Source organism: Haliotis rubra, unplaced genomic scaffold, assembly GCF_003918875.1.
Source record: "Haliotis rubra isolate DU_JTF1 unplaced genomic scaffold, ASM391887v1 Scf1285, whole genome shotgun sequence".
NCBI classification, from domain to species: Eukaryota; Metazoa; Mollusca; class Gastropoda; order Lepetellida; family Haliotidae; genus Haliotis; species Haliotis rubra.
This window is the reverse complement of record NW_025765209.1, coordinates 86026-140935: the sequence shown is the minus strand read 5'-3', so window position 1 is coordinate 140935 and position 54910 is coordinate 86026. Positions and strand designations below refer to the sequence as shown.

At 40.6% G+C, this 54910-nt stretch overlaps 1 protein-coding gene and 1 long non-coding RNA gene across 3 annotated transcripts; both read left to right on the top strand.

The window, feature by feature from the left end:
- Window positions 1-9330: 9330 nt before the first annotated feature.
- On the top strand, window positions 9331-47344 carry LOC124266875 (multidrug resistance-associated protein 1-like). Of its 2 annotated transcripts, XM_046701682.1 has the most exons (28): window positions 9331-9454; window positions 11939-12067; window positions 13058-13186; window positions 13925-13986; window positions 14847-14978; window positions 16675-16962; window positions 17862-18042; window positions 19925-20245; window positions 20948-21085; window positions 21478-21624; window positions 24507-24591; window positions 26792-26858; window positions 27600-27726; window positions 28202-28378; window positions 28621-28788; window positions 29685-29871; window positions 30595-30757; window positions 31459-31579; window positions 32138-32378; window positions 33962-34272; window positions 35311-35510; window positions 35684-35807; window positions 36829-36930; window positions 39220-39366; window positions 39942-40100; window positions 42613-42779; window positions 45556-45750; window positions 46284-47344. In XM_046701682.1, exons 2-28 carry the CDS (start codon window positions 11960-11962, stop codon window positions 46396-46398), a joined length of 4362 nt encoding a protein of 1453 aa, XP_046557638.1. In that variant the 5' UTR covers window positions 9331-9454; window positions 11939-11959; the 3' UTR covers window positions 46399-47344. The 2 variants fall into 2 exon arrangements, with proteins under 2 accessions (XP_046557638.1, XP_046557639.1); XM_046701683.1 differs by lacking the exon at window positions 16675-16962.
- A 2622-nt stretch (window positions 47345-49966) lies between these two features.
- On the top strand, window positions 49967-54060 carry LOC124266879. Its single transcript, XR_006895885.1, has 2 exons — window positions 49967-50469; window positions 53651-54060. It is a non-coding gene; the product is annotated as an uncharacterized LOC124266879 (long non-coding RNA).
- The last annotated feature ends 850 nt before the right edge of the window (window positions 54061-54910 follow it).

The following is a 54910-nucleotide window of genomic DNA, read 5'->3' as shown; positions in this document are numbered from 1 at the left end:
AAGCGTTTCCTCGTCACGCCGAAGACCCGGGTTCGATTCCCCATATGAGTACAATGTGTGAAGCCCATTTCTGGTGTATTGTCATCTATAGTTAAACTGTTTTAGATTTAATTAGTTTTAAATTCATATCTGTGATAATCTAGTCATTTTACTGTCCTCCGCCGTCAGGTTTTTATAATTTACCATTAGTTACTATGTATAACAATTAATTGTTCTCGTCACGATATGGCTGAAATATTGCCGATGTGACGATAAATTATAACTCACTTACTCGCTCACTTAAATTAAATGAATCCCGGTTAGATGTATGTTAACCTGTTCTGTGCTGTAGTACTTCACTCTTGCTTGACAAAAATATAAGAATCTATACCAAAACGTTGCACCTTAATATACTCACCCCACCCCCACCCCACATCCCCTCTCCAATAAAAAAATTTTTTAAGGAGGTGACAACCATTATTGGCATGACTATATGATTAAGAAGTTGTCAACCATAACGTTTTATACCTTTCTTAGTATTCATCAACATCTAATATAAAAGCCGAATATTATCCGAATTTGAATACTTGCAATAGATACTCGTATGATAGATGAGTCAACAATCACGGTCCATCGCAGAGATCATATACTGAGAGAAACAAATAAAGGAACACAGGAAAATCCAAGCGTTCCTTTAACATTTTCCCGTCTTCATCACCAACTTTGAATAGTGGTGTGGAAGGAAATCTGAGAATAAATAAAGGAACACTGCCTTGAAGTGGCGTTCCCTTATTTGTTTCCCTCAGTATATTTACGGATCATATACGGGGATTATCTTTAATTCCTCTCAGGAAAGAGCGAATGATATTTAGGGATCATGTACAGGGATTATCTTTAATTCATCTCAGGAAAGAGCGAATCATTGACCCTAAAATCACAGGCGGCATTCTTCTCGTTACTAAAGCTGCCATGATCTGAATACATAGGGACCAGGCATGTATTCGCGGTGTCTGCACAGGACGTCGACCTTTGGGTGACATGTCACGGTTCAGGTAAGAAAAAAGGTCGACGACGTCCTGTCCATTTGCCATTATACCAATCAACAGGGGATTAAAAAGACAGAGATAATCCAGTGTTTACACAAGGTGATAATCCGGATTATGCGGTTGAAAGCACAGACAACTGGAGAAAAGTATTATATTTCGTCCATTTTATTTCTGATTCGAAATCATCCCACATGAAGCAGGTGAGATGTAGCATCCTCAAAATCTCTGGTGTTGATGAGGCCATTCCTAAGATCATGTTTTAGGACGTCCAGGCGACGTTCCAAATCCCTGTACTTATTTTTCTTCAAGGGACGTTTTTGTCCACCGCCGAACTGCAACAGGCGGACTTCAGTGTGAGTCTGCTCCTTTGCAAGAAACTTGATCATTTCAAAGATATTGTGGTGCGCCTTCCCCACCAATCTCTTGAGACGAGAGTGCCCCCTTCGAAATGGTTGTTGGTGCGGGGGGCCATCACAATCATGGTGGTTCCACTGTGGTCTATGGAGATATCCAATCTCTCTCTTCCTCTTATTCACACGGTACATAAAGCCACCAACACACAGGTATCTGCCACCACGAGATGTCGTGTCCATAGCGAAATATCAAAAGGTTGACTTCGTGTCCATAAACCGTATTCACTGCAGCTATTCATGACTTATTAATAACTAGGGCAGTCTGTTTAACGTGCATTAAAGGAAGTGACTGTGAGCGGAATAACCCGACACCACCTCAAATACATCAACCAAAGATCAAGTGGTCTTGTTATATATCGTGTTTAAAAGTATCGTGTTCATACACACACAACCTTGTATAAAGAATGCGTATGAGTTACGCCGTTTATTGGCCATATTCCATTGAGGCAGGCCAGAAACCGGCTTTTTTCAACGTAACCTTGTTGGGAATCAAACCTTGATCTACAATGAGACGGGTGAACGTTTTAACAACATATTACCCTATCGACCTATGTGCTGTTGTACAAAACAACGTTAGAGTTAAGACTACTTTACGTCTATGTTAAGGTACAGTGCGAGTGAGTGAGTGAGAATGGTTTTACGCCGCTTTTAGCAATATTCCAGCAATCTCACAATGGGGGGACACCAGAAATGGGCTTCACAGATTGTACCCATGTGGAGAATCGAACCCGGATCTTCGGCGTGACGAATCGACGCTTTAAACACTAGGCTACCCCACCGCCCCGTTAAGGTATAGGAGTTACGGTCACCTTAGAGCTGAGATCGCTTGGTCAAAAGAAACTCGACAAAACTGAATTAGCATAGATAATCAGAGAACGATTGGAAGCGAACTGAGCACAAAGTGATCGATTGATTGATTGAGTGAGTGAGTTGAGTTTAACGCCTCTTCATGCGGGAGGAAAGATGGACAGATGCAGGTGTCCGACGTTTATCACTTATCGCTGACAGAAAGCTGAGATCAAGTCCATGATCATACATTTCTGTCACACCCCTATAGCAGGAAACCTCTTGCAGTATGGAATTTAAGCACCTTCAGAAGTATGGAATGTAAGCACTCCTGCATTATGGAATATATACACTCCCTGCATTATGGAAATCAAGCACCTCCTGCAGTATGAAACCTAAGCACCCTTTGCATTAAAGAATTTAATGCACTCGCTGCATTACGGAATTTAAGTACCCCTGCAATATGGAACTTAAGCACCCATTGCATTATGGAATCTAAGTACCCATTGCATCATGGAATCTAAGCACCCATTGCATTATGGAATTTAAGCACCCATTGCATTATGGAATCTAAGTACCCACTGCATTATGGAATCTAAGCACCCATTGCATCATGGAATCTAAGCACCCACTGCATTATGGAATTTAAGCACCCACCGCATTATGGAATCTAAGCACCTCTGCATTATGGAATTTAAGCACCCATTGCATTATGGAATCTAAGCACCCACTGCATTATGGAATCTAAGCACCCACCGCATTATGGAATTTAAGCACCCATTGCATTATGGAATCTAAGCACCCACTGCATTATGGAATTTAAGCACCCACCGCATTATGGAATCTAAGCACCCACTGCATTATGGAATCTAAGTACCCACTGCATTATGGAATCTAAGCACCCACTGCATCATGGAATCTAAGCACCCACTGCATTATGGAATTTAAGCACCCACCGCATTATGGAATCTAAGCACCTCTGCATTATGGAATTTAAGCACCCATTGCATTATGGAATCTAAGCACCCACTGCATTATGGAATCTAAGCACCCATTACATCATGGAATCTAAGCACCCACTGCATTATGGAATTTAAGCACCCACCGCATTATGGAATCTAAGCACCTCTGCATTATGGAATTTAAGCACCCATTGCATTATGGAATCTAAGCACCCACTGCATTATGGAATCTAAGCACCCATTACATCATGGAATCTAAGCACCCACTGCATTATGGAATTTAAGCACCCACCGCATTATGGAATCTAAGCACCTCTGCATTATGGAATCTAAGCACCCACCGCATTATGGAATCTAAGCACCCACTGCATCATGGAATCTAAGCACCTCCTGCAATATGGAATAGAATGTCAACACCCCCTGTGTTCCGGTCCAAGAGTTCATGTCAGTATTGAATATACTATCATCCTTTCCGCAAGACAATGATATTAGTCGGGTTTAATGCCAATGTTAACCATGTCCATCGAATCCTGACATGCCCAAGGGAGACAACAGTGAATGCTATGAGAATGATCGTTTTATTGCTGTGCTGTTTGTTCATATGCTGCTTTGTCTTTCAGGATCTGGACTTGTTAACCAACAACACTTGGCCAGAGTTCACGCCATGTTTCCAGACTACAGTATTGACGTGGGTGCCCTGTGCCTGGCTGTGGGCTACCCTCCCCGTCTTCCTGCGTTATCTCCTTCGCATCCGACAGCACTACCCCCTGTCAAAACTCTGCATCACCAAAATGGTAAGTGCAAAAACACATTTCGTGTTGTTTGTTTGTATGTTTGTTTGTTATTCACATAAGGAGACGCTCAACTATTGCATCAAGTGAGTGAGTGAGTGAGTGAGTTTAGTTTTACGCCGCACTCAGCAATATTCCAGCTATATGGCGGCGGTCTGTAAATAATCGAGTCTGGACCAGACAATCCAGTGATCAACAGCATGAGCATCTCTGCGCAATTGGGGAACCGATGACATTGAACTCAGCGAAACTGGGATCGATTCGCTCTACGACAAGATAGTCGCCTTTTATTTGGGTTGCTGAACCTATTCTACCCCGGATCTTCACGGGTCTGCATCAAGTGACTCTCTGACTCACTTACTCACTCACTGATTTGACTAAGGGACGATTCCTTAAATGGCCTTATTTTAACAGGGTATGAAAATATCTCACTCCCACTCGGATCAACTCGGGTTTTCCCGTTACCCACGTAATTCTCCGAGCACTAATGGCGTAGTGATACACATTTTCACTGTAAACCGTGTAACGTCACATGCTGCCGCATAATCTCAAGTTCGTGTACACATTTTGCTGTTTTAAAATACTGTAAATTGAAAAATAAATGCTCGATGACTAGAGGACAAAAATAAACCAAACAGTTTTAACTGTGACTTGGTTGATTCATATGATGCACGAGATTTCATGCGAGGATTTTCGTCAGTACTCGTCTAAGTCCGTCTGATTTGAGATCAGCCCAGTGTCTTCTTAAAAAGTCCCTTTCAATCACTTGATGCAAAATTGCGTAAATACTAATTTTGTGTATGACGCATACAATGTACACGTGAACGACAAACAGATGAATAGAGAATACTACACGATGTCACGAGTTTCATAAATATGGTATTACACGGGACATCGTCTAGTATTTTATTTATTACGCACCCAACATTAGTAAAATATTATCTCAGAATTCAATTTTTATTTTATGATTCTCAACAATAGTCTATTTAATTTGATTTCTGTAAAAATAAGCAAGGGGATATGAAAAGGGACTTCAACCAAGACATTATTTTTTATATATAAATGCTATTACGCGCAGCCGAGCAAAGAACAGCTGAAACTTCTTTCCAAAGAATTCAACGAGTGCATTCGCCCGTACAAATGCGAGCACGACCGAGTACAAATAGTTCCGACAGCACGCGATGTTATTACACAATATAGTGAGAGTGTGAATTCACATCTGCTATATGTCAGCCATATCGCGACGAGACCAAGTCTACATCCATACACATTTTAAGTACTAATGGGTTTCTCGAAAAATACATATTCATTACATTATTATTTCCAAACAGAATATGCCATAGCATATAGCCATAGACTATGCCATAGCACATTCCATCTGTATCGTGTTCACCATATCATACCGACAGCAGTTTGGATAACCTATAAAGCTTATTATATCCAGCAGATGTCAATATCACTTGTCGACTTGATAAACCCCTAATTAATATTTATATAAATGCTATCGCGTTAATATATATATCAAACTATTGCGCTATGACTATCTTTCACAAACAGGTGGCCAAGCGATTAAAGCGTTCATGTCCGACTGAGGTTTCGAAGTCGATTCGAAGGGGCGTTTAGCATGGCGCTCGTTTAGTGAGTGAGTTTAGTTTTATGCCGCTTTATTCCAACAATATCACGGCATGGGACACGAGAAATGGGCTTCAAGTATTGTGAGTGAGTGAGTTTGGTTTTACGCCTCTTTAGCTGTATTCCAGCTATCTCACGGCGGTGGACACCAGAAATGGGCTTCACACATTGTACCCATGTGGGGAATCGAACCCGGGTCATTGGCATGACGAGTGAACGCTTTAACCACTGAGCTACCCCACAGCATCGCGTTCGTTGAGATACAGATAGGCTATTGCCCAGAGCGACATAAACCGCAACTCACTCACTTATTACTTTACATTTACACTGCAACGTAAAATTTTGATGACTGTGATGTTCTTTAACAACATCACGAATTATTATCAAAAATATATTCCGAGCGGGATTTCAGCGAAAACAAATTTATTGTTTTATGATCCTTAACTGGAATTAAATAACATCATCGCGCCGGCATGATGAACACGTGGTTATATTTGACCAAATCTGACTGGAGTCTAAATATACCACTCAAAAAACGTTAAAGATGCATATGGTGTTATTTTGAATATCATTAATCTGCAATGGCTGCAACACACGTTCGTAGTAGATACGATGCTTCAGTTTGATTGAAAGTACAGTTTGATAAATAGACATTGGTTGGAGCTGAGTGGGAATTTTGATAAATTCTTCCTATAGAGATATGGAATCGATTTACGTAAATAATATTGAAGCAAACATCGATAACATTTTTATAAATTACACATTTCGACGAGTTGGACAACTGACTAAAAATAAAGTGTTTTAGCCTGATCATTAATCCTTTGTTTGATAACTGATAAATAATATATTGATAACTCCTGCCTTAACCATATTTCATTGTTTGACAAAATACATTTCACTTGATACCCCCAAGTCTTAACACCACAGATCTTTCAATGATAGGTTGCTGGACATACGATGCTTAATGTGAATAGGTTGCAAGACATACGATCCTAAATGTGAATAGACTGCAGGACATACGATGCTAACTGTGGATAGATTGCAGGAGATACCATGCTAAATGTGAATAGACTCTAGGACATACGATGCTAAATGTGGATAGATTTCAGGGCATACGATGCTAAATGTGGATGAATTGCAGGACATACGATGCTAAATGTAAATAGATTGCAGGACATACGATGCTAAATGTGAATAGATTGCAGGACATACCATGCTAAATGTGGATAGATTGCAGGACATACGATGCTAAATGTGAATAGATTTCAGGGCATACGATGCTAAATGTGGATGGATTGCAGGACATACGATGCTAAATGTGAAAAGATTTCAGGGCATACGATGCTAAATGTGGATGGATTGCAGGACATACGATGCTAAATGTGAATAGATTGCAGGACATACGATGCTAAATGTGAAAAGATTGCAGGACATACCATGCTAAATGTGGATAGATTGCAGGACATACGATGCTAAATGTGGATAGATTGCAGGACATACGATGCTAAATGTGGATAGATTGCAGCACATATGATGCTAAATGTGAATAGATTGCAGGACATACGATGCTAAATGTGAATAGATTGCAGGACATACCATGCTAAATGTGGATAGATTGCAGGACATACGATGCTAAATGTGAATAGATTTCAGGGCATACGATGCTAAATGTGGATGGATTGCAGGACATACGATGCTAAATGTGAATAGATTTCAGGGCATACGATGCTAAATGTGGATGGATTGCAGGACATACGATGCTAAATGTGAATAGATTGCAGGACATACGATGCTAAATGTGAAAAGATTGCAGGACATACCATGCTAAATGTGGATAGATTGCAGGACATACGATGCTAAATGTGGATAGATTTCAGGACATACGATGCTAAATGTGGATAGATTGCAGCACATATGATGCTAAATGTGAATAGATTGCAGGACATACGATGCTAAATGTGAATAGATTGCAGGACATACGATGTTAAATGTGGATAGGTTGCAGGAGATACTATGCTAAATGTGAATAGATTGCAGGACATACGATGCTAAATGTGGATAGAATGCAGGACATACGATGCTAAATGTGAATAGATCGCAGGACAAACGATGCTAAATGTGGATAGATTGCAGGACATACGATGCTAAATGTGAATAGATTGCAGGACATACGATGCTAAATGTGGATAGAATGCAGGACATACGATGCTAAATGTGGATAGATTGCAGGACATACCATGCTAAATATGGATAGATTGCAGGACATACGGTGCTAAATGTGAATAGATTTCAGGGCATACGATGCTAAATGTGGATGGATTGCAGGACATACGATGCTAAATGTGAATAGATTTCAGGGCATACGATGCTAAATGTGGATTGATTGCAGGACATACGATGCTAAATGTGAATAGATTGCAGGACATACGATGCTAAATGTGAATAGATTGCAGGACATACCATGCTAAATGTGGATAGATTGCAGGACATACGATGCTAAATGTGGATAGATTGCAGGACATACGATGCTAAATGTGGATAGATTGCAGCACATATGATGCTAAATGTGAATAGATTGCAGGACATACGATGCTAAATGTGAATAGATTGCAGGACATACGATGTTAAATGTGGATAGGTTGCAGGAGATACCATGCTAAATGTGAATAGATTGCAGGACATACGATGCTAAATGTGGATAGAATGCAGGACATACGATGCTAAATATGAATAGATTGCAGGACAAACGATGCTAAATGTGGATAGATTGCAGGACATACGATGCTAAATGTGAATAGATTGCAGGACATACGATGCTAAATGTGAATAGATTGCAGGACATACGATGCTAAATGTGGACAGATTGCAGGTTCTGCTTGGTAAACAGACAGTGGTGTGTACAATATTTCCTGTGTACACATTTTTTTGTTCAGTACAATTCGATCTGTAATGACGAGATAAATAACAAGGTGTGAGCTTGGGAGATGGTGGTAGTCACGTGGTAGTCTGCCATAAGACCCTTAAACAAATACATCCAAGGAAGCCCATGCAAGTATAGAATGTGTGGCAAGTCTAGATTTCCACAGTCTCTGAAAATGAAGAAAGTCTCTGGACTCCTTTTCATTACATTTTATGATTATTATTTATGAACAGTGTTTGTTCATTTCAGAGATCAGATGGTCTAGTTATGAGGTTGCAAATTTGTAAATAGATTCGACTTTCAGCTCACTTCCGTTTCAAATTTAAGCCTCTTAATCGCGAATAAGCGAATAATCATTGAGCTGCCGAAACTCTCTTCTTCGGACTTCGGATGAGAATATAATAAAATGATCACTGAAAAGCAGTTCACACAATTTGCATATTAGAGTGATAGCATTTTGCCTGAGTCCGCACCCACCAAACCCCTTTGTGTGTGCTTGTTAATTTTGGAACAGCCAATTTTCCAACTTCACCACTGCCGTCTGTAAATAGTCTGGACCAGGCAAACTCGAGATAATGGGCTTCACCACAGTGGACAATGAAATCTTGAAATTGTGAAATAATTCTATTCAACTTTTAGTCGTTTTCGTCTCAAGCCTTGGATATTGTGGACACCTTTTGTTCCTGAATCTCCGAAAGGAAAGGAGAAATTGTGTATTTGATATTGTATTCATTATTGTATGTTTGCATGTCTGCCTGTCTGTCTGTCTGTCTGTATGCATACCGAGTGTCTTTGTTTCAGGTAGTCCAGATGGTGTTAGTGGGGCTTACAGTAGCCAGCGTGGTATCAGGTCACCTGGAGCCGTACAGCATATCACAGACCCCAGCCTCCTACACAGCAGCTGGTATACGACTGGTCCACACTGGTAGGTAGACACAGCCACATCGCTCAACTGTTCCATCAACCCATTGTTCCATCAAATCATTGTTCCATCAACCCATTCTTCCATCAACCGATTGTTTCATCAACACATTGTTCCATCAACACATTGTTCCATCGACTCATTGTTTCATCAACCCATTGCGCCATCAACTGATTGTTCCATCCATGAACTCATTGTTCAATCAACCCATTGTTCAATCAACCCATTGTTCCCTCAACACTGTGTTCAACAAACCCATTGTCCCATTGTTCCATCAACTCATTGTTCCATTAACCCATTGTTCCATCAACTGATTGTTTCATCAACATATTGTTCCATTTACTCATTCCTCCTGAGAGGGTACGTAAGTCCCAAAATTTTCAAAGTCAATTTAAACGTACCAGGATTATTAAACGTAGTATTCTTGTAATTTTAACATTGGCTAACATTTCTTACAATCACCAGCAGCTGAAGTGATGATGTAAACCCAGCTAGGGTCCATGCAGGTAGCAAAGGTACTGTAAGTCCCCATGGACCCTAGTATGGTGATCTATCTTCAGTTGTTGGTGATCTATTTATATTGTGTTGTCCCTTATAGTTAACATGTTTTAGATTCAATTACTAGTTTTACATTTATATCTGTGATATTCTAGTTGTTTTTACTGTCCTTCGTCAACAGGTATTTATAACGTACATATATTCCATTTCAATGTCAAATGTTCTCATTTCACTTTTTATTGTATAAATAGTTTTCGTCACGATATGGCTGAAATATTGCCGATGTGACGTTAAATAATAACTCATTCACTCACTCCATTTACTCATTGTTCCATCAACTCATTGCTCCATCAACATTGTTCAATCAACTCATTGTTCAATCAACCCATTGTTCAATCAACCGATTGTTCCATCAACAGATTGTTCTATCAACTCATTGTTCCATCAACCCATTGTTGCATCAACTCATTGTTCCATCAACCCATTGTTCCATCAACTTGTTCCATCAACCCATTTCCATCAGCATCAACCCATTGTTCCATCAGCCCATTGTTCCATCAACCCATTGTTCCATCAACCCATTGTTCCATCAACCCATTGTTCCATCAACCCATTGTTCCATCAACCCATTGTTCCATCAACTCATTGTTCCATCAACCCACTGTTCCATCAACCCACTGCTCCTTCCCTCCATCATGCTCCAGTCCACCACTCTATCGGAACCTTTGCTCTATCGCCACATCGTCCCATTACATCATCACATCACCGTTCCATCATTCAGCTCTTCAGTAACTCATGTTTGTCTTAAGAGGCGACTAACGGGATCGGGTATTCAGGCTCACTGACTTGGGTGACACGTGTCATCGTATCCCAGTTGCAGAGATCGATGCTCATGATGTCAATCCCAGCATAGTCTGGTTAAAGGCGGTGATAAAAAACAACAACAAACAAACACTTTCTTTCGCATCATCACTCCACCGTCACTGTATTCCATCGTTCCTTGCCCACATAAATCCATACATATATTACTCAGTCTCTCCATTGCTCCATCTGTCTATTGGTCCATCGTTCCACCTGTCCATTGTTCCATTAACGCCATCGTTCCGTCCCCACATCACTCCATCGATCTATTGGTCCATCGTTCCATCATTCCGACACGCCATCACTCTATTACTTAATCCTTCTATTCTCTCGCTCCCTTGCTCAATCACTCCATTACGTGACACAGGTCATCTGTATTTTGTATAATTGCATAATCATAATACGTAATGGTACGTGGTCCTATGTACTGCAGACGGGTCATTAAATAAGTTAAGCGCGGCATTCATGCTAACAACCACTGGGTCGGACAGTTTGTCTCACAAGCTGGAGTCCATCTGGACTAAAACAAGAACCAATCCTATGACATGTCACCACATCCGTGATCACTGATTCAGGTCACAGGTTTGAAAGACTCCTATAAGGAAGGTGGGGATTTGGCTTCGTCATAGAAATGTTTATCATACCATTTGTCCAGCTGTGATATCACAAAACAAATGACCAAACAATGTAACCCTTTAACCTGTTAACCCGAACGAGCAGAGTCCTGTCTTACACACGACATTAAAATGTGGTACTTGTTATTACTCTGCCTGGATATTTTTTGGGACGATACGAGGACTGCTCGTGAGTCTGATTACTTTGTTTTAGTTGGGTATCGATGTTAAACCAATGTTCATTCAGAGAACTTGTGTGGCAGGGCGTGGAGTCATCCCATAGATGATATCCTTACCATATCAGTTTACTGACGGGGTTAAACTCATGGTCATGTGGACAAGGCGTCCGACTTTGAATCAGAAGGTCCGTGGTTCGAATCCAAGCACGGACTCGGAACCTTTATGGCAGCTACCACAAACACGGCATCGATCGAAGTCGGCCACATAAACACACGTGGTCACTACTCAATTAAATGTGCCGTTTCCCTAATTTCACCTTACCGATTCCGTCCAGTGTTTGGCCACGTGTCTGACGATGATGTCGCGACGGAAGGGGCTGTACAGTCCGTGCCTGCTGTTCCTGTTCTGGTTCCTCTGGCTGCTCTGCGACATCGTTCCTTTCTACAGCAGAGCAATGCAGTGGGTAAGTACTGTCTCACATGATAATAACTATAACCATTATCATGTAAGTGGTCGTGAGTAAGTGAGTTTTATTTTACGCCGCACTCAGCAATATTTCAGCTACATGGCGGCAGTCTGTAAATAATCGAGTCTGGACCAGCCAATCCAGTGATCAACAGCATGAGCATCGATCTACACAATTGGGAACCGATGTGTCATCCAACCTCACCACCCGGTCCCTTTAGTCGCCTCTCACGACATGTACGTGGTACTGAGGGAGTAACTAAGAGTATAGACCGCTTTTAACAATATTCAAGCAATATTACGGCATGGGGCATCAGAAACCGGCTCCACTCAATATACCCATATGGGGATTCGAACCGGGTTCTTTGGCGTGACGAGCGAACGCTTTAACCACTGGGCTACCCCACGGACATGTGCGTAGTAGAAGAGCTCACTTCTTAAAACAGTCATTCCCTTGCCTGAAAACAGGGTTCAACTCCCGACAGGGGTACAAGGTTTGAAGCAGAATCCCCGTAGTGCCCCGGGGCACGTTGCAAATAACTGCGCAAAGCTACAATCCTTAGGACTGCAAGAGACTTATGATTTTGGGTTCGAATCTAATATTCGCCTTCATTACTTTTCATGCTTTGTCAGTGCCATACCTGTGCTTGAAGGTGAAGGTCGGAGATCATACCCCAGTAGAGCGAGGAAAGTTAACGTCGCATAGGCAGTGTCGTAATACATCAAGAACACATTAATACATTACGTTTTCTAAGATGTATTTTCATACAAATAACTGGGTAGAATTGATATTTTGCACTCCATGGCGACTGACGGGATCGTGTGATCAACAGCATGAGCATCAATCTATGCAATTTGGGCACGATGACATGTGTCAACCAAGTCAGCGAGCCTGACCACACGATCCGGTTACTCGCCTCTTACGACAAGCACGAGGACCAATTATTTGCAGGTGGGTATACGCAGTGTGTTTCATTTGTCCTTCCAGAATGAGCGACCTACGTCTGACCTGGCGTTGTTCTACGTCCAGTATGCACTGATTCTGGTGGAGTTCTTTTTGCTCTGGTTTCCCGACAATGATCAAATCATTCTGACCACAGGAGTCGATGAAAAGAGGGTAAGATGCATTGTATATCTGTTTGTTGATCAGTTGGTCGGTGCCAAAGCCCATCCATCCAGGAGGAAGCAAAGGGACGAAATATGATTGTTTAACATCTCGCAGTTACACTAAGAAAGTTGATTTCAATAATTGTCAAATATTGCCCATTGTGCAGCTTAACTGTTTAAACACGGCCACAAAACACTGAAATACGGTATCCTTATCCACCGTTAATCTTAACTCAATGCTAGCGTTGAAAACACAGGGCAGATTCGGTAGCCTAGGGTTAAAGAGTTCGCTTGTCACGCTGAAGATCATTTCTTGTGTCCCCCGCCGTGACATTGCTGGAATATTGCTAAAAGCGGCGTAAATCTAGACTCACTCACATACTCACTCACAGATTGTAGTAAGTACAGACGTATGATGGACTCCCCATGTTTCCGACGTCGGCCATGTCGATGACATATTGCTGTTGTTCCTCTGTTGTGACGTTGACGTCAACGAGCCGATAGCTGCGAATGTGATGCGATTCCACTTTCATTTAACAATGTGCCAGGGAAGATTTCTGGTGTTCCCCGTCATGATGTTGCTGTAATATTGCTAAAAGCGGCGTAAAACCATACTCACTCTAAAGATGCAACTCATAGTCGTTTAAGCTGATCTGAGACAAAGGCTGTGTCTTTGGCATACTGATTAAGTTTTTTTTAAGATTGTATGTCAGTTGTAATAGGTCGCGGTACATTTTCTTCTGTACAGCTCCCCTGTCCCGAGACCACGTCTTCTTTCCCGGAGAAGGTCACATTTGGTTGGATGCAGAGGTAAGAGCCAACGTTACTCCTTATTAACTTCTCTCACTGACAACTTCATTTCAATATATATTCATGTGTAATCGACCCGTGAAGATGCGGGTTAGAATTGATCTTCAGTAAACCATGCTCGTAAGAGGCGACTAGCGGGATCGGGTGGACAGGCTCGCTGACTTGGTTGACACCTGTAATCGTATCCCAATTACGTAGATCAATGCTAATGCTGTTGATCACTGGATTGTTTGGTTCAGACTCGATTATGTAAAGACCGCCGCCATATAGCTGGACTATTGCTGAGTGCGGCGTAAAACTATTCTCACTCACTCATATGTAATTGTGTTAGTGGAAGGTTGTCAGTTCTGAGACGTAGATCAAAGGGTTCACAAGACGTATAAATACTGATCAGATATTTGATGAAATATATATTTTTTGACGCAGTATTCGTTCCGGCGAAATACATTCAAGGGGATGTAACAGCCGTTTCATTATAACCTAAATGTTCATAATCATATGTAGATTAATAAGTTATTAAATGATAATAGCGTACAGGTGAATTAGATACGACGAAGTTATGAAGATCAGACTTTCACCTTTTGGTTAAACTGTCAAGTACGAGTATGGTACAGACAAACTAAAAGTAACTATCTAGGATTCGAACTTCTGAATCTGCTTTGACTCACTCACTCACCCACCCACCCAAACTCACTCACTCACCCAAGAAGCACCTTCTTTGGGAATGTTATTTCTCCAGGCTCATTAATTTACCCAATTTCCCAAACATCATGGCTACTCTCACAGATTGTTATTGCTAAAAGCGGCGTAAAACTAAACTCAGTCAGTCAGTCACACATTGTTTTGCCTCCCCTCCACAGCATCATCTGGACGGGTTGGCGCCGGCCCCTGATGGAAGAGGATCTCTGGGACCTCCCCCCTCACATCAAGTGTAAACAAGTCGTCCCGAGGTTCTTCAAGAATCTCGAAAAATACTTTTTCAGGTCCCACACGTACGTAGTGATTAGTTCAGCTAAAAAACATGTATATGTTAAATCTTTATACCTGGCCTCCTTGTGGACCAGTAGCAATCTCCAGCTTGACAGCAAAATATAGGAGATAGGTCAGTTGACAGAGATATAGGTCAGTTGGAGATATAGCAAGATGTATTCGGTATTGTTATAAAGCTTGGAATCTCTAGTTTTCCAAAACCAATGTTGCCAGACTTGAAAGTGTCAGGTAATATGTCATTTTTGGCGTTTCCATGGTAACCACGCTATTTTACGGAGAACATGAGTGCTATATATCAACGAATATATCTTTCCTATAAATAGGGATTTTATCATATTGAGAATGCATGTAATGATCCAAGCACAAACAAAGAGGTCAAAGGTGAAGGTCACAGCAATCCGACAGGCGTGTTTCAATTTCTGGCACCAAAAGCCACTGCTCTATTACTTAGAGAAACACCTTTTGTGTGAAATGTTTGAAAAATAAACCCTTTCACCCTATGGACCACTGAAAACAGTCTGACCTTGTTGATGGGGAGCATTAGACACGTAGTATCGAAATGTCAGAGTAGACACACAATGGGAAAATACTGTTTCCTAAATCTCTATGTTTGCACGACGACAATTTACCGTGTGTTTACTGAAGTGTTATTACATTATGAAAACGTATGAAAAATGAACATTTTTTGGTGAAATAGCATCAGAAATATATACAACAAAGAAGGATTACGTCGGGACCGTAAGTTCAGTCCGGTTTATACAGCAATCCGAGAAATACAGAGTCCGAGTTGGACAGAGTGCACTGTACTTATATAATTATGTTTTTAAAATCGTAATGTTCAAGCCATGTTAAATTTTACCCACGAATTGCAGAATAAGAAGTTTACTCACAATTACCTGAAGCAGCGTCACTCAAGTAAAAAGCATTCATTTGTACATTCTACCTTGTTATCGGGGGCGGTGGGGGTAGCCTTGGGGTTACATACATCTCTAATGGTACTTCTGGAAAGGTGCTAAAAACGGCGCAAATTAAGCTCACTCACTCACTTTACATAACAGAGAGAAATGTTTGGTCATTTCTGTGAGCAATAACCATAAAAATAGTAAATATTAGGATTTATCCGTTGGTTTGTGTGTGCACTCCGAGAATATTTTGTATGTGTTTCTAAGTGAGGTAAAATAATAAATTTGTTTTATTTTGATTGAAACATTTCATTCATATGTATGTGACGAGCCACTATTTTGTCAACCCTCTTATTCCTTCGTCAAGCCACTACAAGCCACTTATTTATCTGACTCGTGAAGATCCGGGTTAGAATCTGTATTCACCAACCCAGGCTTGTCTTAAGAGGCTGCTAACGGGATCGGGTGGTCAGGGTCGCTGACTTGTTTGACACATGTCATCATATCCCAGTTGCATAGATCGATGCTCATGCTGTTGATCACTGGATTGTCTCGTCCAGACTCAGTTATTTACAGACCGCCGCCATATATCTGGTATATTGCTAAGTGCGGCGTAAATCTAAACTCACTCACTATTTATCTATCCACAAATACACTCGTCAATCTGTTTACTCGCCAGCCCACGACTTACTAACTCATCAACGCAGTAACTTTACAACCCCTCGTAATCCCTCATTCACGAACCCAGTCGCTTACTAAATCACCTACTAACTCACTCACTCACTCACTCACTCAGAAACACACCAGACGGAGCCACTCGTGTTCCGAAGATCCCCGAGAAACAGACCCTCCTGGAGCTTCAGCACATATCGCAGGGACCAGGGAACACTCGTCCTCAGAAGGATGACCTCCCTGACGTCATATACAAGACGTCACAGGTTGATGACGTCACGGCGTCGGGGAGAGTCAGCAGCTTCAGGATCCTCAAGGCTCTGTTGAAGACGTACGGGCAGGAGCTCAGCAGGGCACACATATTCAAACTTGCGTGTGACATTATACGATTCCTGAACCCATTATTACTCAAGTAAGCACAACACGCTTATATTACTCAAAACAAGTTAAAGAATAGTAGTAGTAGGTGTAGTTATAGTAGATGTTGTAGCAGCAGTTGTAGCAGTTGTCGTATGAGTAGGTGTGGTGGTAGTAGTAATAGCAGCAGTAGTGATAGTAATAGCAGCAGCAATAGCAGTAATAGCAGCAGCAGCAATAGTAGTAATAGCAGCAGCAATAGTAGTAATAGCAGCAGCAATAGTAGTAATAGCAGCAGTAGTGATAGTAATAGCAGCAGCAATAGTAGTAATAGCAGCAGCAATAGTAGTAATAGCAGCAGCAATAGTAGTAATAGCAGCAGCAATAGTAGTAATAGCAGCAGTAGTGATAGTAATAGCAGCAGCAATAGCAGTAATAGCAGCAGCAGCAATAGTAGTAATAGCAGCAGTAGTGATAGTAATAGCAGCAGTAATAGCAGCAGCAATAGTAGTAATAGCAGCAGTAGTGATAGTAATAGCAGCAGCAATAGCAGCAATAGTGATAATAGCAGTAATAGCAGCAGCAGTAGTAGTAATAGCAGCAGCAATGGTGGTAATAGCAGTAATAGCAGCAGCAGTAGTAGTAATAGCAGCAGCAATAGTTGTAATAGCAGCAGCAATGGTGGTAATAGCAGTAATAGCAGCAGCAATAGTAGTAATAGCAGCAGTAATAGCAGCAGCAATAATAGTAGGCGTTGTTCGTATGGAATTACTAACTGCTTTTATTGAAGAATAAGTTGATTACATTACAGTATACTAATAGAATTATATTGTGTTGTGTCGTTTTGTATTGTATTAAAACACATTGTATTCTATCATATATACAACAGTACATGTCAACATTATCTATGACACATATTTTACATGGTAACCAAAAATAATCACATTTTAACAGGTTAATGATCGGGTTCATCGAAAACAAACAGACCGAGAAGATATGGAAGGGTTACGGTCTCTCGGTGTGTTTCTTTCTGGTGTCCGTCACCATCTCACTGCTTAACGCCCAGGCCTTCTACATCAACCACAACACCTCCATGAAGATCAGGACGGGTCTGGTGGCCGCGGTGTACAAGAAGGTGAGTGACCAGTGTGCTGGACTGACCCTCGATGGACAGAATGAAGGGACCAATTGTTCGCGAAGATGGTTAATTATAGTGATATAGTGACGCAAAGGGATTAGATATTGTTGATGTCCATGCTCTCAGTGTCGAAGCAGTCGCAGTAATCGTGGTTGTGGATAGTCTGTTTTCAGTGAAAACGTACCGGTGGAATTGCACTTTAAACAAAAATGTAAATCGAATAAAGTGAAATTAAGATTGCGAATCCTCATAACTCTACCTTGCCAATTAAACATTTAAATCTCAGAATTTTATTCAACTTAGGAAAAAAGTTGTTTAACAAACGATCACAGCTTCAAATCGCTTATATTGGTTTGTATTACAAGGGGGTAAGCGCAGTAGTTGGAACAGTGAAACAAATGCACTTGCGGTACGTGATGAGCGTTAACTTAGACCAACTCTCTTCGTTCTCGTTGTTTCATTTAATGTGCTTACCCCCTTGTAATACAAACCAATAATGCCGATTTGAAACTATGATCGTTTGTTAAACAACTTTTATCCTAAGTTGAATAAAATTCTGAGATTTAAATTTTCAAATGGCAAGGTAAAGTTATGAGGATTCGCAATCTTAATTTCACTTTATTTGATTACTTTTTTGCTTAAAGTGAAATTCATCGGTACGTTTTCACCTCAAACAGACTATAGTACCCGAAAAAGTAGTTGTAGAAGAAGAAGTAGTAGTAGTAATAGCAGTAGTAGTAGTAGTAGTAACAACAGTAGCAGTAGTCTTAGTAGCAGCAGTAGTTGTTGTAGCACCACACGTAGTAGATGTTCAGCCTGTTCCTTCATTCTTCTTCTTCCTCAAATTATGAGGATTCGCAATCTTAATTTCACCTTATTTGCTCAATTTTGTGTTTAAAGTGAAATTCATCGGTGCGTTTTCACCTCAAACAGACTATAGTACCCGAAGAAGTAGTTGTAGAAGAAGTAGTATTAGTAGCAGCAGTAGTAGTAGTCGTAGTAACAACAGTAGCAGTAGTCTTAGTAGCAGCAGTAGTTGTTGTAGCACCACACGTAGTAGATGTTCAGCCTGTTCCTTCATTCTTCTTCTTTCTCAAATTATGAGGATTCGCAATCTTAATTTCACCTTATTTGATCAATTTTGTATTTAAAGTGAAATTCATCGGTGCGTTTTCACCGCAAACAGACTAAAGTACCCGAAGAAGTAGTTGTAGAAGAAGAAGTAGTAGTAGTAGTAGCAGTAGTAGTAGTAGTAGTAGCAACAACAGTAGCAGTAGTCTTAGTAGCAGCAGTAGTTGTTGTTGTAGCACCACACGTAGTAGATGTTCAGCCTGTTCCTTCATTCTTCTTCTTCCTAAAAATAATGAGGATTCCCAATCTTAATTTTACCTTATTTGATCAATTTTGTGTTTAAAGTGAAATTCATCGGTGCGTTTTCACCTCAGACTATAGTACCCGAAGAAGTAGTTGTAGAAGAAGTAGTATTAGTAGCAGCAGTAGTAGTAGTCGTAGTAACAACAGTAGCAGTAGTCTTAGTAGCAGCAGTAGTTGTTGTAGCACCAAACGTAGTAGATGTTCAGCCTGTTCCTTCATTCTTCTTCTTTCTCAAATTATGAGGATTCGCAATCTTAATTTCACCTTATTTGATCAATTTTGTATTTAAAGTGAAATTCATCGGTGCGTTTTCACCGCAAACAGACTAAAGTACCCGAAGAAGTAGTTGTAGAAGAAGAAGTAGTAGTAGTAGTAGCAGTAGTAGTAGTAGTAGTAGCAACAACAGTAGCAGTAGTCTTAGTAGCAGCAGTAGTTGTTTTAGCAACACACGTAGTAGTTGTTTCAGATGTTCAGCCTGTTCCTTCAGTCTTCTTCCTTCCTCCAGTCCCTGACGATGAACAACGAATCCAGGAAGCTCTACACAACTGGGGCCATCGTCAACATCATGTCTGTCGACTGCAGCAGGGTGGAAGGATGTGTGTGTCAGCTCTTTCAGCTGTGGTCAGCTCCGCTCAGTCTGGTGCTGTGCTTCTACTTCCTGTATCAGGTGATCGGCATCTCCATGGTCGCCGGCGTTGCAGTGATGGTCGTCATGGCGCCGCTCAACTACAAGTTGGTGTTCTACATGAAGAAACTACACAACAAGCAGCTCAGTATTAAGGACGAGAGGCTGAAGAACATGAACGAAATACTGAACGGAATTAAGGTATTTGTTTACACACAGTGGAACCTCAGCAATACGGCTTTTGGTCCTAACGATTGGATTAGAGAGGTTGTTTTATCGATTTGCTAAGAAACAAATATGTATTGTCATGTTTGTCGATTTTTTATTTGATTGAAATTATGATTTTACGTATACACAAACAAATTAATGACAGACCAACAAACAAATTGATCAGAACACCAGAAGCTGCTAGTTTGTAGAATTGAGAGAAAGAATTTATAAACTATTTCTTCTGTGATGTAATGATCTATTTTATGAATGTAGTCACCGTACTTTTTCAAATATGCAATGAGGAAAAAGAAAATTCGACAAAGTTATCTTTTACTCAGTGAACTGTTCCAAACTTACAATCACATTTGATAAGGGTTTTAAATCGATTAAATTTCAGTATACAGTCACACAATCATGAAGTGTTCGGTTTCTCCCTGTTAGTGGAGTAGGACGCAAGTAAGACAGTCACGCTATGCTGGATCAAACACTCACTCACTCACTCACTCACTCACTCACTCATCAACCCAAAACTCAGTCACTCACCCAATCACTCAAGCTCCCACCTACTCACTCACCCATCAACCGAAACACAGAAAACTCACTCACTCACCCAATCACTCAAGCACCCACCCAAACACCCAAGACTCACCCACTCACTCATTTGTTACTCACTCAGTCACTCCTATGTTGCAGGTGTTAAAGCTCTATGCGTGGGAATCCTCGTTTAGGGACAAGGTGATGGCTATCAGAAGCAGAGAAATCGCACTCATCAAGAAACTCGCCATCATGAACGCCCTCAACGTGTTCTGCTGGGTCGGTGCTCCGACGTTGGTAAGTGCACACTGTTGGGGAACCGCGTTGTGCTTCTTAAAGGGACACTACCATCTGAACATTTGGCAGTCCCAGTCTTATTCTTATTGCTAATTCATATTGTATGATGAACATGAACGGTTTTATTTGCAATCAAGAACCTGTTTCCTGTAATATTTGCCGTATTGTATTGTCCAATGGGCCTGTGGCCGCTTTGACAGAAATAAACTATATATAAAAAAATATATTTGCTGTGAAATCACGAAAATTCATACGTAGGTTCATTTTAACTGAAATTAAGTACACTTTAATTTTGAAAACTGAAACCTTGTCGACATGTAAGATTTCTGCTTAGTGGTAGTTTTCCAAGCTTTTTCCTGGACGGTTGTTCTATTTCACCATCTCCCAAACAGGTGACACTGGCGAGTTTTGTGACGTATGTGCTGACGTCAGAACACCAGTTCCTGGATTCTCAGACTGGCTTCGTGGCGCTGGCGCTCTTCAACATTCTCCGCGAACCAATGAACGCACTTCCCATGGCTTTATCCAACCTGGCTCAAGTAGGTCCAATGGTCATGCAGACTAAAGTACTTATATCATCACATCAGAGGTGAGGTGAAATTGGGTTTATCGCCGTACTTGAGAATATTTCGCTCATATGACGACGTGCATGCGTGTGTATGTGTATGTGCGGCTGCTTGTACTAGCCCAGACTGAAGCTGGTTTTATAGTGCTAGCCCACTGAGATACCATGCTGCAGTGAAGCATGAATTCCCCACTCAGACACATTATACTGACTCCGAGCCGACCAGTCCTTGTTGTACCCATTAATGCCGAGCGCCAGGCAGGAACCAACAAGTACCATATTTTAACGTGTTTTGAAGCATTTGCTCTACACTCGAAAAGCCCAGGTTCAATGCTCCACATGGGTACATAGTTAGAAGACAGTTTCTGGTGTCCCCAGAAATATTAAGTATGTTCAGTTCATGATGTGACACAAGACATTAGTATGTTCAGTTCATATGACACAAGTATGTTTAGATCATGATGTGACACAAGTATGTTTAGATCAAGATGTGACACAAATATTTTTAGATTATGATATGACACAAGTATGTTCAGTTCATGATATGACATAAGTATGTTCAGTTCATGATATGACACAAGTATGTTCAGTTCATGATATGACACAAGTATGTTCAGTTCATGATGTGACACAAGAATGTTCAGTTCATGATATGACACAAGTATGTTCAGTTCATGATATGACATAAGTATGTTCAGTTCATGATATGACACAGATATGTTTAGATCATGATGTGACACAAGTATGTTCAATTCATGATATGACACAAGTATGTTCAGATCATGATGTGACACAAGTATGTTTAGATCATGATATGACACAGATATGTTTAGATCATGATATGACACAGATATGTTTAGATCATGATGTGACACAAGTATGTTCAATTCATGATATGACACAAGTATGTTCAGATCATGATGTGACACAAGTATGTTTAGATCAAGATGTGACACAAATATTTTTAGATTATGATATGACACAAGTATGTTCAGTTCATGATATGACATAAGTATGTTCAGTTCATGATATGACACAAGTATGTTCAGTTCATGATATGACACAAGTATGTTCAGTTCATGATGTGACACAAGTATGTTCAGTTCATGATATGACATAAGTATGTTCAGTTCATGATATGACACAAGTATGTTCAGTTCATGATATGACACAAGTATGTTCAGTTCATGATGTGACACAAGAATGTTCAGTTCATGATATGACACAAGTATGTTCAGTTCATGATATGACATAAGTATGTTCAGTTCATGATATGACACAGATATGTTTAGATCATGATGTGACACAAGTATGTTCAATTCATGATATGACACAAGTGTGTTCAGATCATGATGTGACACAAGTATGTTTAGATCAAGATGTGACACAAATATTTTTAGATTATGATATGACACAAGTATGTTCAGTTCATGATATGACATAAGTATGTTCAGATCATGATGTGACACAAGTATGTTTAGATCATGATGTGATACAGGTATGTTTAGATCATGATATGACACAGATATGTTTAGATCATGATGTGACACAAGTATGTTCAATTCATGATATGACACAAGTATGTTCAGATCATGATGTGACACAAGTATGTTTAGATCAAGATGTGACACAAATATTTTTAGATTATGATATGACACAAGTATGTTCAGTTCATGATATGACATAAGTATGTTCAGTTCATGATATGACACAAGTATGTTCAGTTCATGATATGACACAAGTATGTTCAGTTCATGATGTGACACAAGAATGTTCAGTTCATGATATGACACAAGTATGTTCAGTTCATGATATGACACAAGTATGTTCAGTTCATGATATGACACATGTAAAACGTGACACAGTGTGATATATGTTACTTATATATATGTTTTTACTGAAATCTTAGTGTTTATTAGTGTTCATAAATGTGTCAGACGGAGGATACGAGAGTAAACATTGTGTCCGTAGTAACAGTTATGAACGACAAAAGTAGTCCCGCATTACGATGTCATGTGATTGTCTCAACCGGCCAATATAATGGCCTCTTGGGTTTATTACACGCGTGCTACGTATCGAAAATATGTCATCACTCAGTTTAACACACATGGGTAATGTATTTTAGAGCATGATATAACACAAGAATGCCCAGACTATGATGACTCATGTATGGTCAAATTATCATTTTGCACAAGAATTTCAGATAATACATTGACGTACCTGTGTATATAAATAATACACATGTCTTTTTTAAATAATCAAATTGGGAATGTATATGATCACGATCTCCCTGCCTAGTTACATGTGTTACATATCTCAGTATCAAATATTCTTGCATTTTTAATCACGTTTATTAGTCATGCTAGTGGCAAAGCGACTTCATATATTCTATCAATATGGGCTCTCAGTAGGACACAATGTGACGAACCATACCTAGATAAGTAACCAACCCCACCTCCCTCCCCTAGCAACCGCAGTTAGTGGTGTATGTCCCCCGTGAAGATCCGGGATAGAATTGATCTTCAGCAACCCATGCTTGTCGTAAGAGATGACTAACGGGATCGGGTGGTCAGGCTCGCTGATTGGGTTGACACATGTCATCGCATCCCAACTGCGAAGATCAAAGCTCATGCTGTTGATCACTGGATTGTCTAGTCCAGACTCAATTATTTACAGACCTCCGCCGTATAGTTGGAATATTGCTGAGCGCGGCGTTAAACAACAACCAAACTAAACATATGTCACCGCATCCCAATAGTGATCCATGTTCACTAGACGCAATGGTCAGATCGCCACTCGGCGTAAAACAACATACTGACCAGCAGTCAGTGGTGTAATCGGATCCTCATCTTCCAGGGCATCGTCTCATTGAACAGACTGACCAAGTACCTCTCCGGTCAAGACCTGGATCCAGAGACGGTCAAAGACACCACAGAGAAAGGTGAATATAGCTTAGACAGCATTTTCTCCTTGTGTCTGGGATTGGGCGGTCAGGCTCGCTGACTTGGTTGACACATGTCGTCGTATCCCAATTGCGTAGAACGATGCTCATGATGTTGATCATTGGATTGTCTGGTCCAGACTCGATTATTTACATACCGCATGCTTGTAACCATGCTTAACAAAGCTAAGTATATTTATTTGTCATCTAACGAGAGACCAGCTCTCATACAAAAATACACCCAGCCTCATCAACGAGCTCGTTTACCGGCCCGTTAACATCCGGGTTACAGTTGGTCTTCAGCAACCCATGCTTGTCGTAAGAGGCGACTAACGGGATCGGGTTGTCAGGGTCGGGTTGTCGCGCTTGGTGACGTCAATGCATGTCGCCGTATCCCGGGTCGATACTCATGATGTCAATCACTAGATTGTTTTGTCCTGAAAAAATAAGTTGAATATTGCTGTCTGCGGCGTTAAACAAACAAACAAACAAACAAAACACAAGATGAAGAGGAACACATTTTATGGATAGACAACTTCTTTATTGCAATATATGCGACGTTTCGGTGTAGATCCCAACACTTTTATCAAGCAAATGATGAGAATCCTTAGTGCTACGTAAAGAAAAAAACACAAGATGCATACGACAGTTTCGTGAAATCAACGAGACTGTTTCTGATCTAGAACAGTGAACCATATTTGAATGACTCAGAATCACTTGAATTTGTATCTCGTATAAGCAATTGTGAAAATGAGTCATTATCGATGTATGTATGGTCCATAAGCAGAGCAAATTTAAAAAGTATATCACACTGTATTAAAACAAATATCAATATAAAGATGTTTGTTCACGTTCAAACCGTTGATGTATTGCAATGAAAACCATGATCAATAGTAGACCCAGATGGCATTAATATTCTAAAACCGTCATAATGTGTAAATTTGTTAAACTTGAAATCCACTCCATTCAAATATGCGCCCGGCTGATCTTCACTCTGTACGACATTATGTTAATGGTTGATGATATTTCCAATTTCAATAAACATATCAGTGCACTGGTGCCTTATTAATACAGAAATGCATTGTGGACATTTATGATATAAAGGAGAATCTCATAGAACCGTTGGTATGCTCCGGTGAAGAATTCTATTAATTTCGTGCAATTAGCTTTTGGTGCAGAATTTTAATCAAGCATTGCTGGATCGGTAACAGGTTAGTTTATGGGCTACAGAGTTGCCTCCCTAACATGCTCCTGGATTTGACATCTTAGGTTCAGTTTCCTGGTTGTTATCAGTTTTAGCCTTTGGTTTGTCAGTGTCTCAACCGTGCTCATGCTTTCCTCAAAGTAACAAACGTCTCCGGCATCAGTAACATCATCATCAGCAGCAGCATCACTTTATCTTTCCTCTAACATCTCAGTATTGGCATCGACAGAATAGAGCGGCTTTCTATCCACACAAACCGCTATCTGAAGCTGCTTATAACTACGTACATGTACTGCTCCTAAAATAGTACTATTCTAATATAAAAGCTACAAAACCATTCATTAGTCTTAATAAATATTTGCTCAAAACGGCGAGGAAGTATATTTACCCCGCAGTTAACACTAATCTAACAATATCACAGCGGGGGACACCAGACATGGGCGTCACACATTGCACACGTTTTCAGCGTAACGAGCGCACCTTTTAACCATTCGACTACAGCCAATACTTTCGACTTTACAATACATCGGTTTGTGTGTCAACAGTACCTTGAAACAGTATGGAATAGTTTGCAAAATTAAGTTTGCCTGAAGTAAGTGGCTATATTTACACTAGTGAGTCTAAACTATTGAAAGGAAGTATAGTTTCACACGGATCTTGATGCTCACGTATAAATGTACGCAACGCTCCACGGAAAATAAGTTTCTATCAATGCATCAAATTATTTTCCGAAGTCCCATCTGTGTAGTATCTACACGGCTACACGGCATCTTACCGCATCTACAAACTAGCCAGTGATCGATATCATGACGACTATATACAACATTGGGGGATACGACACACATTCTGCCACGCCACATATTTTGTCCATCTGTCAGCAGATAATTCGGACAGCCACTTATAACCCAGATCTATTCTACATTGCTTATAAAGGCATAACGTTGTTGTTTTGCTTACATTAAAACGAATTAAAATTATTTTTAATGTTGTTTTCAGATAGTGTGATAAGCATTGAACACGGTCAGTTCAGCTGGGACAGAGACTCAGACAAAATACTGAAGAAGTAGGTGAAACGTTTCGTAATCGTCTTTATCTATTACGACATTTGTCTTGCCACGCCATTCTTGTTGTCTTGCCACACCATTCTTGTTGTCTTGCCACACCATTCTTGTCTGTGGATTTCAATTTATCTATTTGTTCAATAATTTCTAATCACTTTTATCAGTTTATCTGTTTGCCTTCATCACGTTTTCATGTTTTACCCTTATTATGTCTAATCACTATTATGATTTCTCCGTTTGTCTCTTCGCCTTCACCCGTGAAGGTCCGGGTTAGAATGAACCTTCAGTAACCCATGCTTGTCGTAAGAGGCGACTAACGGGATTGGGTGGTCAGGCTTGCTGGCTTGGTTGACACATATCATCGGTTCCCAATTTCGCAGATCGATGCTCTTGCTGTTCAACACTGGATTTCTGGTCCAGACTCGATTATTTACAGACCGCCGCCATAAAGCTGGAATATTGCTGAGTGCGGCGTAAAACTAAACTCACTCACCCAGTCTTTGCCTTCACCCCTATATTCGTTTCTACTATTTAATTGTGTCTGTCTGCCTTTATCCTGTTTATTCGTCTTTCCTATTTAATTGTTTAATTATTTCTAATCATCTATAACTATTTATATGTCTGTTTTATCCAGGTTAGTTATTTCAACCTAATATCATTCAGTTGTTTCTGATAACAAAATTTGTTCATATATTTGTCTGCTTTTATTCCGTTTATGGATTTATTCATTTGTGTATTAACAGCATTTCCTTCAACGTTAAGAAAGGTCAGCTGATCGCTATTGTGGGTCAGGTTGGAGCAGGGAAGTCGTCCCTGTTGTCGGCGGTACAAGGCGAGATGGAGAAGATCCACGGCGACGTCTGTATGAAGGTAAGCCTTGACGACTAATGTCTCAGCCTTCACGGCGGCTTAGTCTTGGCGTAGTGGTTAAAGCGTTCGTTCGTCACGCCGAAGACCCGGGTTCGATTCCCCACATGGGTACAATGTGTGAAGCCCATTTCTAGTGTCCCCCAATGCACACACCACCACATAACATCAACAATAACATTCTAATTCAAGCAAAAACTCTCCTTTGTATATGAAAATCATATATATTCGATTCTAGTGGTCGCAAATAATGAGTTCGAATCACGGAATACGCGAGTGAATCTTAAATGCCCTTGATTTTATGGACTTAGGTTCTATGGACCCCCTTCACTGTGGGTCAATTCATATCATCGCCAAAACTGCACTTATGTATGTACACACCTCATAACGTTGATATGTTAGAAGTAGGCCTTTGATAACATGTTCTGTTCACTATGCTCTGTGTCTTAAGCACGTCTTGAACTTGCTCTGTTTATAGGGTTCTGTGGCATATGTTCCGCAACAAGCGTGGATGCAGAACCTCTCCTTGCGGAAGAACATTCTGTTTGGAAGTCCATACGAAGAGGCCAAATACCGACACCTCCTCCACGCATGCTCACTGGAGGCTGACCTTGAAGTACTTCCGGGAGGAGAGAACACGGAAATAGGAGAAAAGGTGCTTCCATAATTCCTCGGAAGATTGAAACAAGACAAGCTATAGATAGCTTTAGCTTTCCCTCCCGTGGCAAACTAAGAGAGAAATAATCAAATGCCGTAATTTCCACATAAAATGAATAAACGCCTTTTTTGCTTGCGTCCAAACCTGACGTCAATTGATTGTGAAGCGTTTATCTAGACCTGTCGATATTATCACCATTAACAATATTATACAATTATTATTATTATTATTATTATTAGGGTATCAATCTGAGCGGAGGCCAGAAACAGCGAGTGTCTCTTGCGCGGGCCGTCTACAGCGACAGAGACATCTACCTCCTCGACGACCCCCTTAGCGCCGTTGATTCCCACGTCGGCAAACACATCTTCAGAAACGTGATCGGTAACGAAGGAATTTTGAGAGACAAGGTAGTGTGTCCTCTGCTCGTATCTTTCATGGGCTTTCTTAAGTGTGTAGATTTTTTGTGGTTTCGTGTTTGACGGTAAAAACAATCAAAAACAGTTTCATTCAAATTATGCACAGATGTTGTCTGTGTTTTAGAATTAGCAACTTTCATCCTGTACTAGGGCGCCGTGTTGTATTATCCCCAGTTTAAGTGTCGACAACAAATGCATTAATTTGTAAGTGAGGTGAAGTGAAATTGGTTTTGACGTCGTGCTTAAGAATATTTCGCTCATATGACGACGTGCATGCGTGTGTATGTGTGGCTGCTTGTACTAGCCCAGACTGAAGGTGGTTTTATAGTGCTAGCCCACTGAGATACCATGCCGCAGTGAAGCATGAATACCCCACTCAGACACATTATACTGACTCCGAGCCGACCAGTCCTTGTTGTACCCATTAATGCCGAGTGCCAGGCAGGGACCAACAAGTACCATATTTTAACGTCTTTTGGTATGACGCGGCCGGGGATCGAACCCGCGACCTTCCGCTCTCCGGGCGGACGCTCTTTACTTTAAGTGGATACGTAACAAAACTGTCGGACATACGCCTACAGGCTGATAATAATAGAGTGAGTGAGTGAGTTTAGTTTTACGCAGCACTCAGCAATAGTGCAGCGGTCTGTAAATAATCGAGTCTGGACCAGACAATTCAGTGATCAACAGCATGAGCATCGATCTACGCCACTGGGATACGATGGCATGTGTCAACCAAGTCAGCGAGCCTGACCACCCGATCCCGTTAGTCGTCTCTTGGGTTACTGAAGATCAGATTTAACCCGATCTTCACGGGTCTGATAATAATGTAATCTGCAATGCGTGGAAGTTACTAATCTATAGCATTATGGAATCCTCTTCTGCAGACTAGGGTTCTGGTAACCCACGGAATTCATTGGCTGCCTTTGGTTGACGTCATAGTGGTCATGGATCAAGGGGAGATAAGCGAGGTTGGCTCATACGAGGAACTTTTGGACCACGACGGTGCTTTCGCCCAGTTCCTGAAAGCATATCTGTTGGAGGGAACCCAAGATGTGGGGGAGGACGATGAATGTATGTATAAAGGGATGCTGGGATGGCTTTGAAAAAATAACGTGTGAAAACTGAATGTGATGTTATGAATATGCCATTAAAACTGTGTTGTAAGAAATAGAACGTTTCGGATAATGCTGTTACAGACAAATAATGGTATGTTTTGAAGCAGTGATAGAAAACATATCCTGTCTCAAATATATAGAATTAAATATAGGGTAAATAATCATTGATTGAAATGATTGAAACCGAATGAAAGTTTGCTTGAACTAAGCTTAGGACTCCTGTGGTATCGTCAGCTCAAATTTTGAGGAAAGCCCGAAAAGGTGACACTTTTACACAATCACTGACTGACTGACTGAGTTTGGTTTTACCCCGCTTTTAGCAATATTCCAGCAACATCACGGCGGTTACACAATCACCACTTCGATAAGACCTTGAATGGGTTATGGTGCTGACTTTGGAAACGTAATAAAGGCGAATCTGGTACACGAACCAACGACCATAGGATCCGTGTTTGCCTAAGGGACGTAACTCCGCATAGTGAGCGGCGCCTTTCATGACTTTTCTTACTACATGCGCAGCATTAGAACAACCGTGGTAGAGATGATGTGTGCGGGTTCAATACTTACTTGGGGGATTAAATTTGAATATTACTTCTGTTCTGTAGAATAGTCGGGAAGATTCAGATACATATATAAGAAACAGTACACATGTAGTGAAGCGTCTTGTTGAACCTTCCAGTACAAAAGATCCGGGCGAAGATACTCGAGAGAGTCGACTCTGTGACCTCTATAGGAAAATCACCGCACTTCAGCCCGCTGGCTTCCAGTCTCAACTCTCATTCCATGTCGTCACTTCCGGCAACTTCTCTGGACAGAGATATCAGCCTGCAAAGGTCTACAAGGTAAGAGGTAAGGGAAGCATTGTCTTCCCGGATAACAGGATGAAGCTCTCAAAATGGAACTTTGCTCGGATGTTTTGAGATTTGACCACTGGCCTAATGAGCCAGAACACGGTTTTTTTTAGTTCCATTTCTTGGCCTCTACAGTCGTTTGTCTAGACCAAAAAAGGGCAGTTGGGTAGTCTAGTGGTGAAAGTGTTTGCACGTCACGCCGAAGACCCGGGTTCGATTCCCTACATGGGTACAATGTGTGAAGCTCATTCTGGTGTCCCCCGCTGATACGATACAGTCAGCATCATCCAAGCTCGTGATTTCATGACAATGTTGACCTCTCATACATAACCTGAAACAAAATTAATCAATATAATATATATACCACGCTATAATCCTTTGGCAAGTCTCTGTCGCTTGAATTTCGATAAAGTTTCCATTATAATCCGTCAGGCTATGACGTGTACACATGCTTTTGACTAGCAATGAAACAAACAAATGTGTATTCGATGATGATGATGATGATAATGGTGAGGAGGAGGAGGGGGATGTATTTGATAAATGTATTGTAGTTGTGTTTGTACCTGTATATCGTATCCCTTGGACGCGACTTAAAACCATATTCCATCTCACCTTATCTCACCCCACCATCTCCCATCTCACCCTACCTCACCTCGGTTGTATTACAGTCATCATTTGGATATATATTTCAGTGTCCTCACTGAAGAAAACGATGGCCCGAATGAGGAGCCGGGGGCATCTGATGCCGATGAAAAAGAGGAGGATGAAAAAGAGCACAGACTCACAGATGATGAGAAATACGAGATAGGCAGGGTTAGCGTCATCTAAGGCTAAATAAGGACTTAATCCAATCCTAATATTGGACAAGACTATTTCGAAAATGGGCTATGTTTAGATGGTTGGATTGGATTTGTTGTTTATGTCACACTTCAAGCTGGCAGTGAGCGGTTTTTTCAGAGATGTTGTAAAAGAAATTGAATATACATATAGAGTAAACCACGTTTACAACACACACGCATATAACGAACTGATGGATATACCGAACTGATGGATATAACGAACTAGTCCCGGACACTTACTGTATATATTAGTCGAAATGCACATTACTTACTTAGTCTTATTACGAACACAAATTATAGTCCCATTCAGTTCGTTTTAACCGGGTCCGGTGGGGTAGCCTAGTGGTTAAAGCGTTGACTCGTCACGTCGAAGACCCGGGTTCGAATCACCACATGGGTACGATGTGTGAAGCCCATTTCTGGTGTCCCCCGCAATGATGTTGCTGGAATATTGATAAAATCGGCGTAAAACAAAACTCAGTCAGTCAGTCAGTCGTTTTAATTGTACTTCACAGTAATTTCCTTCTTGCAGGTGAAGTTCTCCGTCCTCAAATCCTACTTCCGGGCTCTGGGTGTGTTTGCAGCCGTCCTTATCTTCTTTCTCCTCTTCATCTTCCAAATCAGCAGCATCCTCACCAACGTGTGGCTCAGCATCTGGACCGACGATCCCAATCTGAGGAACATCTCCTTCTCCGCCAACGCCACGCAGGTGGACCTGTCAGCGCTCTCCTACTATTACCTTGGGATATATTGCTGCCTCTCATTGGCTCAAGGTAAGTCACGAAAATAAATTGTGGAACATAAATTATACGGAAATAGGCATTCTAAATTATTCAGTGCATTATATACAGTTCGGTGACTATTACTCTACACCAATTCACTAACTGAACCTCTTGCCATGTCCCAATTTTGTAATGGAAGTTCTCGCACATGAGTATTAGCGCGTTAACTATATAGGGCCTGTAAGTTTCGCAAGGCGCTTCTTCCGGTACTAAACTAGTTCCCGGCTCCCCTTGCGCTTACTTCCGGCACCAGATTTCCGGTGACAAGCCTATATTAAAGAACCAGTTCTGGTTCCAAATTGCGTGACCGCCAAATAAGACTTTACTGGACCGGACCAAGTGCACAACCATGTTTGGCTGTCACAGCTGTTGACAGTCGTAATAGTTGGATAATTTTGGGATAGTTTGATCGGAAATTTGTTTTTCCTGCAATGATTATCTGACAACCATAAGACCATTCGAAAAGGTATGAAACGTTGTCACTTCTATGGTCTCGCAAAGCCTTATAATGACCAGCATGTGTGGCTGTTTGTAGTCGTGGTAGTGAGTTTTACTGTAAATAATTGAGCCTGGAACAGACAATCCAGTGATCAACAACATGAACATCAATATACGATCTATCCAAGTCAGCGAGCCTGACCACCCGATCCCGTTTGTCGCCTCTTACGACAAGCATGGGTTACTGAAGATCAATTCTAACCCGGATCTTCACGGGTCTGTGGCTGTTTGTGCCAGTCATGCCTTTGGACTGCTTTGTAATGCTCAAAGGAGATACCGTGTCACGGCTATACATGGATACCTTTTCACACAGCGCACACTGAACCAGCCAGTCCTTGTTTTTCCCCTTGGTGATGAGTACCACACAGGGTAACTTAAGCTTAAACTGGCTCACGACTCCCCTTGCGCGTCGAAAACTTGCGTCAAAGTATATTGCGTATACAGCGACATAAGAGACGGGACCCAGCCATGCCCAAGCAAGTTCCATTGGTCTAACCATAAGATATGTGTGATGTGACATTGAGATGCATGTGTTATGACAATGAAATGGATGTGTCATGACAATGAAATGGATGTATCATGACAATGATATGGATGTGTCATGACAGTGATATGGATGTGTCATGACAGTGATATGGATGTGTCATAACAATGGGATGGATGTGTCATGACGATAAGACATATGTGTCAATTAGATTGATATGATATAAGAGTGAGACATGTGATATGACAATTATACACTTGTAACTTGGCAGAAAGATGCATATGTCATGATGACATGACTTATAACAAAGATGACGCATCGGTCGAGAGAACACTGATCTATATATGAAAATAGTGGCGTCAGTCTCCAGATCCAGGAGCATCCAGGCAAAATGAAGCATTGTTCGGGGATCCATTTGAGTTATATTTTGTAGTTTGCCTGAGCATATTCATATATAATTGAAATTGTAGGACTTAACGCTAGTCTGTGGGGACGTATGAATCATCATATTAATTATAAAACACACAGTTACCATATATTTGCTCCAACAATCACGCTATATGTAATGGTAAAAATATTTCCGCCGTTGCAGCATTCCTCGTCATGTTGTACGTCATGGTGACGTACCGGAAGATGGTCCGTGCCGCAAGCATCATGCACAGAGATCTCCTTGACAACATCCTCAGGCAGTCGATGACCTTCTTCGACACCACGCCCACCGGTCGAATATTGAACCGCTTTACTCGAGACGTCGACATCGTGGACAACCAGTTGCCCCGTATAACTCGACAATTTTTGGCGACGCTGTTCAACGTCTTCAGCGTCCTCATTGTCATCGCTTACAGCACGCCCTTGTTCTTGGCAGCGGCTATACCGACATTGCTGGTGTACTTCTTCGTGCAGGTAAGCACGTCACATTCTTCAGAAGTATGTCGGGATCGCCTCCATAGTGGAGTGGGTAGCCCGAGAGAGCAACGTTGGTGGTTCCAATGTCGACTGCGTCCAATCCGCTGAACCGGAAGCTGGCAGGGGTAATGGAGGCGAAGAACGATTTGATATGCCACGAGTGGCGCTTAAAATGTTGAAAGAAATATATTTTACGTGAGTAATTATCAAATATGAGATTGTAAATTTGAGAGCACAACCCTGTGAGGAAATGGGTGTTAACCTTTGATGGTGGGGATATTTTATTTGGACATTAAAATTATTTTTCGAACCGAAGCGAGGTAAGCACGTTGCCAACATGTCAGCTTGCTGACGGGCTTAAGCCCTTTGGATCAGAAGGGTCGGAAATTTTATGGCCGCAACATTGGCGCGTTCAACGTGGTTCTGAGGACATTCATATGACAATTGGGCTTTAGTAGAGTATTTGACCGGCATTCATTTGGACAAGTACAACCATTGCTTCTCACAAGCGAGCGCAGGCCGATATATACCTGTGCTGAATTGCAAGTGAATCACACGATCCTGCCATTCTTGTCTTTCCGGTAAAAACCGAAGTATCACGCATATTTCTAAGTCCTCTTAGGCTATGCAACTTGCAGCGCAGGAGAGTTGCGTTCCTTTGGTGTGCCAGGATCTTTTGTTCGTGGTTTGATTTCTCTCCCACTCACTCCCTTCCTCTCATGTTACAGGGGAGTTGATTGAGTAGCCCAGTGGTAAAAGCGTTCGCTTTAATACCAGGATCCCCTACGATACATTCCGTTCATAAGTTTTTGAAAATGCTGCTCTTAACATGCTTAATCATTTTAATGTTTACTTGTTAGAAGCAAGTGGGGAAGCCTAGTGGTTAAAGCGTTCGCTCGTCACGCCGAAGAACCGGGTTCGATTCCCCACATGGGTACAATGTGTGAAGCCTATTTCTGGTGTCCCCTGCCGTGATACTGCTGGAATATTGTTAAAAGCGGTGTAAAACCAAACTCACACACTCTTTTGTTACAGAGGATGTACATTCCTACATCCCGTCAGATCCGGCGTTACCACTCCACCGCCCGCTCCCCCATCTACTCCCACTTCACCGAGACCATCACCGGCGCCAGCTCCATCAGAGCTTACGACGCCGTCGACCGTTTCTGTGAAGAGTCCCTGAAGCGAGTCGACAAAAGTAACATCTTTTACTATGCCTCGCTTGCGGCAATGAGGTACGAGATGTATTTGTTTTTTAAGACAGCTCCTAGTAATATGCATGTAATTTATTGTTCAGTGGAAAATAATGCATACAAAAATACAGTCCGCCATATCATAGAGATGAAATATTACTCACAACAAACAAATAACATTTGCCTGGATGACAAGATAATATGGTTTGTTCCAGGTGGATGAGAATGCGACTCGAATTTCTAGGAAACATCATCATCCTCAGTGCCGCCATTTTCGCCGTCGTCACGCCAGGGCTGTCTGGCGGAATAGTCGGCCTTTCAGTCTCCTATGCTCTTCAGGTAATAATAATGAAATATGAAATGTCTCGCTTGCATCCCAAGAACACTGTAGTCAGGCTCCCCTTTGTCCTCGGTTCCCTTAGTTTGGTACCTCTTGATCTCTTAGCGCAGATCACGAGAGTACCCGGGTACAGCCCTTCTGACACTTGGGAGTCTACACATTCTTCGGAAAGTTCTTGGTGGGTTAAGATAGGCAGCGTTTCCTGGGGAAACGTCCCTTTCGCTGTCTGGGCCGGGTGTGGAGTGGGCAAGGGCCCTGAACTGATTATGAGCCTTATCGGCCTGACTGTGCCAGGATCACCCGAACCCTCTCTGCTGCATTTTTCATCTTAATAGGTAAACCATAATTAAAATGAATATTTTGTTTCTCCAACTTCTCTATGTGGCATTTAGATGCTGGTATAATAAAGAGGAATAATCTTTATGGATCATTCCTTTTCATTGTTTCTCCAAGTCAGCCTCACGGTTCAGGGTAGTCCAGTGGGTCGGACTTTCGCTTGTTGCGCGGGTTTGATTCTGGTTTTATTTTAAAGTGCGATGAGTATTTCTGGTATAACCCTCCGTGACATAGCTGGAGTTTACTGAAAGTACTAAACTCGCTTATTATACGTGCTGACAGTAACACATGTCATGATTTAGTAAAATTAAGCGACCTTATTGTTAGCCTTTGTATTCATGTTAGACACTACAGATCCGGGTTAGAACTGATCTTCAGCAAACCATGCTTCGAATGAGGCGACTAACGGGATCAGGTGGTCATGCTTGCTGACTTGGTTGCCACATGTCATCGTATCCCAATTGCGTAGATCGATGCCCACGGTGTTGATCACTGGATTGTATGGTCCAGGGCCCTGTTCCTCAAAGCGATCGTAGCGCTACGACTGTCGTAAGTCTATGCTTTGAGGAACGGGGCCCTGACTCGTTTATTTACAGACCACCGCCATATAGCTAGAATATTGCTGAGTGCGTCGAAAACAAAAAAAACAAACCCAAAAATCTCATGTGGATATATTTTGATCAGATTACCGGGACGCTGATCACCATGGTGCAGATCACCACCGAGCTGGAGACCAACGTGGTGTCCGTCGAGAGGATGGTGGAGTACAGTGAGATTCCTCGCGAGGTGGGTACATTTGTTTTAACATATAGTATGACCAGAAATTATTGAGAATTCTAGGAATATGTTTAATTGGATTTCTAGTATAATCAACCTTGACCAGCTAGCTATCAAGTGTTTGGTTTCATTCAAGAGAGACAACTCCGTTAATTTTTAACATTAGTTTGTGAAGATTTATCCTCCTTTGTTTACTTGCTAGCAGAGGACATTTTCAGTGATCCTGAGTATGGATGATTTAGAGAAGAGGAAGTTGATTTTAGAGTGTTATAAAAAGGACATCAGATCAGCTAAAGTGATTTCAAGTAGAACAGGCATCCCTTTGTCCACTGTTTATCGTGTTTTGAAAAAAATTGCAAATGGATATGGCACTGAGCACCAGGGAGGCGCAGGTAGGCCCAGAAAAGTGACTGTCGGTAACAGCAGGCGGCTTGGTATTCTTGTTTCTAAAAACAAACGAAGGAGTTTAGAAAACTTAAGCCTGGATATGATTGATAGAGGAACTGTGACTGTCTCTAAGATGACAATTAGAACTGAGCTGCATGCAATGGGTTGGCAGAAAAGTCGAGTTATTCCATCACCGATCATGAAACCTGAACAAAGGTTGAACTTGTTGAACTTGTGTTTACAGCATAGAAATTTTAACTGGGACCGTGTGATTGTCTCAGATGAAAGTCCTGTGTGGCTAATTCCTAATACACTGAAGGCTGGACCAAACAAACTGAAAAACCTTTGTCTCAGCGCCCAAAGTACAGTCCGACATTTAACGTGTTGGGTGGCATATCTGTGTTAGGGGCAACGCCCCTCTGTGTATTTGAAGGGAATATGGACAGTGAGCGGTACACAGATATTCTCGTGGGACATTTACTTCCATGTGCTCACGTGTTCTATGGACATTTTGGATTTTCCAGTAGGTCAACGACCCAAAACATCGTTCAAAGCATTCACAGGCCTGGTTTCGGACCCAAAGTATGACATTATTAGATTGGCCAAGCTATAGCCCTGACCTAAATCCAATAGAAAATGTTTTGGGACTTATGAAGGAAAGTGTCAATAAGAAAAATCTGACAAATATTGCTGAAATGAAAGAAGAGGTGGTCCGATATTGGGACAGCATGGACCACGACTTTCTAACTTCTTTGATCAGTAGTATACCACGCCGCATTGAAGCCTGCATTGCTGCCCATGGTGACTTGACAAAATACTAACTGTTCACCTGTCTTTGAATCTGGAGTTATGTTCTGCTAATATTCACATTTAATACGTGAGTAATGAGTGAAAAAAATAATAAAAATTACAATCTTAACTTCTCAGTAATTTCTGGTTGTACTGTAGATGATGGGGAAGTGGTTAGAGCGTTCGCTTGTCCCGCCAAAATCCCGGGTTCAACTTCCCACATGGGTACAATGACGATTTCTTGTGTCCTCCGCCGTGATGTTCGTGGAATATTACTTAAAGTGGGATGTAAACCTACTCAAGTAAAACTGGATTATCGGCTCCAGTTGATGGTCACGTGACACAGTGTACGCTCGAGAACTAAATGACTTTTGTGATCAAATACAGGAATGTACCGATAGGTACATAATTGTCATGGCTTAGAAGATAAATACACTGTTTGCAGATAGTTTATTCAGCCACGGGGCGGTGGGATAGCCCCGTACGCTCGTCACGCCGATGACCCTGGTTCGATTCCCCACATGGGTACAATGTGTGAAGCCCATTTCTGGTGTCCCCCGCCGTGATATTGATTCAATATTGCTAAAAGCGGCGTTAAATTAAACTCATTCGCTCACTCACAAATTCAACCACATGTCAAAACTGCAACATGTTACTTCAAACTGTCACACACTACAGCAGTGATTACAAAATCGTGCCATTCTTCTTCTTAGGATTTGAACCAATGTTTTGCAACTTCAGTGTGTTCTTTTCATGTGTACCAAAAATATAATCACGTGATCATGTTTTGATAATACAACAGTCTCAAGGTTAAACTTAAAACATATGTCAAAGTACATCCGTAATTCCTTTTTAAGGCATTGTCTCGTACGTACATATCCTCGAATAGAATGTAAAACACATCTTTATGAAAACGTGTTTGACATTAATACATATTGTTTTTCAGAAAAATACATGAGGGTTTATTGATGCTAAACATAGACACAAAACATCAGCTGGATATTTTTGGAAAATTCCTAAAAGTTTCAGATTTCCACCTGACCTAATCACAATAACCATTGTATAATATCTTGCACAACAAGTCAGAACGTGCAAACATTAACGTGTGTCTCCATCTCATAGGCGGCCTGGACTGTCCCGGATAAGAAGCCGCCTGCTGATTGGCCAACTGAAGGAGAGGTCAAGTTTGATGACCTTCAGGTCAGGTACCGACCTGAACTTGACCTTGTTCTGAAGGGTATCAACTGCAGAATTAAGCCAGGCGAAAAGGTACACCATTACAAAACTGTTCTTTATCTCAAGCACTGAAGACTTTCAAAGATAGATAGAGTGCTTAAAAGAGAAATAGTTTCTGGGAATTCTTTGTATTTGTCAAGTTGTGGTGTTACTGACATGATCAATATTGTTGTAATTTGTTATTATACGAACATATTTTACCGCAATTGTTTTTATATAATGAAAACAAGTAAAGAAGGCGTCTTGGCGTACTGCTGACATTATTCAGATATTGAAGACCAAAACTTTAGGGGTAGTCACAGTCGTTCAGTCGTTGAAGCAGGAATTTGACTTACAGAGTTGCTTCATCTCGAAATGCCAGAATCCTATGATCGTGGGTTCAGATGGAAGATTCTCTCTTACCATGATCCTTCCAGCTCTCGATCTTTTCATTAAAATGGAAATATGTGAGACAAACACAACCTTGCATCCCTTAAATCTGAGATGCCATAATATAACTAAAATACTGTTCGACGTAATAAAACCCGCCTCACTCACTTATCAATATGATATTGATAAAAGCGGCATAAAACTAAACTCACTCACCCTGTATGACCTGTATTTAACAGATAGGCGTTGTCGGACGTACTGGCGCGGGGAAGTCGTCACTGACGCTGGCTTTGTTTCGCATTGTGGAAACCGCAGGTGGCAAGATTTTGATAGATGGTCACAACATCGCCGACATGGGTCTCCATGACCTTAGAAGTCGACTTACAATTCTTCCACAGGTGCGTATCAACATTTAAAACACATATGGTTATAAATCACCCAGTTGATACAAATGGTGTATGAACTCGTCCAAATATTACTTTACGTGTCACCGATGTATATTACGTCATTCGTAAGGTCACGACACTTCGCGAGAACATAGTACTTACGGTGACAAACAACGTTTCATGCCTTTTCGAATGGTCTCATGGTTGTCAGTTGACAGTATAGAACCAACATTTCTTGCAGGAATAACAAATTTTCGATCTTACTTCCCCCAAATCAGCCAACTATTACGACTGTCAACAGCTGTGACAGCCAAGCATGGTTGTACACTTGGTCCGGTCTAGTAAAATCAATATTGGCAGTCAATTTGGAACCAAAACTGGGTCCTTATTCTCGAACGTTCGTAGCCCTAAGAATTCTTAACTTTGATTGAAGCCAATGTGTTAAGAATGGGCTGAAAAAGTTTGTAGGGCTACGAACGTTTCGCAAAATAGCTAGCCTGGGTCCCGATCCACAAAGTGTTCGTAGCGCTACGACATTCGTAAGTCTATGATAAACTATAGAAGTACGACAGGTCGTAACGTTACGAACGCTTTGTGGATCGGGGCCCTGGTTCTTTAGTATACGCTTGTCACCGGAAACCGGGTATCGGAAGCAAGCTGGGTCCGTCTCGCATATTGCCAGTTGGCTTGCGCAAAGGGAGCCAGGAACCAGTTTAGAACCGGAAATAGCGCCTGTAGACTTAGAGAACCTATTGATGTTAAGGTAGAAATGTACTTAACTCCCAGGGGCGTAGCTACCATTGTAAAAAAAAGCCCGGGCTTACACATGAGTGTTGCTGAAAAGGTTCGGCAAGCCCTCAATACTATCTAAATCTAAAGCTTTGCAACATATCCGGCTTACACGAAACAATTGGCTTGCTGCTCCTCACTCCTGACAGAGAATCCGTGTTACCTCTTGGCTTTTGGGATCTATCTAAATATGTGTCACATATATATGTGTCATGTAGTCAGACATGCATATCCATAGGAATTTTCAGGGGGTGGCATTAACTTCAATGTGGTCTTTACTCATTTTCAAAATTTTCAAAAGCGGAGGCTCCGAACCCCCTGAACACCATCGCCCACTTTGGATCCGCCAATGAATATCATGTTGGTCAGACGTAAATTTCATGTAGGTCAGTCATGTGTCATGTGGTCCGGTGTCTTTGTCAGTTGGGTCGGACATGTGGGTCATGTGGATCAGACATTTATATCAGGTGTGTCAGACATATGTGTCATTTGGGTTAGACATGTGTCGTTTGGAGCACACATTTATGACATATTGGTAACATATCCGTCTAGAATTTTACGTAGCTTAAATAACGATTTCGGAGTGGAATTAATTGTATTTTACATTATTACCGACATTTTGATTGTCTTTCCAACAATATACAAATATTTAATTACAATCTCAATGTTGTTTTCTTCAACGAATAAGTTTTATGTTAGGCCCAGTCGGCAATTTGCAAATACATAACCGCTGTAATCTTAAGCCAGTGCCGAATATATATGTATATTATAGTTATCAAATGGTTACAGTACCAAATGCTACGGTTAACGAATTTATATATGCCATTGTTACGCCTATAATATCTGGGACATACATAACATTATCGGGGACCTGTCACCGACAGCTGCGGTGCGAAATCGACACGTATTTTCATTGTAAGTAGCTCTGACTGAAGCCAGGTGTCACAATTTGCATATTCTGCACGTGCAGGGATAGACAACCGTGGCCATAGCTATTTGGAAAGGAAAGGGTGCATTTGAGATTTGGCTTCAGTATAAGATGCGGTTGGATGGCCAAGTGGTTTTCCTGTTCCTCGTCACGAAAAAGTCATGGGTTTGATTCCCAACATAGGTGAAATGAGTCAAGAATTGGGTGTTGTTGTTTATCAACACACAGCAATATTCCAGCAACATGGTGGCGGTCTGTAAATAATCGAGTCTGGACCAGACAATCCAGTGATCAACAGCATGATCATTGATTTACGCAACCGGGATACGATGACATGTTAACCAAGTCAGCGAGCCTGACCACCCGATCCCGTTAGTCGCCTCTTAGTCTCTTACAACACGCATGGGTTACTGAACATCAGGCCCCGATTTCTGGAAAAAAACTTAGGTTTTTACTCAAATTTCAAAGTGAGTTTGACAATTTGAAACAGCTGAATTTTAAACTCATCTGCATATTTAAAATAAAAAGCCCAAACAACTTAAATGATCTATCTACCAAACTCAAATTGTCTACTATGTTTGAGTTTATTATCGATTTCCGTTCATTCTGGGAAATGCATTTTCTCAAATTTGAGTAAAAACTCTACCTTAAGTCAACACTTAAAAACAGCGAAGACTATGGCTATGGAAGCTGTGTAATGAATTCGGTTTCACTAAACATGTCAACGAGATGACATCTTACAATAATGTCGAAAACATCAAACCATTTTTTCATAGAGAACTGATGACAGCGATGCTTCCGTTGCAGGATCCGGTGCTATTTTCCGACACCATGAGGTTGAACCTTGACCCATTCCAGGAGCACACTGACAGCGAGCTGTGGGTCGCCCTGGAGAGAGCCCATCTGAAGGAGTTTGTGTCTTCAGTCCCCAAGGGCCTTCAACATGAATGTGATGAGGGGGGACAGAACCTCAGGTAACACAAAACTTACTCACAGAACGTGAGGTAACACAGAACATACTCACAGAACATGAGGTAACACAGAGCATATTCACAGAACATATCTTAGGTAACAGGGGGCGTGGTGAACGAGCTGTCTAAGGCGCCAGGCTAGTGATACAGAGAGCTTAAGGTGCCAGGATCAAGCCCACCTGTGATCGGGTGTTAAAACCTTGCAGTCAATTTTGTGTGCACAGTCGTTCAGTGTTGTCACAACCTGGTGTACAGTACACAACCCTGTGCACTTAAAAGAACCCTCGAATCCGTTGGTAAATGACCAGATAGTGGCCACATGAATACGTGCAAACACCAAGTTGGGGGTACAGCAAAGTGTAAAAATGAGTCCCAGTCCACCCAGCTGTGAATGGATACCTTGAAAGGGTGGGAAAGCCACACTAAATGGCTGTATGAGTTGTATGATCCGCAGGGAGTTGAGATTGAAAAATATGATTTGCAGTTGAGAATGACATCCAATGATCGAGGTAAAAACAAAGCGCCTTTGAGCAACTGAGCTGAGCTAGATATTGGCGCTATACATATATCATATAATAATGTAAAAAATAATAGTAACACAGAGCATACGCACACAACCTGAGGTAGCACAGACAATACTCACAGAACCTGAGGTAACACTGAGCATACTCACAGAACCTGAGGTAACACAGACCATACTCACAGAACATGAGATAACACAGAGCATACTCACAGAACATGAGATAACACATAGCATACTCACAGAACATGAGATAACACAGAGCATACTCACAGAACATGAGATAACACAGAGCATACTCACAGAACATGAGATAACACAGAGCATACTCACAGAACATGAGATAACACATACAATACTCACAGAACCTGAGGTAACACAGAGCATACTCACAGAACATGAGATAACACAGAGCATACTCACAGAACCTGAGGTAACACAGACCATACTCACAGAACATGAGATAACATAGAGCATACTCACAGAACCTGAGATAACACAGAGCATACTCACAGAACAGAGCATACTCACAGAACATGAGATAACACAGAGCATACTCACAGAACATTAGATAACACTGAGCATACTCACAGAACCTGAGGTAACACAGACAATACTCACAGAACCTGAGGTAACACAGAGCATACTCACAGAGCATGAGATAACACAGAGCATACTCACAGAACATGAGATAACACAGACAATACTCACAGAACCTGAGGTAACACAGAGCATACTCACAGAACCTGAGATAACACAGAGCATACTCACAGAACCTGAGATAACACAGAGCATACTCACAGAACCTGAGGTAACACAGAGCATACTCACAGAACCTGAGAGAACACAGAGAGCATACTCACAGAACCTGAGGTAACACAGAGCATACTCACAGAACATGAGATAACACAGAGCATACTCACAGAACATGAGATAACACAGAGCATACTCACAGAACCTGAGGTAACACAGAGCATACTCACAGAACCTGAGGTAACACAGAGCATACTCACAGAACATGAGATAACACAGAGCATACTCACAGAACCTGAGGTAACACAGAGCATACTCACAGAACCTGAGATAACACAGAGCATACTCACAGAACATGAGATAACACAGACAGGTAACACAGCATACACAGAACATGACCTGAGGTAACACAGAGCATACTCACAGAGACATGAGATAACACAGAGCATACTCACAGAACATTAGATAACACAGACAATACTCACAGAACCTGAGGTAACACAGAGCATACTCACAGAACCTGAGGTAACACAGAGCATACTCACAGAACATGAGATAACACAGAGCATACTCACAGAACATGAGGTAACACAGAGCATACTCACAGAACATGAGATAACACAGAGCATACTCACAGAACCTGAGGTAACACAGAGCATACTCACAGAACCCGAGGTAACACAGAGCATACTCACAGAACCTGAGGTAACACAGGCCATACTAACAGAACCTGAGGTAACACAGACCATACTCACAGAACCTGAGGTAACACAGAGCATACTCACAGAAGCTGAGGTGACACAGACAATACTCACAGAACCTGAGGTAACACAGAGCATACCCACAAAACCTGAGGTAACACAGAGCATACGCACAGAACATGAGATCACAGAGCATACTCACAGAACATGAGATAACAGAGCATACCCATAGAACCTGAGGTAACACAGAGCATACTCACAGAACCTGAGGTAACACAGAGCATACTCACAGAACATGAGATAACACAGAGCATACTCACAGAACCTGAGGTAACACAGAGCATACTCACAAAACCTGAGGTAACACAGAGCATACTCACAGAACATGAGATAACAGAGCATACTCACAGAACCCGAGGTAACACAGAGCATACTCACAGAACCTGAGGTAACACAGAGCATACTAACAGAACATGAGATAACAGCATACTCACAGAACCTGAGGTAACAGATCATACCCACAGAACCTGAGGTAACACAGAGCATACTCACAGAACCTGAGGTAACACAGAGCAAACCCGCAGAACCTGAGGTAACACAGAGCATACTCACAGAACCTGAGATAACAGAGCATACTCACAGATCCTGAGGTAACACAGAGCACACTTACAGAACCTGAGGTAACACAGAGCATACTCACAGAACCTGAGGTAACACAGAGCATACGCACACAACCTGAAGTAAAACAACTCTGAGGGTCACGGTAGAACATGTTGATAATCAAATTATTATTTTTTCCTCCTAGTGTCGGGCAGCGTCAGCTGGTGTGTTTGGCCCGCAGTTTGTTGAGGAAGACCAAGATCCTGGTTCTTGATGAAGCCACGGCCGCCGTCGACATGGAAACTGACGAACTCATCCAGAAGACCATCCGCTCTGCCTTCCATGACTGCACTGTTCTCACCATAGCTCACAGACTCAACACCATCATGGACTACGACAGGTGAGTTAGGCAGCAGGGGATTGGGCCTGGATCAGACAAACCAGGGGTCGATAGTAGATCAACGATCCACAAAGTCAGGAAGAGAATTACTTTCATCATCATCAATTTGAGTGAGTGAGTGAGTATGGTTTTACACCACATTTAGCAATATTCAAGCAATGTCATGGAGGGGAACAACAGAAATGAACTTTACACACCTATGTGAATAATCGAACCACTTCGGGGTGACGAGCGAACGCGTTAACCACTAAGCTACCCAACCGCCCCAATTATCATTGGCAGTAGCAGTAGTGGTTGTTGTAGTAGTAGTATATAGTGATGTCAACTTAAATGTTTTTGCCGCAAACAAGCGAAACGGTTTTCTTACAGTCGATGGTGTCATTTAAAGTACCGTTTAATGAGACACAACTGCAATCATCCTCGTCCACAAATCGAGGGGCAATTTAGTTGGGACTTATTTCTGAAGATATCTGTATCTGTATCTCACTGTCACAAAACATACTTAATCTCATGTTGTTTTCCCACATTTTCAGAATAATGGTGTTGGCGGCAGGACAGATTGTAGAGTTCGATTCACCCTCAGTTCTGCTGGAAGATAAGGCCGGGGTTTTTCATGGTCTGGCGAAAGATGCCAACCTTGTCAGCTGATGTTGACCCCCACCATGGAGAGATCACCTGCATAGAATCAGTTCCATATTGATATAATTACCATATCGTTGATATTCAACGACGTCCTTGTTGATTGGTGTGAATGAATGTGCATCTTGACAACATATATGTATTGTTGTATACCGGTGGGTAGAAATAGCGGAATATTTTACTTGTTCAATGAATAAGATGATGATGAAGTAAATCACCTATATTTTGCATGATGGCGTGATTTTGGGGGATATGTTTGGATGTTGATTTGTCAAGATCATTGCTAGTTTGATTTAGATAACATTCATTGTTACAATTAAACTACCTCGTATGCGTTGCGTTTAAAATCCACTGTCACCGGTCTGTTCAGTGTGGGGCTATACATTGACCTCTGTATGTTTTCAACATTAACACTTGATATATACTTGTTATATTTGCCACGTGTAAAACTATTTACAGAGTCATCTCCTTCTCATGTGGTATTATAAGTTGTTCACTGGTCACAAGGGGGACATAGGTTGATGGCTTTACACATTGCACCAATGGGTTGATGTACCCTCCCTGTTTGTTTATGTTCCCTGAGCAAAAGGTGCATCAACCTATGGGCCACCAGGGACCAGTGAACAAGGTATTTATCTTGACGAACACATCAATGTTAAGTTTAAACTAATTGGAGCACGCATATTGGATCGTAATAAGGAGTACCAGGGTTAGGCAATTAGCCAATACCGACGACAGACAAGAAAAACAAATTAAGCGTTATCTCCCTTCCATCGATTTGCATTCGCAAAACATCGGTAATTTCCGTACATCATACGTGACTCAATTATTCGAGGTAAAGAATTACTACATAACCCGAAGCACCAAATGAATTCCCAAAGTTCGGCATCCCAGCGGGGTAAAATTGAAAATGGAAGCGGGGTACATTGAAAATAATAGAGGAGAGATCAGCCAATGAGAAAACAACATTTATGTGTGAGGTAAGATAAAATTATTTATTTCCCAACATTTGGATTCTTTCCTGGTCTTGTTGATATTTCTGTGTTGTATGTTATTTTTAGTTTAATAGTGTCATTGTTAAAGAAAATCCAGAGCTTTGTTATCGATTTTGATAGTGTGTACATGTTTAACCACTTCCAGTGTGCGAAATAGTTTCCACATTTTGCAGCGAGTCATTTCACACCATACATTCACTACAATGCCGAGATGAACAGCAGGAGAGGGCCATTGGAATGCTGCAGACTGGGTCGACTGATCGGGAAGTGGCTGCTGCATTCGGGTGTCATCGCCTCACCATTCTAAGGCTGCGTCAGCGATTCCAGAATACTGGCACAACTAGAGACAGACCCAGAAGCGGGAGGCCACCAGTTACAACCACTTCCCGATAAGTCGACCCAGTCTGCAGCATTCCAATGGCCCTCTTCTGCTGTTAATCTCGGCATTGTAGTGAATGTATGGTGTGAAATGATAAATCTAGGGGCCTAAATACCCGTTTCCAACAGTTTTCACGTGCATTTCATGCAAGGTGAAGTTACAATGGGTACGTTTTGGCGTTATGCTTCCTTATACAAGTACAGAACTGGGCAAAATTTTACAGTATCTAAGGGAAAAAAATAGTCTTTTCTCGTTTGACGACTCTTCCTAAAACAGTCAAAAGTCACGATGATCCAAAAATTAAACCTCAAGTGGTTGGAATGTGTTTTAAAGAGACAAAAATCCAATTTCAGCATTGGGTCCCTTTTCACGGTAAACAACCATTCTTTCACATACAAAACCCAACTTTATCACTCTTTGTGAATGTGCTTGCATTATCACCATAAACAACATCATTTGGACCCAGTTTTAACTGTTTTTTACACGTTTGATTTGAAGTTTTACATGATTGAAAATAGGACAATGGACCCAAACTAAACAAACATGTCGATGTCCTAATTATCAATGAATTCCTCAGTCTGATTTTTTGACTCAATAGAGTTACATGATTGGTTGTTAAAACATATCAAACCAAAGTCTTTTATCCATATAACATTTTAGGATATTCTAATATTCAGAGGTGTAACATTTCTTTTGGCGTTCAGTTTATATATATATATATATATATATAGACAATGTCGACCTTTGGGCGACATTTGTGCGACCATTAGGCGACAGCTGTCGCCCTAAGAATATATTTCTGTCGCCAAAATATCTGCATGTCATTACTATGTTCATTTTCTTTCATAGCTATCCCAAAGTGGATGGTTGGATAGAAGGTCGTCTCAGGACCTTCGGGTGTGCTTCTTTTATATTTTTATAAAACTCTAGTGCTGTTATTGAGAAAACAAAAATATTATGGATATAACGTCTGCGACCTTTCGGCGACACGGGGTTTTCTATAAAACTCTCTAACACCTGGATATATGTTCAGTAATAAACAATGGAGAAATTATTGTCTAGATATATGCTATTAGGTTTTGTACAGTTTTTTAAAATATACACATCGTTAAGTGTTCGCCATAACATCAACGTCGAAATGAGCACTTAAAGTACTGTCGGAAATGCTAGAAAAATGCTTTTTGACTTTTATTTTAAATTCAGAGGTATTACAGTTACTTAAATAACAAATATCACTTCAAGAAACATCTACCTAATGTAGACCGAGGGAATAAATTTTAAGACATGCTCTAAAATGTGATTTTACTGATGAAAATACCAAAAACTTAGAAAAATAAGGGGTAGTGGGACGTTATTTGATACAAACATTAACTGCCTGTGTTACGTCATCAGCATGCACGGTATCGACAGGTGAAATTGACGCCTAAGCACACGCTCGGGCGAGGGGTCATCTCAATATATGTTTTCTGCAAAATGTTGAATATGTGTACGTATAGTATACGTATCGGTTATGTAAGGGATCATTTGTGTATGTGTATTTGTTTTGAAATAAACATACGAATTACGGTACATTGGAAAGAATCCTATCACTTGTGTTATCTTATCGATTGATTGTAGAAATATGCAACGTTTTAATAAATGTTTTGCATGTCAACAGTATATTTCATTGACAAAATTATGGATATAATTCGGTCAGTTTATTCTAGTTGTGAACATTGGCCAAAGATTTAACGAAGTCACTGGTGTAGCTTCTTTAGAATATATATATTTTCTTCTCATAAAGTTTGTAGACCGCCCGTCTAAGCACTCCCATGTCAGAGTTGTCAAGGATGGTTTTACGTCCCGGTTTTGCATTTGAGACGGTCCCTCTCTTGTCTGATTTGTTTACAATATTGTAAACTTGTTGGTAAGACATGCCAACAGCTCTACAGGTTCTGTAATAAACCCTTTCTAATCTAATGAAAGGTTTACCTCTGTCTTTTTTAAGCAGAAAAAAAACTATAAACCTTTGCAACAATCGACTGCAAATCGTTGGACGCTGCGATAAAAATGTGCATGCATGACGGGAAACTTATTTATCAAGACTTAACATTTATATTAATATTTCTTCAATACAGAAACGATAATTAAGTAAAGTAACACAAACATTCAACATTTATTTGTTTAGGAAAAACGTTAATTCATATTTTTACACCACCTGTATTATTAGCATAAATGTAAAGACTATTTCAGATTTCTGTTGTTGAACTCTGAAAAAATCTGAAGTTGCTGTTTTGGTACCAAATTCTCTCCTGTAAACTGCCCTTTAAATGGATGGGAATGTTAAATTGGTTGACATAAAAAATAGGTAGACAATAGACGAGTTGATATATTGACAACATAGTAAATGTATCACCTTTATAAGGATATTAAGGCTAAAAAGCATTTTTCTAGCATTTCCGACAGTACTTTAGCCAATAATTCAATAATGTCTGTAGCTATTGTGGTAGCTGAGAGACAAGACTAATGTGCCACCAAGAACACGTTTAAATACTTAAAACATTTGATACTTCAATCAAAATAACAATGTAATAATCTGTAAATAAATTGAATTCATGTTTCACACGAAGGCCCGTTCACGTTTTGTGTCAAATCGGATCCCGTTTGCTACAGTTTTCGCGCACTACACGAGGCGACTTGGCAGCACAAAGCTATGGGAAAAGCATGGTATGTATCGTAATCGGAGTATTTGGTTGAAAACAGCAGCATGTAGAATTGTATCAAAGGCGATGCCTGTCCCATGACACAATCTTTTCAAGATTTCGCAACTGGAAGAAACTGTTTGCTAGTAACTTGATCGGGATTGTGAGGTCTCGTATCATGTTGTCGCTTGATCCACACCTAGGCTATCGCTTAGTGTCTGAATATAAAAAAAAATTGATATCAACAAACAAACGCATTATACATTGAAAAGGAGCCCCGGGGAAACCAGAACCTGAGGAAATCTAGACTTGCTTCATTTAAGGCTTTAGCGTTGCAGAAAGGTCTAGGCAGTAGGGAAAATAATATTGTGGTTCAGGGACTGTGAGACAGACTAGATCCACACCCCGGAACAGCTCAATCACAGCGCATTATTTTTTCACTCAGTCTGTGGAATTGACCATTTTCTTTTAGGCCAGCGTACATTCTTGTAGATAGGGAACCAAGTAATTTATGAACCACTTGCGATCAGTTCCGGTGCGGCAAAAAAAAAACCTAGAAAAGGCTCTCATTCTGACGCCTGGGTATCAGACTGACTTCGCACCGATATATTTTTCCCAAATATATATCTACCATCTAATAGATAAATAAAAAAACCAAAACAGCCCACAACCATTTGTAATTTCAGGAACTAACCAAATCTGTAAGACTTGGATTCAGTAAAATTACTTATAGGCCAAATGTAGAGATAGTATAACACATTACAACCAGTTTTATCACCCACACTGCATATTTTGACTGCATCAGTGCTGGTCACCCACTATTAGACCATGGGGTTAATACTCATTGACTTGGGTTTGCTCAAATAATGAGCTTATACTGCAGTGTTGAGGAAGACTTGTAGTTATAGTTTCATGATGTCACTCTCCATTGTCGCTCTTTGCTGTTTCCTCTGATAGCTGAACTACACATTTTAATATCAGCTACACATTTCCTAAATGTTCATGCAAAGGAAATATGCATCTGCTCTCTTGACCATAATATGTTTCAGTTACATTATTTATATCAAGAGATTCTAACCTTTAAATATAACGTTTTGAACTCATGCTTTGAACCCTGTCCCTTTGGGTGTTTATGTGCAGTACATCTCCTCCACTGGTCTATCAGATTAAAAATATCAGTGTGTAGTGATGAAAGTTTATTTTGCACCATTTTCATGCTAATAATACTAATTACCTTAATCTGGGTACAAAGATTGTAGCCTACCACCTTATTACCTACAAGCAATGGCTGTCTGAGTCAAACCTTGTTTGTTTTTAGTAACCTGATACATTTTTTGGCTGGTTATGACAAGAATTTGTAATTACCGGATGACACTTTTACTGCTGCTGAGAGATCCTAAAAGATAAAAACTTTTCTTGCATTTGGGCCAGGACTATAATGTTGTCTGTCTACATGCCACTGCAACTCAGCCAGCATAACTGTGACCAATACATCCTCCTACTCACAGGTGACTCAACTGACAACCGTAAATGTTGGTTACGTTGTATTTTCCTGCACATGGTCCAAACTTGATATAGTTCCAATTGCTAGAGATTTTCTACTTCAATTTGACAAACAAATACATGTACTGATGCACTTGAATCTGTTAATTGAATATTGAGCATGAATGCAGTCAGAATTCCCTTTTTGAGCTTTCGTAATTCCATTGCAGATATATCTTTGTATATTTAATGCAGGAACATTTCCTCATTTCAAAGTCTAAATCCTGTACATTGTGTAACATAAGGAAAGAGGGTAAACACCAGTGGACAGTATAAAATTACCTGAAAGTCAAGGATGAATCTCACTAAGACATTAAGACATGTTAAAACTTGTTGGTAAGTCAATAGACCAACTGTTTCTATGCAGGGATATGTTATTAGTCTTTTATGGATTATTAAGTTCCCTTAGCGGTCAAATTGCATAAAAGGGTAATTTTGTTCAAAGCGGGGGTTTCTTAAACAAACTTTTTCTTTTTTTAAAAATGGAGGTGAAGTTTAACATTTCTTTCATTACAAACAGGAAGAATGAAAGCCTCTTCCTGTTGCAAGTTACCTTTACAAAGCCATAACAACAGTTTCAGAAATGCCTCTTTGATGCATCTATTCAGGTAGTGTGCTGTTCATCATTGGCCAATCATCGGCTAATAGTTTGCACTGTCGACTAATATCAACCTCTCTGAACAGCACTGGGCAGACAGTATTGATATAAATCATAGAATCGATGATCGTTATTAGGAATAGTAACTTTGAACAAAAATTTAAAAGAAATCTGAAAATAAATCAACATATTTTGTATTACTGGTGAGTTTTGACATTTATGCATGGATGACTAACACAATCCTGAACATAATTTAGCCCATGAATAAAGACATCACTTTGTATATTGTGTGAGTAAATTGAAACTATGACATTATGGGTATTCTTAAAATTCCATTCAAATTGACTTGATGGCACAAGATTTTTCCCTTGGTCACCCTTCAAATCAAGTTCAAGTTGACAAATGCTGTCAAAAGTCAGGAAAGGTCTAGCCTGTCTCATAGTTCCTGAACTGCATTATTTTTACTTCCGTCTATGCTTTTTCTGCAATAAAGCCCTAATTGAAGCATGTCTAGATTTTCGTGGGTTCAGGAATCTCCCATCTCAGCTCCTTTTCACTTTCAGTTTAAAAGGAATTGTTTGTTTTTATCAAAATTATATATATTCAGAGACTAAGTGCTAGTCTCAGATGGTCCTGTTAGATATCGACTGACTGACTGAATTTGGTTTTACGCCGCTTTTAGCAATATTCCAGCAACATCACGGCGGGGGACACCAGAAATGGGGTTCACAAATTGTACCCATGTGGGGATTCGAACCTGGGTCTTCGGCGTGACGAGCCAACGCTTTAACCACTGGGCTACCCCACCGCCCCGTTAGACATGGAAATCATATCAAATCCAGTTTATGCCTGGTAAGTCAATTTTATTTTACAAAAGTTTTTGAATATAAAACATTGTAAATTCATAATTTATGTATGTTGTTAGGATGATAACCTAATCTAGTAGTATTTTAAATACTTTATCAGTTCAGAAGAAAAAATATAGTTTCTTAAGCTCAGTTTTGAATTTAAGTTCACAATCATTTTGAGAATAATATTGTTAACATTTTAATGTTACATAATGCAGACAATTATGAACGGGATAAAGAGAAGTTGAGCTTGGCAGAGGAGAAAAGTGATCTTCAAAGACTCTGAGGCATTCCAAAGGGAGGAAGGGGCAGGTTATGTGATCAAGAGATCAATACCTTCAAGTTAGTAGGTTTAAATTGTGAATACTATTTTTCCAACTTTGTTAAATATATTTCTACCTTAAATAGGGATGCCACGATACATAAGTTTCATGAATCGATACGTATCACGATACACATGTTACCTATTTTCACTGCATTATTGCATAAATGTAGTTACATTTTGAACATTGATATTTAATTTTTTATAATTGTCCATGAAAAGATCAACAGTTTTTTATCCTCAGAGATTAAAATGTTCTAATTTCCCATCTTTGTGCATGAAAAATAATCATAACTCTCACAACATCAAAAAACATGATACTTGCAAAATGTAAACGATACATATTAAAACATATTTAAACCGATACTTTCAAAACTAAATATCGATAGTTTGGAATGTATCGATAATTGTACAGTCTCAGAAAACGTATCGATGTATCATGGCACCCCTAACCGTAACAATGTTCTTGCTTACTTTAGAATTCAGCATCAGAAACTTGCAATACCCCATGAAGTAATGCCTCATGAATCTTTGCAAATTGTTTAAGCCTTCTCAATATTAGTACAGTTATCTCGAATGGTTGTGTGCCGATCAGTACTGTGTGCAGCAATACATGTTTTAGGTATTATCTCAATACATGATCATTTATTATTGATAAATGTAACAAGAAATTCAAAATGGTCAATAAGAGATTAATTGATAGACATGGAATAGCGTTATATACAGATAGTCTGTCTTTGATGACATATATGAAAAATTTAAAGAAAAACTATTTTCTCTCATAACAAGCAGTTCCATATTGTGGTTCTGATCATGTAAAACGTTACAGAAAATGTAGAATTTTTTAAAAAATGGCAGAATTTGCTCATTTCATATATCAGTAGGGTAATTTTCAACATTTTCAACCTTTTCTATTGACTTTTGCACTTGATTGATGTCCAAACATTTGCAATTCAAAAATTAATCCGTGCAATAATCATGTCTTTTATAGAGATATCATTTTCACTTTTAGGTTACTATCTACTCATATCTTACCACAGTTTCATAGAGAGCTGATGCGTGTCCTATTTTGTAGTGCACACAATTCCGACCAGACTCATGAAGAGAAAATATTGGCTTCTCTCAATACAGAGTATACAAATTAACATATAGCCTA

What these genes read in the sequence shown, in the direction of transcription:
- LOC124266875 (XM_046701682.1), top strand. Translation starts at nt 11,960, where the DNA reads ATGATGTCGCGACGGAAGGGGCTGTACAGTCCGTGCCTGCTGTTCCTG. An exon ending in GGGTCGGTGCTCCGACGTTG is followed by an intron (nt 21,086 to 21,477) that starts GTAAGTGCACAC and finishes TCTCCCAAACAG; the next exon opens with GTGACACTGGCGAGTTTTGT. An exon ending in AGAAATACGAGATAGGCAGG is followed by an intron (nt 31,580 to 32,137) that starts GTTAGCGTCATC and finishes TCCTTCTTGCAG; the next exon opens with GTGAAGTTCTCCGTCCTCAA.